A 72,089-nucleotide genomic window follows, 5' to 3' on the forward strand; every position below is an offset into this window, starting at 1 on the left:
CCAATAAAGACCTCCAAATCAAATTTCATGCCTTCATATGAAACTGGAGCATTATCAGGGGGAATAAACTTCCTGTCACCCCACGTTGTATGGAACAACTCCGACATGAACATGGTAATTCTCTCACCCGAGTCAACCAACAGATGTAATATTTTATCGCCCCACTTTGACATCAATGTATGAACCTATACACATGTTGGGATCACCACTAACCACCTCATCTTCCAACACCACCAGAATCACATCCTGAAACTCTCATCAAATGCTGGTTCTTGACATTCTCAGAAACATACTCTACCACCACACGTCCCACTTTAGGAACATTTGCCTGAGCACTTTGGCAAACCTTTGCAAAGTGCCCCATTTTAGCACACTTGTGGCATGTAATGTTCTTAGTAGGCACCCCTTACCTCCTCTTCCAAGAGTGTTGTTGCCGCACCTGAAAATGTTCGGGCATTTCAAGAAGTTTTTCTCGCTATATTTCACATCCTTCTGAACTTGTACTTTGGACTACATTAACACTCTTATTTACTGGTGTGGAAACACTCAATTCCTTCAAAGATAATTTTGCCAACTCTACACTTTTTGCCACCTTAATGACTTCATCTATTGATGGGTCGCCCATTGTTAATAACGTTTACTGAATGTGTTTGTCACAATAATGACCAATAAACTGATCCCTGATAAATTGTCTGTGTATGCTCCAAATTGACACATTAAACTCCGTTTTCTTATGGCACTTATTTACGCATCCACGTTCTCACATTGTGTTTGCCCCCTTTTAAAAAACCTGTGACGGAGTACCAATATGTTAGGTTTAATATCAAGCCTTGCTTCCAATTTTTTTTTTACTACTTCTAGATACTCATCAAGATCATCCCTCCCGACTACAGGTAAATCCAGTAGGTGTTTGTAAATTTCCCTACCCTCAAATCCTAGAGAATGTAAGAGTAAAAATGTATTTCTCTCCGTTCTGAATTGTGATGCACCAACGGCTCCCTAATACGTTCCAAATGCATCAAACCACTGTTTCCATGGAATTGTAGAATTCACGGGTGATTGCAAAAATGGTGGAGGTGGACTTAAAGATTGCATTTCAGACTCTTTATAAACTACTCTAGACTTAGAGTAAAACCCAACTAAATATATATTTTGTCATATAAATGTGGTAAATAAATAAATAATACCCTATTTTTGACTAGACTTATAGCATAACAGATAGCTCAATAAATAAGAGTCAAGATTCGAGGTAGTAGGAGTTTCTGCAGGTTTATTACAGCATAAGGACAGGATCAGGACAACCTGCATGGGAATAGGACAATAAGGCCCGGCAGCTGCCGGGGCTGGGTCTGGGATGAGCGCGCTAGCATTCAATAACAAAACACAGGCATATATACATAGCGCGAACACATAGCATTACATTGCAGTAGGCGTAGCAGTGGGTGGAGCAGTAGGCATGACGCGTAGCAGTCGCGAAAGATAACAGTAAAAAGAGGTGTAACTGGGAGTATACATAGACATGTGATGAAAAACGTAACAGAATATGTCATGAATGGGCGGAAACATAGGAGGGGGCTACCTAAGGAGCCGGGACCTCTAACCTAATGGTGCGCGAAAACTGGCAATGACGTGTTACTAGGAGAAGCTGGGGGCTACGAACTCTGTGCTAGGAGCAGAGACTAGAGTCTGGAGGGTCGGAGCGACATGTACCTAAACCCTATCTGGTATCTGATGTTTAGGGAACATGTTGATATAAACTAGAAGTCATGAGGGGAAAAGCTAACTTGATTCTAAGACTGGACCATGCATTATTCTACATGTAGTGCGTGATGAGGAATACTAAATGACCATTAAATACAGTATTTCTCTAACATGGGGACGAGAAGGCTAGACAATGACGGAAACTATTGATGCAGTTCAGTAGCTTAGGAATGCAGAGGAGGAGGACTGAACTGATAACTGGAACTATAACATACTTTTGGCAGACTCAGAGGCAGAGCCAAGCTGCACCGGGCACTGCGAGGCAGGAAGTAAGTGAAGGGTCGAGGATACAGGTGGGGGCTGTATCGCTCCTCAGCGAGGCTTTCAGGAAACAGAAGCTGAATCTGTGGTCCGGGCCCTTTCGAGGCCTGGAAACGGGGACTTTATAATGGAATAACGTGCACACTAAGAAACGTGGCAACATAACTTTACCTAGGCCTGATATTCGTAGTATTCACGAGGACTGGAAACTAACATACTAAAGGTGGACACAACTGGAATTGCGTCATTAATCGGACATGGGGAATAACATATGCATATTAGTCATGCACACATAACATATGATGGATGAGGCGTAGGGACACAGAACATGGCAAAATTTACTTTTCCACATTCCCTCCTTGTCACTACGTTTCCATCAGGAAACATCAATATTCATGATACCGTCTATCATTTCATACAGTACCATTTGCTCGTCTCGAATTGTCTTGGAACGGGATTTAGAACGGGGCTTGGGACTAGGAATACAAGAGGTAGCACACATGCTGCAAATCGCAGGGCCACATTGTATACAGAGGCAGCAGCTGAATATGATCGCTACTGCAATACCTAGAAAGGACAGGACTTTCCATCCCCAGGCGGAAATTATATTCCAGAACCAACCTGACCATGTCCAGGTGCCTGGGTCTTGGTGTAACAGATGGGCAATTTTATGGAGTCTGGTTATAGCTGAATAAACAGACGGCGCGTTATTTGGAATGAAAATGCAGCAACTAGATCCGATGACTCTACAGGCCCCGCCCCTATCGGCCAGTATGACGTCAAGGACGAGACGATTTTGCAAAACGACAAATCTCATGGCAGATTGTTCCTCGGTTAGGTTACCTAGAGCAGAGGCAGTCTCATTTACTACAGCTTCAAGGGTTCTTGTTAACCTACGGATCAGTTTACTATTCTGGACAGGTCCTACAAAGAAGAAGAAACCTTTATTGAAATCTGTATACTGTTCTAGAGTAGTTTCAGTATAATCGACAATTGGGGACTCCCTTCTATGTCTAATGTGTACTAGATGTGTGTTTCTGTGATAATCGGATGGGGCTAGGAAAACAGGTGGCAGTAGGAAGGCAATGTAACAGGTTCCCTCCCAATCGAGGGGCAGACGAACATATGCGGTTTGACCACAAATGAAATAAGAATGACGTGAAGCTTTAAAAATAGATTTCCCACTGTCACTATACTTGATAACAGTAGTACAATCACTATGTCCTACGTGTACGGAACCATAACTACGGACACATAATTCGCCTTTGACTGGTAGTACTGAAATAGCAGGTAAGTCTGGAGTAGTATCAGACTGAACATTCAGGACCATGAAATTCGACGAATAATTACCTAAATTATATACTTCATTTTCTAGATCTAAACCTGTTCTGTGGGGGAGACCTTGCTTGTCTGGAAAACATGTACTGTTAAGAAAAGACATATCTGTTGAGGATGACGTTAACGTGGACCATGCTCCACACGAACCATTGTGTGAGAATGGATAAGGAAAAAGTGGCAGAACTCCCTTCGGTGTCTGGAAAGGGGGGAGTCGACCACACACCCAACAATTAGTGGCATTGCTGGTCTGGTGTGAATAATGTAACATACGGATGAATGTGTTGTTGCGCATAGCGAGGCGGTATGAATATTCGTGAGGAGGCAGATCACTAAACGTGTGCTCTACTGTAGCATTAGCAGACATATTTACATGAGGAACTGGTAAATACAGATAGAACGCATAGCTGGTGCAGGAAATCATTATGCTGAGAAATAATATGAAACTCAGAAAAACGATACATTTGATTGAACTTTGACTGACTCTCTCACTATGGGGGTCTATTTTATACATGTCAGAAACAATCTAACCGTTTCACCTAGGGGAGGACTTATACAATCAAACTGACTGACTTATTTTACTAGACCTTAATTTGAGCTTATACTCCTGTTGCGGAGTTTTCTCTAACAAGGGAGGGGTTGTAATAATGTCTTGTGCGGGACAGTCCTTTAAAACAATGTTCTGGCAATCTTTCGAATCCTGGAAATCCTTGGAAATGTTTCTGGAGACTGATTTCAATTCATTGAAAAGTTTTACATGAGAAAGGTGGACCCACCCCTTCCTGCCTTCCAACTTGACGGCAGTTCGGGTGGTCAAGAGGACCTGGCGTGGCTCCTTCCAACGTGGTTCCAGCGGACTTGATCTGTCGAAATTCCGGACCATCACAAGGGAGCCTGGAACGATCTCGTGCGGTGCCACCTCGGTATTGTCTGGAAATGCGGCGGCAACCTGTGAACGACATGAGTTGAGGGCAGACATCAAGGAAGCTAGGTAATCTGTCAGCATATTACATGAAACATCGGTAATACTTCGGGGTCTAGGAGTACCCCACATGTTAGGGGGGCGGCCGAATACGACCTCATACGGGGACAGACCTGATCTGGAATGTGCGACCATGCGCATATAAAACAAAGCGACTGGCAGAGCTACTAGCCAGTCTACACCTTTGTCCTTACAGACTTTTGCAATGCGGATTTTCAGAGTCTGATTATGTCTCTCTACGAGACCGGCTGCTTCAGGATGGCGTACACAATGGAACTTCCACTGGTACCCTAACAAAAGGGAAACGTGCTTCATTAACTCTGAGGAGAATGGCTGACCGTTATCAGAATATACGACTCTAGGGAGTCCATATCTAGGGAAAAATTCACGAACCAACTGCTTGGCAGTGGTCGCGGCTGTGTAATCTGGGACTGGATATGCTTCTGTCCATCTGGACAAAGCGCATACAACTACAAGGACATACTTGAAACCTCGACATCGCTCCATCTGAATATAATCCATCTGGAGGACCTCAAAAGGGTGGTCAGGGGGCTGGAAACCACCTTGTTCCACCGGGACACTTTTACCTGGATTAAACTGACAACATATCATACAGGTACGGACTTTCTGCTTGGCTGCAGCTCGTAAATGCTTGTTGAACCAAATGTTCTGGATACTGTCTAACATAGCTTTTTCTCCTAAATGTGCTGGACTATGTGCGGTATTGATAATGACTTGAACCATAGAATCGGGGAGAAACCATGTGGCTCTACCCTTCGTTAACCATCCTTGATCTGTCTGGACCCCTCCTTGTTCAGACCATTTCTTGATTTCATCGGGAGTAGCATGTAACTGGATATCTATGACATCTTGAGTAGGGTCCTTAACTGTCATGCATATAATCGGATCTGGAGTATGTGTCAGGTTAACTGGAATGGCTGGAGTCTGTGCTGTAAGCTTGGCTGTGCGGTCTGCTAGATCATTACCTTGAGAAATAATGTCTGTAACTTTCGTATGTGCTTTGCATTTCATGATAGCAATGGATGTCGGTAAATGTATGGCATCTAACAGGGCTTGAATAAGGAGACCATGCTGAATCTTGGTTCCATGAGAAGTCATGAAACCTCTCTCCTGCCAGAGCACTCCGAAGTCGTGTACAACTCCGAATGCGTAACGTGAATCTGTGTAAACATTAACTTTCAGGTTCTTGGCATGTATACAGGCTTGTGTCAGAGCGACTAGCTCTGCTGCTTGAGCGGACAGGATGTCGATACGGTGTGTTTCAATAACTTCAGTGTCAGTAGTCACTGCATACGCGGCGACTAGTTCTCCTGTACTAGTTCTCATACATGAACCATCTACATAAAGTGTCAGGTCGGGATCTGGTAACGGAATATCTGTCAGGTCTTGTCTTGGCTTTGTCGTAATGTTAACTACTTCCACACAGTCATGTGTGTCTGGATTTGAATTAACTGATGGCAACAGTGTAGCAGGATTCAGGACGTTGCAGCGTCTAATTTCTATGTGTGGCTGGAACAGTGTCAATTCATAACCTGTTAAACGTGCAATTGTCAAGTGCTGAGTTTGTGTTCGGTTTAGAAGAACTTCTACTGAATGCGGGACTTGTACTGTCAGGGAATGCCCTAAAACTATGGAATCGCTTTGTCTGATAGCTAGTGCTGTGGCTGCAACTGACTTGAGGCACGCAGGCAACGCCTGGGCGACTGGATCTAATGTGCTCGAGAAATAAGCACAGGGCTTGTATTGTCCTGCTTGATCTTGTGTGAGAACAGATAATGCTGTACCTTCGCGTTCAGTAACGAAAAGTGTAAAAGGCTTACTGTAGTTCGGTGTAGCTAGAACTGGAGCTTGACATAGGGCTTTCTTTAACTCGTTGAAACTGAGTGTATGTTCAGATGTCCAAGGGAGGACAGTCGATACGGCTGCCTCCTGTGTTGTTAACTGTATCAGTGGCTTGGCTAGAAAGGCATACTGGGGAATCCATTGTCTACAATAAGAAGTAAGGCCGATAAAGGCACGTACCTCCTTCTGGGTTCTGGGCTGGGGAAGACTCGCTATTAACTGGATACGGTCGGGTGTCAACTGCCTACCCCTCTTGGACAGCAAGTGTCCTAAGTATACCACTTGCTGGACACAGAATTGAAGCTTCGAAGGTGACACCTTGTGCCCCATCTCGGCCAGAAAATACAAAACTGTAAGTGATGCTCGCTCGCAAGCACGTTCAGAACGGGCTGTGATCAGGAGATCATCGACATACTGGAGTAGGGCAGTGTCAGTTGGCATGTGAATGTTGTCTAGTTGTCTCTTAAGTGCTTGACTGTAAATACTAGGACTTTCTGTGAAACCTTGAGGAGCGCGTGTAAACATATAGCTCCTTCCATTTAAACAAAATCCGAAAAGAAACTGGCTGTCCGGATGAATTGGAACACTAAAAAATGCATTCTTGAGGTCAATAACAGTGAAGAACATGGCTTCGGAATCAATGGCTGTTAACAGGGAAGAAATGTCTGGAACAACTGGGTACTGAGGAATAATACATTTATTAAGCTCTCGTAAATCAATCACTAATCGATATACTGGGGGTGCATTTGGATCAGTACGTTTCATGACTGGAATGATCGGAGAATTACATACATTGGAGTCAGTTTCTACGACTACTCCTTGAGCCATGAGCTCGTCAATAATTTTGGATAAGGCTGCTACAGCCTCAGGTGGCAATCTGTACTGCCTGATTCGGGGTAACACTACACCTGGCTTGAGAGTCACACGATAGGGCGTGATTTGCATGTAACCTACATCAGTTGGACCTTGCGCCCATAAATGCTGTGGAACATTAGACAATCTTGAATCAAAATCTCGTAATACATAGTGACCCTTAAAGTCACGTAGGAACAGTCGTATTCCCTCTGGGGAACAGCAAATAACTGCACCTAACTCTTTCAGTGTCTTAATGCCTAATAGGTTTTCTGGACATGACTTAGTAAGTAACAGATCAGTAGTACGGGACAATGGACCTACTTCTAGAGTGACTGGCTTTGATATTTCATTAACTATTGGCTTTCCTGAAAATCCAAGGGAAACATTTCTTGAGCCTGAGAGCGGAGCCCCTGGAACTTCGGCATGACTAATTGTGGTCCTACTTGCCCCTGTATCGATCAAAAACTTTCTGTCTTTCCCTAATACTTGACTGTGAACATAAGGACCTTCTTGATCTACAGGTATCTCGATGAGAGGCAAGCCTACCTCCCTCTCTAGGCTGTTTCATGAATATGACTGGTACTCTGGATACTCGGACTGTGCATACTGGTACATCTGCGATGTAACATGCTGTGTTGCAGCTATAGGCTGCGGTGCGGAAACTGTCTGTTGTGCATTCTGTGACTGAGGAATCTGTGTAACTTGTTCTTGTCTAGGCGGACGTGGTCTTTCTTTAGTCTTACCAGTAGCTATGTTGTGTTTTAGAACTGCACACTCGTTTATAAAATGACCTGGCTGTTTACAATAATTGCAGTTCCCTTTAACGGGAGCTGCAGGATGACTGGCTTGATTCGGACCCCTCTTCTGACTGTCTTGAGGAACAGATTGTGCAACTAGCACTTTCATTTTCGTGTCTTTCATACGTTTTCTCTCGTGTTCTTGCTCTTCTCTGATTCTATTCTGGTGGTACTGGAGCATCTGGAGCATCTGGGACGGAGTATTTGCTTGCCAGGTGCTTTCGACTTTCAAAACTCGATTTTTAATTTGTGGACTTGAATTCTCGACTAATTTGGTAACGAAAAGATGAGGGTATGACTCACTACTTGTCTTGAGACCACTGTTAATACTAAAACATTTTTCAAACCTAGAATAAAAATCACTAATATCTTCATCTTGTTTCTGTTTACAGGCTGAGATTGCATCCCAGTCTTCTTTCCTAGTTGTCAATAATCTGGGTAAAACTTGAATCAATAATTCTGGTAATTCTTTACATTTATCTCCAAGACCGGTACCTGGTACTCGTGCCTTGTCTTCAGCTTCTAGAGCTGTCCAATCGATCTTTTTCTCTCCCACCTCCCATTCTTTTTCTTTTAACTTTTCATACACCCCTGCGGGTAACAGGACCTTTAACATTTTAATGATATCTGGGTAAGTGTATTCTCCCATACGGAGCATGTCTTTTAATTCTCTATGGAACCCTGCTGGATCTTTGTCATGACAGGGAATTAATTTCTTCATTTCAAGAAGTTCCATCTTTGATATTGGAGTGTATACAAACACTCGTTGCATTACGCCCCCCGCCCCTTGGACTGGGTGGACTTCTCGTAACGGATTCTGTCTGTCTATGTAAAACGATTTACTTTCTGGGGGTGAGACATGAACAAAATGTGGGTTCAGGAACGTTCTATATTTGTGGCGCTGTTCTAGAATGACACTAATTAAATCGGTACCTAGACCTCTCCATCTATACTGGAGTAACTCGTTCAGGATATCATGTAACGGACCTGGATCAGAATGTTGACCCTCATACAGAGTGATGAGGTGCTGGATCATATACATACCCACCAGTCGTTGCTCGGCTGGGGGCAATTTCAGAAACATTTGTGCCACTATTTCGTCTGGAAAAGTGGTAGAATCAGTAATCCATCGGACTGCTGATCGGGCTAGTTCTTGTTCATGCATGGTACTTAACTCGCTATAACCGATTCGTGATTTCAGAATGTGATCGGTAGCTTGAAATACTTGTTCTAGAGAACCTTGTTCTGGTGCTGGATGTTGAAAAATAGACTTGGGTTCTAGACGTAAATGGCGATCTGGAAATCTGGATTTTCCTACATACGCTATTCTGGCGGGATTCTCGTTCTCTTCCTCTTCAGGATCAGAGATACTTTCTTTCTCGCTTACTTGTGCTGCTTTACGCTGGTCGTGTAACCTTATTATTTCTTTACGAATTTTCTTGTACATACTCTCCATGGCACTGACGGTCTTGTGCTTACCCTCGGCTATATTATCACTCCACCTTGTCAGGATTCTCATTTCGGCGGAATCTTTAGACGGGTAATCTTGTTCTCTTATTAGACAATTGATCAGGAACTTTAATATCATGAGCTGGATCTCGGCTTTCCTTTGAGACATAATCTCGCCAATACTTTCTGGATCATCCCCTGTACGGATGAAACGATATATTCTGTCTAGATCTTCTTTCATATTCGGCAAGGTGACTAGATACTCGGTCACTCTCCTTACACGTAAGGAATATAAAACCATAGTATATTCGCCTGGAACTGGATCATAAACACATTCGTTAAGGGCTTGCCTGATTTCTGTAACAGACTTATTACTTTTAGGAGTACGCTGTGATGCTTGAGCATGTAATTCGAGTGCTGATAAACGTTTGTGTGGCGGCGGGGTTTGAGGAGTAGCTCCTCCTGCGGCCCCTAGACTGGAGTCGTCTACTGAGGCTCTACGTCCTGGCAGAGTGGGAAGTGGAACTGTAGGCTGGACCGGGGGTACCGTAACAGGTACTCCGGTGTCTGGAGGAACATGAATTACCTGGTTTACAGGGACTGGCGGAGCGCGAACAGGATTGGCATATTCGGGGACTGTGTCGTCCAAATAGGACGAAATAAAAATATCAGCTGCGGTCGGTTTGTGACGTAGCTTGGTCGGAACTAATGGCGGCGGGAAATTACTGGATGCCTCTGGGGTCGCTTTCGGCAGGCCCTCGGCAAGAAGAGGATACATACCCTTAATGAGGGCATGCCTCTGTCTGTCTGACTGTTCGGCTTTGACTTGTTCACCTATCTCGATTAACTCTCTTTCTTGGGCTCGTTCTTGGGATTCTCTACTTAACTCTGACTTTCTGACTTCCTTTTCCGTTCTTTTATGAGCTTCCTTACGCCATAACTCGATGGCATCTTTCTGTGACTGTCTGGCTTTCTTTTTCCATAATGCTTCTTCTACTCGCATGATACATTCGGCATCCCATGTACCCGATACGGGCCATCTATACTTTTCTTCTAACTGTTTGGTATACTCTACCCATAAATCTAGATACATTATGGCGCTTATGCCATGTTTCTGATACATAAAGTGACCTGGACTGTCCCTAGGCGGGACAGGAACTGCTTCCTCTAACAGACCCTTTCTAGTTTTTAACTGACGTAACTTGGAAAAGAGCGGCATTCTAAACTTGAATCGGAACACAATACAATACACGAAAAACAATAACAATTGGGAAAACAATTCAGGCATACCACGACATTGGAAATACGTTAAACAATATCATAACATAACAGTTCGAACAGAATACTACCTGAAAATACTGAAAACAGAAACAGAACAGAATTCTCGAGAACGGAACAGACTAGAGTTACTGGATGCACTGCTGTAACAGTACGGAACATACCGGTCCCATAAAGGAACGCATCAAGACCCGTATCCACCTAGGTGAACGCTTCGTTTGTGGGCTTGGGTACCACCAACCCACGGACCAGGAGTCAATTTAGACTGACCCTGTCTAGATACTACCCCAGCAATGGTACTCACCGGGCAGCACGGAACGGAAAGCCTCGGACGGGACTGGACGACGGACGACGAACTTCGGACTTCGGACTTCACTTAGAGGTGGGCCTCCGGATACCTCGGACCTTGGACTCTCGGCTTGGGCTCTGGTCGGGACTCGCCGCGTTCCTCCACCGTCTCGTTTGGATGCTGGACCGCCTCCTCCGTCTCCTCCGTGGGCCTGAGGGATACTTGAAGCAGAAATATCTGCACTTGGCCGGTATGGTTCCGTCACGGCTGCAGAGGGTCAGGGGGTCGGCGTGGCTTCACCGACGCGTGGGGAAAGGGCAAGTCCCTATTCGGGCGCCATTATGTGGTAAATAAATAAATAATACCCTATTTTTGACTAGACTTATAGCATAACAGATAGCTCAATAAATAAGAGTCAAGATTCGAGGTAGTAGGAGTTTCTGCAGGTTTATTACAGCATAAGGACAGGATCAGGACAACCTGCATGGGAATAGGACAATAAGGCCCGGCAGCTGCCGGGGCTGGGTCTGGGATGAGCGCGCTAGCATTCAATAACAAAACACAGGCATATATACATAGCGCGAACACATAGCATTACATTGCAGTAGGCGTAGCAGTGGGTGGAGCAGTAGGCATGACGCGTAGCAGTCGCGAAAGATAACAGTAAAAAGAGGTGTAACTGGGAGTATACATAGACATGTGATGAAAAACGTAACAGAATATGTCATGAATGGGCGGAAACATAGGAGGGGGCTACCTAAGGAGCCGGGACCTCTAACCTAATGGTGCGCGAAAACTGGCAATGACGTGTTACTAGGAGAAGCTGGGGGCTACGAACTCTGTGCTAGGAGCAGAGACTAGAGTCTGGAGGGTCGGAGCGACATGTACCTAAACCCTATCTGGTATCTGATGTTTAGGGAACATGTTGATATAAACTAGAAGTCATGAGGGGAAAAGCTAACTTGATTCTAAGACTGGACCATGCATTATTCTACATGTAGTGCGTGATGAGGAATACTAAATGACCATTAAATACAGTATTTCTCTAACATGGGGACGAGAAGGCTAGACAATGACGGAAACTATTGATGCAGTTCAGTAGCTTAGGAATGCAGAGGAGGAGGACTGAACTGATAACTGGAACTATAACATACTTTTGGCAGACTCAGAGGCAGAGCCAAGCTGCACCGGGCACTGCGAGGCAGGAAGTAAGTGAAGGGTCGAGGATACAGGTGGGGGCTGTATCGCTCCTCAGCGAGGCTTTCAGGAAACAGAAGCTAAATCTGTGGTCCGGGCCCTTTCGAGGCCTGGAAACGGGGACTTTATAATGGAATAACGTGCACACTAAGAAACGTGGCAACATAACTTTACCTAGGCCTGATATTCGTAGTATTCACGAGGACTGGAAACTAACATACTAAAGGTGGACACAACTGGAATTGCGTCATTAATCGGACATGGGGAATAACATATGCATATTAGTCATGCACACATAACATATGATGGATGAGGCGTAGGGACACAGAACATGGCAAAATTTACTTTTCCACAAAAAATATGGTCAATGTGACATACACTTACTTTACAGTATAAGCACCCTAACAATATCTATCAATTGAAACATCAGATGCGCCTATCGTTTAAACAGATCTAACTTAGTTGTCAGACACAGGGAAATTAAAGAGCTATACACCTGTCTTTATGAGGTGTGCATGGAAAAGTGGAAAAGGGTGTGCGTGCCACTGAGCTAAGACACGCTTTCAAATTGAATGGTGTGCGTGCTATCTATGGATATATGATGTTACCACGCATACTTTTACAACGCATTTTTGACCACGCAATACTATTACAACGCATGTTATTACCACGACTACCATTACAACGCAATATAGTATTATAAATAGATAAATACTATTACAACGAAAACATGTACTACGCATACCATTACAACGCAAATGAAAAATATATATATATATTTTTTTGTACAATAAAAACTGGGACGGGATGCAGGGAAAATAGGGGTTTTGGGTGGGGAAGTGTTTTAAAAAATGTAAAAAAACTACAGCGTATTAATCAAATAATCGATTATTTTAATAAATTAATACTCGAGTATTAAACTTAATACTCGAGTATTTTAAAAAAATTATTTTGACATATTTTTTTAATAAATCGAAAATTATAAATATACAATTATCCCAATTTTTTTTTTTTTTTATCTATTTTGTATATTAAACACTGGGACGGGATGCAGGGAAAATAGGGGTTTTGGGTGGGGAAGTGTTTTAAAAAATGTAAAAAAAACGACAGCGTATTAATCAAATAATCGATTATTTTAATAAATTAATACTCGAGTATTAAAATTAATACTCGAGTATTTACAAAAATTTAATTTTCCATATTTTTTTAATAAATCGAAAATTATAAATATACAATTATCCCATTTTTTTTTTTAATCTATTTTGTATATTAAAAACTGGGACCGGATGCAGGGAAAATAGGGGTTTTGGGTGGGTAAGTGTTTTAAAAAATGTAAAAAAAACTACAGCGTATTAATCAAATAATCGATTATTTTAATAAATTAATACTAGAGTATTAAAATTAATACTCGAAAATTTAAAATAGATGAAATGAAAATGTTTTCCAATATTTTATTATAAATAGAACTTTTTAAATACACAACGAACCATATTTATAACAAAAATTATATTTATTTAATTTTTTAATTTAAATAAATAATATGGAACAAGATACAATTAAAAATGATTTTTGAAGAAGAAAAAGAATTTATTAATCTAAATTCAATTATAACATAATAATAAAATATTCTAATGTGTAACAATATTAATACTCCAGTATTACAATTAATATATATTAATACTCATTTATCATATACATATATCTTATTACATTAACAACACATGCAGAAATAAATTGAACTGCTTACTTATTAAAATATATGGTATTATAAAAAAAGATTGAAAATAAAGTCATCATATTCCATTATTTACGTTCTGAAAAGCATCCGCCATTTTAAGTAAATAAGTCAAAGATTAGTCCTACAACAATTTCTATGAAAGATAAATCATAACACTACATACAAAATGGATGCCAAAACGGCATGAAAAACACTATTTACGTATCTTTTAAAAAAACTAAAAATTATATGTTTACACAGAAATAGATTAATTATAATTTTTACATTACAGCACTGTGTTTTTTTTTAAAAACAGAAACATTAACCCAAACATATAAATACGAGGCAGACACCATTTGTAAACCAGTTGATCCGCAACTACCAGAGTGACCAGACGACAAACCTGACTCTCTGACCTCATCACCTCTTCAAAAGCAAAATCAAATCTCCGGAGTATCATTTTGCATTTTATTAGTAAGTAAATAAAATATATAACGATATATTAAAGAAATGTAATATTGATTTAACCCAAAGAAATAAAAATATTTATTAATATATATTCCCAATAAAGACATATGTTTTAATATTCATATTATTTATTTAATTTAAAATAACTCGATATTTAATAAAACAATTTAATACGATCCCAAAATAAATTAATTAATTAAATCAAAATTAATGTATTGATGCTATATATTATGACAAAACCTTTTTTTTCCATTAGTCGAACAACTGCAATTTTGACGGCAAAAACTTTACCAAACCAAACTGTGCTAAAATATTTTGAAGGTAAAATTTAGACATTTTTTATATATTATTTCTAAACCAGTCAAACGCAAATAAATTATTAATAAACATATTTTGCACATTTTTATCAGGAGAAATAACTGTAGAATAAATACTACATTTTTCCAACATCGAGAATTTGAAGGTCATCACATAAAAAGGTAAAAGAATATATATTATTATTTTAAGTTTAAGTTAATTTACAGGTTGCAGTAGTGTGTATAGCGTAGTAGTATTTTGGGTAGTATAAGGGTATACGTAGTGTGGATGCTGTATGAGTGTGGTAATGTTTTGATTTAGGTTAGTATAAGAGTGGGAGTAATATGGTTAGCATAAAAGTGTATTAGGGTTTGTGGTAGTGTAGGGGTAGAAGTAGTGTAGGTAGCGAAGCAGTGTTTTAAGATTTAGAGTAGTGTTGGGGTGGGAGTAAAGTGGGTAGCGTATTAAAGCTTAAGGATTTATAATACTGTTTGGATGGAGTACAGTGGGTAACGTAGTACTGTTATAGGGTTTTGAGTAGTGTTGAGTTGGGAGTAGTGTTGGAAACGTTGTAGTGTTTTAGTGTTTAGAGTACTGTTGGGATAGAGTAGAGTGGGTAACGTAGTAGTATTTTAAGTTTTAGAGTAATATTGGGGTGGGAGTAGTATAGGTAGTGTAATAGTGTTTTAGGGTTTAGAGTATTTTTGGGGTGAGAATAGTGTGGGTAGAGTAATAGTGTTTTAGGGTTTAAAGTATTGTTGGGGTGAGAGTATTGTGGATAGCGTAGTTATGTTTTAGAGTTAAGGGTAGTGTTAGGGTGGGAGTAGTGTGGGTAGCGTAGTATTTTTTTATTATTTAGATTAGTATTGGTGTGGCAGTAATGTGGGCAGCATAATAGTGTTTTACGGTTCACACTAGTATTGAGGTGGGAGTAGTGTGAGTAACGTAATAGTGTTTTAGGGTTTAGAGTGTTGTTGGGGTGAGAATAGTGTAGGTACCGTAGTAGTGTATTAGAGTTTAGTGTAGTATTGGGGTGGTAGTAGTGTGCATAGGTAAGTACTGTTTTTATGTTTAGGATAGTGTAAGTGTGGGAGTAGTGTAGGTAACGTAGTAGTGTTTTATGTTTTTGGTTAATGTAGGGGAGGGAGTAGTGTTAGTAGCGTAGTAGTGAATTAAGATAGTATAAGAAAGAAATTAGTGTGGGTAGTTTGGGTAGTGTAAAAGTGTGGTAATGTGTTAGGATTGGGGTAGTGTAAAGGTGGGAGTAGTTTCTTGTGTAGGTGTAAGTATAGAGGTAAATGTAAAAAATGTATAAAAAAACGATAATCAATTTCTCAACAATTTTTTTATTCTTATTTGATAACAAATAAATAAAGAGTGTAATTTCCTGAAAAAGTTCATTAAATAACATTTGAATGCAATAAGGTAAAATATTTAAAAATATATTTTTTTTTAATTAAAAGTGAAACTGGTCTTTGAAAACGAAGAAATAAATCTGAGCGAAAACAAACGAAATCTGATATCAAACCATCATTCCAAAAGGTAAAATATTTAAATTAGTAGTAAAATACTTTTTATTTAAATGCTGTATTTTAAAAAGTGATAAGTCTTGTAAAAAATGTTCTTATTATTATAATTCGAAATAAGTACTGCAGTACCAAAATTGCTGAATAGTGTTGGAGTATTTTTTACTATTTTAACTTTGTGTAAGTGCAACAGTCAAGAAAATGGTAGAAAATGTAAAATAATTGTTAAATATTTAATCTTAAAGTAAGTGCTGAAGTGTATAAAGTGCTTGATATTGTAAGGATATTACTTAATATTCCAAGTCCCAAAAACTGCTGCAGTATGGAAAGTGCTGGATAGTGTAAGGGTATTAATTACTATTCCAACTCCAGGTAAGTGCTGCAGTAGAAAAAGTGCTGGATAGTGTAAAGGTATTAATTACTATTCCAACTCAAAGTAAGTGCTCCATTAGTGAAAGTGCTGGATAGTGTAAGGGTATTAATTACTATTCCAAATCCAGTTAAGTGCTGCATTAGGGAAAGTGCTGGATAGTGTAAGGGTATTAATTATTATTTCAACTCCAGGTAAGTGCTGCAGTGGAGAAAGTGCTGTATAGTGTAAGCATATTGATTACTATTCCAACTTCAATTAAGTGTTACAGTAGGGAAAGTGCTTGATAGTGTAAGGGTATTAATCACTATTCCAACTCCAGGTAAGTGCTGCAGTAGGGAAAGTGCTGGATAGTGTAAGGGTATAAATTACTATTCCAACTCCAGATAAGTGCTACATTAGAGAAAGTGCTGGATAGTGTAAGCATATTGATTACTATTCCAACTTCAAGTAAGTGCTACAGTAGAGAAAGTGCTGGATTGTGTTAACATGTCAATTTTCCTCGCATATACAGATAAAAGAGAATTTCAATTTCAATGACAAATTGTTTTTCTGTTTTCAATTTTCAGTCACATTTTTTTTATCACCAAACTCAAAGCACAATAATAATCAACATTTTTTCCCCTTGTTTTAGAAATAAAGAACAATATATATTCCTACTACCAAGGAAACCATCAAACAAAAGAACAATCAGACCACATTATTCAGCAATTACAAGCAGCTACCTATAAGGTAAATAAATTCAATAAAACATGAGAATCATTTCAATTCATAGCCAGATTGTAAACACAAGTTTAAAAAAAATATGAAACATTGTAGACATATGTTTTATTTTCTTAATTTCAGAGTTAGAAAGTGTATGCTTAAAAGTTTCCATTCTAAATTCAAGTAAGTGCTGCAGTAGAAATAGTCTAGGAAAGTTGAGGGGTGTTGCTTACTATTCCAAACCAGGATAAGTCCTTTAGTATAGAAAGTGGTGAAAAGTTAAAGTGTATTATTTAATATGTCAACTCCAGATAAGTGCCACTGTAGAGAAAGTACTGGATAGTGTAAGTGTATTAAACACAATTCCAACTCCACTTAAGTGCTGCATTAGAGAAAGTGCTGGATAGTGTAAGGGTATTAATTACTATTCCAACTCCAAGTAAGTGCTGCTGAAGAGAAAGTTCTGGATAGTGTAAGCATATTGATTACTATTCCAACTTCAATTAAGTGCTACAGTAGGGAAAGTGCTGGATAGTGTAAGCATATTGATTACTAATCCAACTTCAATTAAGTGCTGCATAAGGGAAAGTGCTGGATAGTGTGAGGGTATTAATTACTATTCCAACCCCAGGTAAGTGCTGCAGAAGACAAAGTGCTGGATAGTGTAAGGGTATACATTACTAATCCAACTCCCGGTAAGTGCTGCAGTTGTGAAAGTGCTGGATAGTGTAAGGGTATAAATTACTATTCCAATTCCAGATAAGTGCTACATTAGAGAAAGTGCTGGATAGTGTAAGGGTATTAATCACTATTCCAACTCCAGGTAAGTGCTGCAGTAGGGAAAGTGTTGGATAGTGTAAGGGTATTAATTACTATTCCAAATCCAGTTAAGTGCTGCATTAGGGAAAGTGCTGGATAGTGTAAAGGTATTAATTATTATTTCAACTCCAGGTAAGTGCTGCAGTGGAGAAAGTGCTGGATAGTGTAAGCATATTGATTACTATTCCAACTTCAATTAAGTGCTACAGTAGGGAAAGTGCTGGATAGTGTAAGCATATTGATTACTAATCCAACTTCAATTAAGTGCTGCATTAGGGAAAGTGCTGGATAGTGTGAGGGTATTAATTACTATTCCAACTCCAGGTAAGTGCTGCAGAAGACAAAGTGCTGGATAGTGTAAGGGTATACATTACTAATCCAACTCCCGGTAAGTGCTGCAGTTGTGAAAGAGCTGGATAATGTAAGAGTATTAATAACTAATCCAACTCCAAGTAAGTGCCACAGTATGGAAAGTGCTGGATAGTGTAAGAGTATTAATAACTAATCCAACTCCAATTAAGTGCTGCATTAGGGAAAGTGCTGGATAGTGTAAGGGTATTAATTACTATTCCAACTCCAAGTAAGTGCTGCTGAAGAGAAAGTGCTGGATAGTATAAGGGTATAAATTACTATTCCAATTCCAGATAAGTGCTACATTAGAGAAAGTGCTGGATAGTGTAAGGGTATTAATCACTATTCCAACTCCAGGTAAGTGCTGCAGTAGGGAAAGTGCTGGATAGTGTAAGGGTATTAATTGCTATTCCAAATCCAGTTAAGTGCTGCATTAGGGAAAGTTCTGGATAGTGTAAAGGTATTATTATTTCAACTCCAGTTAAGTGCTGCGGTGGAGAAAGTGCTGGATAGTGTAAGCATATTGATTACTATTCCAACTTCAATTAAGTGCTACAGTAGGGAAAGTGCTGGATAGTGTAAGCATATTGGTTACTAATCCAACTTCAATTAAGTGCTGCATTAGGGAAAGTGCTGGATAGTGTAAGGGTATACATTACTAATCCAACTCCCGGTAAGTGCAGCAGTTGTGAAATAGCTGGATAGTGTAAGAGTATTAATACCTAATCCAACTCCAAGTAAGTGCCACAGTATGTAAAGTGCTGGATAGTGTAAGAGTATTAATAACTAATCCAACTCCAATTAAGTGCTGCATTAGTGAAAGTGCTGGATAGTGTAAGGGTATTAATTATTATTTCAAGTCCAAGTAAGTGCTGCAGTAGGGAAAGTGCTGGATAGTGTAAGGGTATTAATTACTATTCCAACTCCAGGTAAGTGCTGTAGTAGGGAAAGTGCTGGATAGTGTAAGGGTATTAATTACTAATCCAACTCCGGGTAAGTACTGCAGTTGGGAAAGTGCTGGATAGTGTAAGGGTATTAATTACTAATCCAACTCCGGGTAAGTACTGCAGTTGGGAAAGTGCTGGATAGTGTAAGGGTATTAATCACTATTCCAATTCCAGATAAGTGCTGCATTAGTGAAAGTGCTGGATTGTGTTAATATGTTAATTTTCCTCACATATACAGATAAAAGAGAATTTCAATTTCAATGACAAATTATTATTCAGTTTCAAATTTACAGTCACATTTTTTTTGTACCAAACTCAAAGCACAATAAAAATCAACATTTTTTCCCCTTGTTTTAGAAATAGAGAACATTATATATTCCTACTACCAAGGAAACCATCAAACAAAAGAACAATCAGACCACATTATTCACCAATTACAAGCAGCTACCTATAAGGTAAATAAATTCAATAAAACATAAGAAATATTTCAACTTGAAGTCAGATAGAAAAGACAAGTTTAAAAAAAATATGAAACATTGCAAACATATGTTTTACTTTTTTAACTCCTGAGTTAGAAAGTGTATGCTTAAAAGTTTCCATTCTGAATTCAAGTAAGTGCTGCAGTAGAAATAGTTTAGGAAAGTTGAGGGGTGTTGCTTACTATTCCAACCCAGGATAAGTCCTTTAGTAGAGAAAGTGGTGAAAAGTGTAAGTGTATTATTTAATATGTCAACTCCAGATAAATGCTAATGTAGAAAAAGTGCTGGATAGTGTAAGTGTATTAAACACGATTCCAACTCCACTTAAGTGCTGCATTAGAGAAAGTGCTGGATAGTGTAAGGGTATTAATTACTATTCCAACTCCAAGTAAGTGCTACTGAAGAGAAAGTGCTGGATAGTGTAAGGGTATTATTTACTATTCCAAATCCAGGTAAGTGCTGCATTACGGAAAGTGCAGGATAGTGTAAGGGTATTAAATACTATTTCAACTCTAAGTAAGTGCTGCAGCAGGGAAAGTGCTGGATAGTGTAAGGGTATTATTTACTATTCCAACTCCAGTTAAGTGCTACATTAGGGTAAGTGCTGGATAGTGTAAGGGTATTAATCACTATTCCAACTCCATTTAAGTGCTGAAATAAGAAAAATACAGGATAGTGTAAAGTTATTATTTACTATTCCAACTTCAGGTAAGTGCTGCAGTAGGGAAAGTGCTTGATAGTGTAAGGGTATTGATTACTATTCCAACTCCCGGTAAGTGCTGCATTAGGGAAAGTGCTGGATAATGTAAGGGTATTAATTACTATTTCAAATCCAGGTAAGTGCTGCAGTAGGGAAAGTGCTGGATAGTGTAAGAGTATTATTTACTATTCCAACTCCAAGTAAGTGCTGCAGTAGGGAAAGTGCTGGATAGTGTAAGAGTATTAATCACTATTCCAACTCCAGGTAAGTGCTGCAGTAGGGAAAGTGCTGGATAGTGTAAGGGTATTAATTACTATTCCAACTCCAGGTAAGTGCTGCATTAGGGAAAGTGCTGGATAGTGTAAGGGTATTAATTATTATTCCAACTCCAGGTAAGTGCTGCAGTAGAGAAAGTGCTGGATAGTGTAAAGGTATTAATTACTATTCCAACTCCAAGTAAGTGCTGCAGTAGGGAAAGTGCTGGATAGTATAAGGGTATTAATTACTATTTCAACTCCAACTAAGTGCTTCTGAAGAAAAAGTGCTGGATAGTGTAAGAGTATTAATTAGTGCTACATTAAGGAAAGTGTTGTATTCAGGAAAGGAATTACTAAGTATTTTAACCCCAGATAAGTTCTGCACTTGTAAAATTGCTAAATAGTCAATAGGTATTACTTATTATTCATACTTCTAAGAAATTGTTGCATTATGACAAGTGATTCTTTTGTAAATAATAATAAATTAAAAAAAAGCAAAAAATAAATTACATTTTCTATTTTTTTTTCTTCTAGAACATGTCTACTCATCCAACTTCAAATTATATTATGTCCAGAAAGGGAAACCGATTATTAAATCATGGAGGTTACATTTATTGTAGGGAAAGAATAAGTTTAACAAGGAATCATTGGAGGTGCGTGAATTACTTTTCAACCCGTTGCAGCGGCAGAGCGGTTACGGTTGATGATATTATTGTAAGAACAACTGACCATAACCACTCTGCCTCTGCAATGGAGGTTGATGTAGGAGAAACAGTAAACAAGATGAAAGTAATGGCAAGCACCTCCAATAATTCTACAGGAACAATTTTAAGAGAGGTAGCTCAACATGTCCCTACACATATATCAAGTAATATGCCTACCATCCATAATTTGCGTAGAATTATTCAACGTCAAAAGCAGGCAAGTAATACACAAACTAATACACCACATACCTTTTCTGACATAGTTATACCTCATGAACTTACATTATCTTTTTCTGATGAATCTTTCCTATTGCATGATAATGAAAACCCTCAGAAACGTATATTAATATTTAGTACTCCCCGTAACCTTCTAAAACTGGAAAGCAGTGAAATTTGGATGATGGATGGGACGTTTAAAAGCACACCCCATCCATTCACCCAAATTTATACAATACATGCTAAAATTAACAATAGTGTAATCCCCCTAGTATATAGTTTGCTGCCTGATAAAATTTCTGCAACATACACAGAATTTTTGTCTGTTATTAAATCCAAAACTCACCAAAGTCCTAGGAAAATAATTATTGATTTTGAATTGAGCATGATCAATGTGATCTCCAAAATGTACACGGATACCCAAATTCAGGGGTGTTTTTTCCATTTTTCCCAGGCATTCTGGCGTAAATTACAAAAAACACCCCATGTTACAGAATATTCATCAAACAGCAAACTACAAGTTGAATTAAAAAAATTAACTGCTCTTTGTTTTGTGCCTCCCCAAAGTGTAGACGAATACTACACTGCCATTATAGAATCTGATTATTATTTAACAAATGAAGAAAAATTGGCACCCATTCTAAATTATATGGAAGACACATGGATTGGACACCTAAGCAGATCGGGTCGCAGGAGGAAGCCACGTTTCCATGTGGAGTGGTGGAACTGTTATTCGAGTTGCTTACAGGGAGAGGCCAAAACAAATAATGCCATAGAGGGATGGCATAACTCCTTCAATGATGTAATTGGAAAACACCACCCAAATTTCTACTCTTTTTTGGAAACTTTGAATAAGGAGCAAAGTTTCCAAGAAATGAGAATTTCTCAAACTCTCACAGGTAAACTAAACTCACGAATTACTCAAAAAACAAAAGAAATGTCTGAACGACTATTGGCATTATTGCAACAGTTTTCGTTGTGCGTGGCTTTGGATTACCTGGAAAATATTGCTAACATTCTCTCTTTTTAATATTCACCTTTACATTACTTTCCTGCTTTGCCCAAAAATTAATTCCTCATGAAATTTTAAATTGGCTTTTTAAAAAAAAAAAAAAAATACTTTTTCCAAAAAGAAGTCGGGTTTCCTTTCTTTGAATTTTTTTTTATACACTCTATAATACAATACTTTTGAGTGTTTTTCTACTAATTGGTGATAAAACCAATTTGTTAAAAGTTATTTAGTAATTTTTTTACCATTCAGGAATTTTTAAAAATGCATTATTGATAAATTCTGCAAACTCTTCTTTTCTTTTCTGTACCTCAAAAAATTGTTTTAATAAAGCTTCTACAACGACCCTTTTTTAAAGGCAAATGGATAAAAATGTCCAATTTTTTTTTGTATTTTTTCTAAATTGATATTTTTAAATATCCTATACAAATATGTCCGAATAAAATATTTATATTTTTTTCATACATTGCAAAAACTTTTTTTTTTCTAACGAGTGCAATTATTATTAATACATATTTAGAAACTATATTTTTCAAAATTATTATGAAACATACCACTCCATATTATTCAGATGAAATAAATGCTTGCATATTCTTGTAAAGTATTTTCGCATTGCAAAATTATTAAGATGCATAATATTTTACAAATATTTTCTTAAATGAATGACTGCTCAAAATCAATTCAAAGTTCACAAACACGTAATCCCTAATTTCAATCTCATTCTGATAATTACATCTCTCAAATGAATCAATCAGAATACCTGTCCAAAATAAAACCAAGAAAAAGAAAGATATCTTTCTATCTACCAACTTTAACCACAAAAATCAACCAAATACAAACAAAGTTCGCGAACTTTTTTTTCCGTTTTCAAAAAATACGAACAAAATGCCCAATCCATTTGCCAAAATCAAAAATAAATCAATCATTCTTTTTCAAAGAAGCTTTTTTAAACAATAAACTAACCTCGAATTACTCTCTCTTATATTTTCCATATTATTTCGGAACATTCAAAAATGCATTTTTAAACAAACAATTCAACAAAAATACATGTAGCATAATCGTAAACATCTTTTGACATTTTAAAAATGTAATATACCTTTTTAGAAATGAAATATACATGTCTTTTTTTTCAACATTGAACCCGACTTAGACATATTCTCGATATATGATTAGCGACATGCATTTATAAGTTCTATAACATCTTTTTTTTAAGAGCAACCTCAACTTATACTTCCCTTACAATAAATGTGTTCCTTTATAACTATTTTACTTTATAATAAAGTATAAAAAGTTTCCTACCTGAACGCAGATCAGCTTCCTGCTGCTTCCTCCAGCGATGCTCTTCAAAATGGCCGCTTACGCACATGTTAACGTCATGACGTCATGGATGTCTACAACGAAAATAAAGGAACTACTTTTTTAAAGAATATTATTACTTTGTTTTATTTTTTAATAAATTGTACATTCAGTCTAAAATGTTTAAAAAATATGTAATAAATGTAATAAAAAAACTACTTAAAATAAAAAATATATTTATGAATAATAAAATTCTCAATTAAATTTCTACATCTGTTGTTTGTATTAATTTATTTATTCTCTATATAATTAATTGACTAAATTTTATATATATTACCTATCATGTCTCCTTACCTGTTTTCTTGATTCTTTTCCTTTCTTTTCTCAGTCTATCCTCTTCTTTAATTCATCCTATAACTGTATCGCGGGACCCATATGCAATGTCATAGAAATAAATGAAGGACAATTTTTACCATAGAAAACAGTGTTAAACCGTGGGAACCAAAATTTTCAATAAGGTTTAGAGTAATTTATTAATGTTTATTTTACATTAAATAATGATAAATAATTATTTTCATTATTTTTATATGTTGATAAAATTTTAAACATTGTAATAAAATTAATCTAAAATTTTAAAGATATATTTTTTAATTAATGTACTATAAATTAATTTGAAATTAAATATAATACCAATAAAATCAAATAAATTAATACCAATATATAGTAACTTTTATCATACTTACTTTTTAAATATATTTCAATATTAATAAATAAATAAATAAAAATGTAATTAATTAATTCATGTCTAAAATTACAATAATTATATGTAAAAATAATAACATACAATATTACACATTAAATATATTACTATTAATTAAATTAATTAATTAAAATATTCATTAAAATATTTTTTTAAATTTACCAAAAACACAAATATTACTAATTATTATATTTAAAAAAATAAATAACAAATAATATTACACATTAAATATATTACTATTAATTTAAATATTATGAAAATTATTTTTAAAAAAACACTAAATTTACATTAAAAATGCGTTGTAAAGTATATGCGTTGTAATAATACATGCGTTGTAAAAGTATGCGTTGTAAATGTATGCGTGGTAAAAGTATTTGCGTGGTAAAAGATGCGTGGTTATGGTATTGCGTGGTAAAAAATGCGTTGTAACAGTTGTATACCGCTATCTATGTGATGTTGATAAAAAAATAAGTCAAAAGTCAAAAATTCAAAAAAAGTTTATTTGTAACGGTACTCTTTTGAGGACCACAAAATAAAATATGTGCTTTATACATTCTCATTTAATACATTTTCAGTGAAATTTTCAGAAACTTAAAAATTCTATAACAAACATATTCATTTGGGGGGTTTTTGCAAATTAATAAAAAGTCCTTTGAATTTACGATCCTACATGACCGATAAATGGGCGTAAGACATATTAACCTTGCCTTTACTATTTCTATGTTAGGACATATAAAAAGAAGATGTTCCAAATTCTGATTGCCCCCTTGACAAAAGGTACAAAGAGCTGTCCAGTCTGATCTCCAGGAAGAGGTAAAAGTTAGTACAGGAAGTATTCCCAGGCGCAGCATCATAATTGCACGCCTAGCACCGTGTATAAGAATATAATCTAGATAAGGCTGATATTGCTTGTATTCATGGGAGTCTACATAGGTCTTATACGAGGATAGACTAACACAATGTAAGTGGTCAATATCATAACTCAGTTTAGGGGTGAAGTTTTTTAAGAATAGTTTGAGTTGGGCTGGAGACCACGTAGACAAAATCTCCACACTAACTTTTGCAAGCTGAAAAGCCTCTCGCATATTTTTTGAAAAAGTGAGATAGGTAGAACCGATGTTAAATGTCTCAACTTTTAGTAAACTTCGTAGAGTGCCTTCTTTAGAGTGGAGAAGGTTATAGGCCCACCTTATGATGCTAGCTACAGCTGTAGCATAGGCACTCGTGATGTTACATTCCAGTCTCAACGCCTGTACTGGGGTAGATGTAGAGATTTTCAGTAAATTTTTTAGTATTTTACCTTCAGTTAAGTTCATATAGGTCCATTGATTAATAGGAATGTATTCCGAAGCATAAGACATGACCGGTGGAATCTTGGCTCGGTAAACTTGTATTAGTGCAGAGAAATGCCTATGTCCAGTAGCAGAATATAGGCGAGACAAAGCCCCAGCATGTAGGTCACTTTTCCTTTTCAAGTGATTAATTTGACTGTTGTTACTCATATTTTGTGAGAAGATTCTGCCCAGGTAAGTATATTCCTTTACCTGCTCTAGCTTCTCACCTCCCAACTTCCATTCGTATCTCACCCTTTTCTTCTGATTTGCGAAGGCAACCACTTTGGTCTTATTTATGTTTGGGAGTAAAAAAAATTTCCTAGAGTACTGATGTAAAATGACTAGGAGATTTTGAAGTCCAAAAGGTGTTAGGTCGAACAAGACTATGTCGTCCGCGTACAGCAGGGAGTGAATATACTCATTGGCTATCTTTGGCGGAGTACTTAGCCCTTGTTGTAGTTGGGATGGTAAATCACTTAAATACAAAGAAAATAAAATTGGAGCCAAGAGGCACCCTTGTTTTAAGCCATTTGTTGTACGAATTACCTTTGATAGACCCTTATCTCTCCCCATTTGGACACGGCACCAGGTGTCGCTATGTAGATTCACTATTAAAAGCAATAGCTGTTCCGAAATGCCCATTCTTCTTAATTTTGACCACAGGGTCGGTCTATCTACTCGGTCGAAGGCTGTCGAGTAGTCTATGAACGCTGCATAGATGGATTGCTTTTTCCCTGATACATACTTGTCTAAAATGGTTTGGAAGATCGCTACATTGTCGGTCACTGCATGGTTTGGACGAAATCCAGACTGAAACTTAGGAATTAAACCCAGTGAAAATGCCCAAGTTTTCAGCCTATCCAGTATTTCTGCTGCAAAAATCTTCCCGGCAGCGTCCATGAGGGCAATTTGCCTATAATTTCCCGGTATGCTTCTTTTTCCTTTTTTGTAAATCGGGATAATTATACTCCCCTTCCAGGAGTTTGGCATTTTGCCACTATCGATTATATAGTTAAATAGTGGCGAGAGCAACCGTCCCCACTCTTTATGGTCGATTTGATAGGCCTTGATAGGAATCTGATCGGGGCCCGACGTACCCGTGCTTCTTGCCTTTCTAATGATCATAGAGACAGACACTGCCGACGTTATGTTGATTTTTGTATCATTCGTTCCCAAAATTTGTACTTCAGCCTCACCATTATTAGTAGACTTGTTCGGTCTATATAGCTCACGAAGGTAAATTTCCCAGTCTTCTTCTGTAACAGGAGTTGCTTCCAACTTTTTCTTGGATCCAGTCATTATTGCAATCAGGGCCCAATATTTGCGCTGGTTGTTTTGTTTAGCTGCTTGTTGGATTTCAATCCAATTAGAGTCCTGCTTCAGTTTTTTCTGTTTAGTTTTTTCTCGTCGTATTTGGTTCTTTAATCTGTTGATTTCCTTTTTATTTGTAAATGAGAAATTCAGATACTGGGCACGTATCAACCTATTAAGTTGTTTTACGACTGGTTTATTTGAATTTTTATGTTTACTACTTCGTCTGCTTTTTGCTGATTTGGTATGTTCTAACTTACTTTGTAAAGCAAATTTGAGCTTGTTTAATATGCAGTCAAAGTTCTTTATAGGATCGACTGAGTATGTGGTAGTCAACAGATTAGTTTGGGAGATTAGTAGCCTCAAATGGTCCAGATTTTCTGTCCCCCAATAAATTCGGCCCCTCGTTGCGTTTACTTCCATTTTAGTTTTATGAAATATCGGCTGGTACTGGAAAGTGGACTGTGCAATCCATTCAGTTGATAGATATAAGAGAGCATGATCACTTTCCTCATTGAATGTAATCGAAAGTTGACTCATTTGTTCTTTTTCTCCGATCCCACATATGAAGTAATCAAGGATAGAGGGAGATCCGTTTCCCTGCCTAGTGTACGATGCTGGTTTATCACCATGGATATTACCATTTAAAATTGTCCCATTAATACTAGGGAGAAATGATAGTAGTGCGCGACCTCTCCTGTCTGATTTCATTCCTTTTGGGAGTACAGGGAGTGATGTTTCCAAAGATTCCTCTTTAAAGAGAAGAGCCCATTTCTTTATTTCGCTGTTTGACATTTTTGCATTCATGTCTCCCATTATAATATATGGCAAATTAAGTTGGTCTTCAATAATGTGAGAGATGGTCTCCATTAGGCGTTCGAACAACAGATCACAGCTGTTACTGGGAGGTGCATAGACGTTAAAAAGCAATATTTTTTCAAATGTGGCTGATATTTGAGTTTTAAGAGATACCTTTAGACATTGTAGATTCTCTGTATTTGTATTGATTGTTTCCTGTAACCAAGAGTGATCTTCTTTTAGTAAAATTGCTAGACCACCCTTGGCATGCCCCCTTCTAGATCTTTTTGCCAGAGTTTCATATACGTAGTATCCTTTTTGTTTAAAGGAATTAATGGACCACGTTTCCTGTAAACTAATAATATCTGGGAAGATTTTAGTTGCATACTTCATTTTTTTGTCAGTCTTCCCAGCCAAATTCCAAGACAGTAGCGTCAGACCTTTGCTAAACTTGATATTGTTGGGGTTTAACAGATTTTTTACTATTTAAGGTTTCTGATAACCATGTCCAAGATTTTATTGAGTTCTCATTATTACTAGAGCTTGAGTCCCGGGACCATACTGACCTCTCACCTTGCTTTACTTGTATTTTAAGTGAGTCTTTTCTCGTGAAGTTTGATACTGATTCTCCCCAGAGTGTACTGATATTTTCATTTCTTCGATTAGTTTGTACTAGGATACCTTTGTTTAAATTATTGGTTATGGGATCAACTACAGAGATTACGTCATAGCCATTCTTATGTAGAATTTCCTTCTCTCTGAGTATTATTCCAGGCAGAACTGGCGAAAAAAAGGATACCTGTACTATTTTATTATTTTCTTTTTTTGGAAAGAGTACTAGATCGATTTCTTTGCTTGTCAGAGAGATCAGGGGTGGTATTTCTTGTAAAAGGTTAAGTATTCTACCACGATTCAATGGCATCTTGTCTGTAGGAAACAATTCTTCAATGATTATATGCTTAGATGGAATTCCTTCCCATGGTTGAGAGATGATGTAATTGGGTTCTTTAATATCCTTGGTATTTCCTACTATTGTTCTATTTTCTACCAGTGGACAGAATTCTTCAGCTTTTGGGTTCAGAAGTGTTGCCAACGGAGTTTTTTTAATTTCTGGAGAGTTCACCGAGATTATGGGAGTAGATTTTTGAAATTTAAGTTTATTCCCTTTTTTTCTCTGTATTCTCCTTAGTGGTTTTCTCTTCTTCTTCCCCCTAGCATTTTCCCTATCATTACTTTTTTCAGACATTTCTAGTTGACTACGTTTCTGTTCAGCAGTAACTCCCGATGACTCTGCTTTATTGTCCCCTATACCCTGATCTCGGTTGTTGTCTGATACTTTGTACGAAAAGATAGGAAAATGCTTATTATTTTTTCCGGTGATGTTTTCCGATTCTTCTTTAAACAGTTTTTTAAGAGAATATGTAATGAGAGGTTTTTTCTTCTTTCTTAATTCCTTAGTTTTAGTCTCGATTTTTGCTATGTTATTCGTTTGCGTACTTGCTTCTTGTTGTTTTGGAGTCGTATTTCCATTTTTTTGGAGATCTTCAGTTTGTAATGTTTCGACTAGATCAAGTTTTTTTGATGTATCTTTATTTTGATCTTTTTTCTTTTTTTCTTCAACCAGGAATTTCAATATTCCTATTTGTACGTCTAAAGTATCGTCAGAATTAGCTAGAATTTGACCAAGATGAGTAAGTACTGATTCCAAGATTTCCTGCAGCGTAAAAAGTGCTTTTGACAAAGGAGAAGTAGTATTTCCAAAATTTAAATGTGAAAAAATTGGGTCAGTAAAATTGGCCTGATTAGGATATAGGATAGGGGATTTTTTTGGTGAACTGGTTAAAGGATGTATTTGGCTCAGTAATATTTCTGATTTTTCTTGTTCTATCTTCGTATTGTCACTTATAGACACGTCAAATGGTAAGTCGTTATCCTGGATTCTTATTGGTGTTATAGGTGTTATTTGTGCCGTATCTAGGGACGATTTTTGACGTTCCCCAGTGAGGGAGATATTTGCCAAATTACTTTCAGTTATTGTCTGTCCTTGTTTGTCGATATTCTGGTCGAAAAGAGGTAACGAATCATAATCTTCCTTATTTGTAGAAAGTTCCAGCTTGTTTTGGTCTTCAGTTGAAAATGAAGATAGGGTTTTTTTCTTGGAGAGGGTAGAGAAATATGTGTTTATAGCTGGAGTACTTGATATTTGACCAGGTTTCAGTGATTTATCTGCCGACTTTCTAACAGCTGCATCAGTCCCCATGCGCCTCATATAGATTGTTCGTGAGCGAAGTTTTTTTACAGCCCTCATAATTGGGATCGGAGATCTACTTTTTGTTATATTAATCGCAGTTAATTTTATGTAGAAGTAGTGACTTTGTTTCAAGGTCTGCGATAAAGATTTGATCCGTAAAGCTTGAGATATATTTTCAAATTGGTTTCAAAGTGTGGCTTTGGTAGATCCTCAATAGCTAAACGTAAGTGGGGTGGCCCGTCCCGTCCTCGGTCGTCCCCGGACGGCCACAGACGGCCCGCCCTTTGCCCGGGCTTGGCCCCGCGCTTGGTCCCGCGCGCGTCCCGCTACGCGTTGATCCGGATGTAATTTATAGTTGTATCGCCGATGGGCGTGTCGCCTGGGGGAAGAGGAACCAGCTGGTCCCAGCAAGGGTTGCTGGTCCTCGCAGTCCCCCGGGCTGAAAGCGCTGCTCCGCCTGGCCTCTACCCTGTGGACTCTAGCTGGGAGCGGATGACAGAGCCTGCCGAATGCAGCTCTCGCTCTCACCAGCGAGTCCCCGGGGAGGCAGCAGCACGGAGTGCAGGGCGCTGTTGATTTGCGCGATTCCAGCCGCTTACAAGACACTGGAGCAAGGATTCAGTCTTTCCAACTGTCAAAGGAGACAACAGCAAGTCCTGGTGAGTGGCGCCCGCAAAGCGGGGGTCACGAAGCTTTATGCTAATTAGGCCTGCTTCCTCATTCGCCGGTGGGCGTGTCCAAGGGCGTGTCGCCTGGGGGAAGAGGAACCAGCTGGTCCCAGCAAGGGTTGCTGGTCCTCGCAGTCCCCCGGGCTGAAAGCGCTGCTCCGCCTGGCCTCTACCCTGTGGACTCTAGCTGGGAGCGGATGACAGAGCCTGCCGAATGCAGCTCTCGCTCTCACCAGCGAGTCCCCGGGGAGGCAGCAGCACGGAGTGCAGGGCGCTGTTGATTTGCGCGATTCCAGCCGCTTACAAGACACTGGAGCAAGGATTCAGTCTTTCCAACTGTCAAAGGAGACAACAGCAAGTCCTGGTGAGTGGCGCCCGCGAAGCGGGGGTCACAAAGCTTTATGCTAATTAGGCCTGCTTCCTCATTCGCCGGTGGGCGTGTCCGTGGGCGTGTCGCCTGGGGGAAGAGGAACCAGCTGGTCCCAGCAAGGGTTGCTGGTCCTCGCAGTCCCCCGGGCTGAAAGCGCTGCTCCGCCTGGCCTCTACCCTGTGGACTCTAGCTGGGAGCGGATGACAGAGCCTGCCGAATGCTGCTCTCGCTCTCACCAGCGAGTCCCCGGGGAGGCAGCAGCACGGAGTGCAGGGCGCTGTTGATTTGCGCGATTCCAGCCGCTTACAAGACACTGGAGCAAGGATTCAGTCTTTCCAACTGTCAAAGGAGACAACAGCAAGTCCTGGTGAGTGGCGCCCGCGAAGCGGGGGTCACGAAGCTTGATGCTAATTAGGCCTGCTTCCTCATTCGCCGGTGGGCGTGTCCGTGGGCGTGTCGCCTGGGGGAAGAGGAACCAGCTGGTCCCAGCAAGGGTTGCTGGTCCTCGCAGTCCCCCGGGCTGAAAGCGCTGCTCCGCCTGGCCTCTACCCTGTGGACTCTAGCTGGGAGCGGATGACAGAGCCTGCCGAATGCAGCTCTCGCTCTCACCAGCGAGTCCCCGGGGAGGCAGCAGCACGGAGTGCAGGGCGCTGTTGATTTGCGCGATTCCAGCCGCTTACAAGACACTGGAGCAAGGATTCAGTCTTTCCAACTGTCAAAGGAGACAACAGCAAGTCCTGGTGAGTGGCGCCCGCGAAGCGGGGGTCACGAAGCTTTATGCTAATTAGGCCTGCTTCCTCATTCGCCGGTGGGCGTGTCCGTGGGCGTGTCGCCTGGGGGAAGAGGAACCAGCTGGTCCCAGCAAGGGTTGCTGGTCCTCGCAGTCCCCCGGGCTGAAAGCGCTGCTCCGCCTGGCCTCTACCCTGTGGACTCTAGCTGGGAGCGGATGACAGAGCCTGCCGAATGCAGCTCTCGCTCTCACCAGCGAGTCCCCGGGGAGGCAGCAGCACGGAGTGCAGGGCGCTGTTGATTTGCGCGATTCCAGCCGCTTACAAGACACTGGAGCAAGGATTCAGTCTTTCCAACTGTCAAAGGAGACAACAGCAAGTCCTGGTGAGTGAGACAGATGTGTGTGTGACAGTGATTTCGAAAAAAGTGGAGCGGTGCACCACCCAGGTTATCTGTTTGAAGTAACAATGCGTAGTCAAGTTCCTTTGGTGAAAAGTTAAATTCTTTATTCAAAAGTTGTGCAAAGAGTCTCAGCCAACGCGTTTCATTCAGCAGAGTCAACTTCGTCAGGGCTGAAAGAAGGTGTAACATAGATAATATAATTATACACGAAAAACTAACATGAATAAAATAAATATGCACGAGGAGCTAGGTGAGCACAGGACAAACAGAGACAATTGAATGCACGCAACGCCAATTTAAGAAAAAGCACACAAAGCAATGTTTTCGAAAAATAACATTAAAAAGGTGGCTAACAACAACTACAGCACAGACTAACAATTATGTACACACTCGACATGATAAATAAATTAAAAAACAAGATACTACGAAGGATGACAGGAACATCATAACATTTACCGGGCAAGTAGGATATTTGTGCGACAAAAACACAACAATATTACATTAAAAAAGACAATTTGGCACATGCGACACATAAGTTTGAACCTTGGGTGCATGGGGAAATCTACACCACAGACAAGGTCGGGTATAAAACCAATTTTAAGACCTTCTGTGACCTAAGGGGACTAGTTATTAACGCAGAGAAAACTAAATTCTTGGTCCTAAACCCGCCAAAGAAGTCTATCAACCCTCCCTTCTTGGACTCGGTCCCACTGGAGAGGGTTAAGGAGTTCGACTACTTAGGCATCCGCCTTTGTGATTCCATGAGTTGGAAACCCCACCACCTAAAAATGCTGCTGACTCACAAGAGGGTGGCGGGGATCCTCCTCAAGGAACAACGCGCTTTGTCTCTAAAACCCATTGCTCCAGTACTCGACATCTACAGGGCCAGAGCAGTGAGCGCAGCTTTGTATGGGGAAGAGCTGTGGGGCATGCAGAATGTAGACTCCCTGTCCAGATCAGAAAATAAATTCCACAAAGACCTTATGGGTCTCCCGTATAGTACACCGTCCCTCCCACTCCTTTTAGATGCAGGTACTCGGCCCATTAGTGATTTGGCAAGACTGCGCCCCCTTCTTTTGTGGGCACGAATCTGGAGGGTCCCAAAACTGTCCAGTTATGCAGAGGGCCTCAATGATCTCCTCTCTTTACCAGGTTGGCCTAAGGTGCGTTGGCTAAAGGAAGTCAAGCTCCTTCTTTGTGACCTGGGTCTCGAAGATGCCTGGCTCAGTAGATCTGCCCCGCCCAAGTCAATCCTGAAGAAGCTATACTGGACTTGGGTGACTAATGGCAGAAATAGTAAGGTCAATCTTTGTAAAACAAGTGTGGAATTTTTGATGGTCAAGGAGGTGCCCCTGTATGAACCATACATGGATATGATTTCAAAATCCTCGGAGAGGGCGTTATACTTTCAATTCAGGGTGGGTCTACTCCCAGTGGGTAAATTAACTGCAAGTTGGAAGGTTCCCGCACAGACGACATCTTATTGTCCCTTCTGTGCGAACAGGACCGAGTCAGTCCCCCACCTACTATTCGAATGCCCAGCCTATGGAGCCCCACGTGCCAAATGGCTGAAACCACTCTAGGAATTTTGGTACTAGATCACATGAAGAAGCATTACGAATCCTAAGATCTGACCCTCGTCCCCTGTTTGCATGTGGCTTGGCCAAATTTTTAGGTTGGGCTTGGTGTCTTAGATCTTCTAGGCTTCTGTACCTTGTCTAAGTACTTATTTTAGCCTGTCTTCATGTGCAAAATTTATTCTTGTTTATCATCAAATGTATGTTAATAATTATGCACTGAATCTTTTACTGTTTTTATCTAAGTTTGTACTGCTTTTTAAGATATATGATATCGAAATAAAGCTTGTTATGGTAAATATATACAAATGAGAATTCTAGAGCTATATGTCACATTTTTATAAGGGTAGCAAAATCTGGCTCCCCTGTGGATAAAAATATAATACAATCAAACAACTGGGTTGTGTTAAAAAACAGTTTAGCTGAGGCCACTGTTTGGTCAAGTTTCACCCATGATCCAATGTTCCAACAAAGGTAACCTCTAAATCTGTCAGTGGATTCTTGTGGGAACTGGACTCTACTGTATGCGAACTGCGAATGATAACAGGGCCCTTGGCATGTGTGTAACCCATGTTTAATAAAAACAAGAGCAACTGTGCCCATGTGAAACAATTCATGTACCTCAAGGTTGTCAAAGTTTGAAATAGGGAATAGTGTGGTAAAAAATAATAGTAAAACAAAGTCAGGATTACCAGAATCAGTAAGACAAGTATAATGCTACAGCGAATAAGTTCAGGGCCTGTGCAACAAGTATATGACAAGAAAGAGCGCACAAGTGAAGCACATGACAAAGCGCAGTACCCAAGGAGTCGAAGGTAACAAGAACGTGTGAGCGCACGTACCATGTGTGATGAGAAGGATCGACTTCAATATATTCAAACGCGTGCGGGTGCCTCCTTGATAAGGGCCCCGCGTGTGGTGCTGGTGAGAAAGAAATGATCAATAATAAAACAATGCTGGGGGTGACGGCGGACATGGAACAGAATGAGTGCAGTGGGTCAGGCGGGGCTGTGGTCATGGGATAGGCGGGGTATGCGGCAGGGTAGTGGGCACCTGGATACGAGGTCATGCGGCTGCGGGAAATTGCGCTATGGAGCAGGGAATCGCGGACTAAGTGAGGGACTAGTAAATGTCACAAGCAGGGAATTGCGGACGAAGTCCGGTCAAACCAAAAGAAATATAAATATAAAAGCCACAAGCTGTGGGCGGGCGTTTGGCCTTTCCTCAGAACAGATCTGCATATCATATGAAGGCTGCCAGCCTAGAACGGGATCTAAATGGCGTCCCGAGTGTGGACGCACAATGGTTAAAAATGGGTGAAAAGTTAAAAGAATGGGTGAGAGGTTGAGTAGCAGAATGACTGTATAGAATACGGGTGAGACTATTGACTGCCATACAAAAGTAGGAGCCGGTATGGCACTTGGGAAACAGTATTCGCAGTGGTGAGACTAAACAATACCATCCAAGCATAAAAGTAGGTACGGCAAGACATGCGGAGGCAAAGCATAATAAGTGCAATGGAAAACACATAGTTAGGCCGCCTGAATACGGGATACAACACGCCGATGGGAGTCCTGGTGAACGAGCGTTTGCTTACCTGGAGCCGTTCGATATCCAAGCTCCTTCCTCACACTGCCCCTGGATGGAAATGAAATCCATTAGTGGCAATGTGGGCCCGTATATAAGAACGAAAAAGTAAAGAGAAAAGTGTGTTGTAAGGACAGAAAATGAAAGAGAGACTCAAAAAGGGCGTGACCTGTCATAGTGAGTCTCGATTGGCTGGTCAGCCTGCGTGCATTGGAATGCTCGGCATGCCGTACGAGCGCCTGCGGCATCTGCAGTAACCATGGGAACCAACTTTCTGTAGTAGGGGATCTCTGTGTATAGTCATAATCTAGTGAATAGTCCCGCCCATGTGCGTGGACCCCGGAGCAATCAAAAATAATCTCTTACAGTGTCAAAAAATGCAGAAAAGCATAGACACTTAAGAGAGAATTTAAAGACAGATAATGCAGCCTAAAAAAGGCTACACTGTCCAGTACTTCAACTAGAAATTCCACCATAAAATCCACAAAACAGCAAAAGCCTGTACAGATTTCCATTGCTTTAACAGCAAACTCCCTCAGGAATGATAGAGAGAAGAACCTGGACAGACAAGCCCCATAGGCTGCCATTATGTGGCTCAAAACAGGATACTGTGCCTTTAAGAGAATCTTCCAGAACCTTCTCCCAGTATCCCAGAATGCACAGCAGGTCCAACTTACTTTCAGTTCTTTTTTCCGGCTCCTGCAAGCAGGACCCTGGAGCATTGAGCTCTCCCTTTTCAAGGGTTTTGTTGGTGTTTTTTCACTAAATTCGATTTTGTGTACTTTTAAAGTACTTTGGTGTCTTTCTTCTTGGTTTCTGCACTCTTTTGTTGTCCATAATGCCTGCATTATTTGACAAATGCCCGGAATGCTCCAGGAAGAAGGCCAAGTCAGACCCCCATGAGGTGTGTATCCTCTGCCTTCCCTCTTCCCACATCCCAGAGGAGTGTGTGATCTGTAGAGGCTTCTCTTGCAGGACCCTGACGGACAGGGGGAAGATCAGACTTCAGGGACTTGAAGAAAGAAGACTGAAGGCTCGAGGTGGGTCTGGAGGGGCTTCTACTGCCCATGCTGAGGCCTCTGGGGGGCTCCCCAGGGGCAGGAAGTCCAGCAAACGTCCAAGGTCTCCGTCTGGGTCGGTTGCTCTGACCACGACGTCGAGAGGAAGGTCCACGGCCAGTTACCAGTCTCCCCAGGGCTCTGGGTTGAGAAAACGTCGCCCGTCGACGTCGAGGGACCTACACAGGCCGCCGTTGAACCCGGTGTCGATTTCTTCGTCATCGCCGTCGGCGTCGAGTGGACGGCATCGGAGGGCCCGGCGTCGGCGCTCGCCGTCGAGGCGACACCGCCGTTCGCCGTCAAGGGCGAGGTCATCGTCGTCGTCGAGGGGATCCTCGTCGTCGAGGCCGCCGTCGAGGAAGGCGAGGTCGCCGTCGAGGCGGAAGAGGTCTCCGGCACTGAAGAAGTCGACGTCGAGGCGCTCTAGGTCGACGTCGAGGCGATCGAAGAGGTCGTCGTCGAGGCGGTCGAGGTCGCTGTCGAGGCGTCAGCGCCCGTCGTCGAGGTTTAGAGGATCGTCCATCTGGTCGGGGTCGACGTCGAGGCATAGATGCCGGTCGACGCCGAGGCGTGTGAAACGGTCGACGCCGAAGGCCCGAAGGAACCACGGTCGACGTCTGAACACCGGTCTTCGACGTCAGGGGGTCGTAAGGACAGGCCGAGGACTGTGGGGGGCTCCCCTCAGTCAGGACAGGATGGTGGCTCGCCGGGAACGGCGTACTCGGAGGTGTATACCCCGATGAAGACTGTTAAGCCGCCTCCTCCTCCTCCTTTGCCTAGAGGTCCTCCTCCGAGGGCTTCAACCCCCCCTCCATTGCCTGCTCTTCCGTCAGGACCGCAGGCCCCGGTGCCGGGTGCTCCTCCTCCGGTTCCACCAAGATCGGTGTCGATGCCCAGACTTCCGACACCTCCGAAGAAGACTCCTAAGTCGAAGGTTCCTCCTAAGCCCAAGACGTCCGACCCAGGGAAGCCGGCGGAGCGTCCCAGGCCCAGGAGATCGAGGTCACGCTCCGGGAGGAGAGACAGATCTAGGAGTGGACACGGTTCCTCCTCGAGATCCAGACATCGCCATAGGAGGCATAGGTCCAGGTCCCGTTCGGCCTCTGGGACCCGTTCATATTCGCCTACATTGTCGGATTCACCGGAGACGAGGGTGTCTCCGATAGATGACATTGGCACGTTCCAGGAGGTTCTCCTGAGAGGGGCGGCGAAGTTGGGGATCAAGGTGACGGCCCCTACGCCCACAACTTCTGTGATCTTCGAGACTTTACACACGAAGCACCTGTCTCGCCCCCTACTGCCTTTGGTGCCAGGACTGGTCGAGCCTGCTGAACAGCTCTTCCTTATGCCGGCGGTGGTGAAAGCTGCTCCCTCCAGGCTTGTCAAGAAGTACAGGGCTCCGGAGTCGGACCCGGCCTTCTTACGGAAGGACCCAGTGCCGGATTCGGTGATTGTGACGGCGGCTCGGAAACTACATGCTACCTCCCCGTCCTCCACTGTGCCTCCGGATAAGGAGAGTCGCTGGATTGACTCAGCTGGACGGAAGGCGTGTGGGACGTCTTCCACGACGATGAAGGCCTCCAGCGACTCGGCGTTGTTGGGGCGATACGACTGTGCACTGTGGGATTCCATGGAACAGTTTGCGGACCTTGTCCCGCGAGACAGGAAAGAGGACTTCATGGAGATCGTCCAGGAAGGGATGCTGGTTTCGAACCAGGCCATCAGCGCCGCGGCGGATATCTCCCTGCTGGCCGCGCATGGATACTGCCACGGTATCAATCAGAGACGCCATGCTTGGCTCCGGCTGACGTTGCTCAAGCCTGAAGCGCAACAACGAGTGGCAAATCTGCAGTTTTCCGGCGACACCCTCTTCGGGAAACACGCAGATGACGAAATGGCCAGGATGAAGGCCGAGGCTGAAACCCTGACGGCTGTCGGCTTGGAGAAGCCAAAAGAAAAGAAACCCTACCGCCAGTTCCAACGACGGTTCGGGTCGCAGGGTAGAGGAAGGGGACAGTCTTCTGGGCAACAACAGCAGCAGCAATACAGAAGACCCTACCAGAAACGTCAGAGGGGTAGAGGTGGACAGCAGTCCTCTACCGCGAACAAGGGCCCGGCTGGGTCTTGCCCCTGAGCGGTTACTTCCCCTTCGTCCGTTACCCGCTCCGGTGGGGGGAAGCGTTCAATTTTTTCTGGCAGAGTGGAGAAAAATTACTCAGGACAAGTGGGTGCTGAATATTGTTTGCAATGGATACAGTCTTCGGTTCATCAGCCCTCCTCCATCGATTTCTCCGGTCAGCTCGCAGTATCAACTGCGCGAGCTCCAGGCGGAGGCCGACATCCTTCTAAGGAAAAGGGCGATAGAAGATGTACCTCTGTCTCAAAGAGGAAGAGGTCTGTACTCCCGGTTCTTTCTGGTCCGCAAAAAGGACAAGAACGAGTTCAGGCCCATTCTGGACTTGCGACAGGCAAACAAATGGATTCGCAGAGAAAAGTTTCGCATGCTGTCGTTACATCAGATTTATCCTCAGCTGCAGCGGGGAGACTGGCTTTGCGCCATAGACCTACAGGATGCGTACTTCCATGTGCCCATTGCGCACAAACACAGGAAGTTCCTGCGATTTCAAGTCGGCACCAATCATATCAGTACACGGTACTTCCGTTCGGGCTGAAGTCTGCGCCCAGGACGTTCTCGAAGTGCATGGCAGTGGTAGCGGCACACCTGAGGAAGAACAAGGTGTTTGTCTACCCGTACCTGGACGATTGGTTGATCAAGGCCTCCTCCTTCTCGGAAGCTCGAGCACACTTCCAGAAGACGTGCGTTCTCTTGAACAAGCTGGGGTTGCACATCAACATGTCCAAGTCTGTCCCGACTCCGGTCCAGTGCATCCAGTACTTGGGAGCCTCCATCGTTACGCTGTCAGCAAGCGTGTCTCCTTCGGAAGAGCGACGTTTATCACTCCTTCGGAAGGCTCAGGCTCTCATGTCCACTCCATCCACGACAGTGAGGACGGTGTCTTCTCTGCTGGGATCGATGGCCTCTTGCATCTTCCTGACACCGCATGCGCGGCTGCACATGAGACCGCTGCAGGAGTGCTTGGAAGATCAGTGGGACCAGAGGAGAGGATCTTGGGACGACAAGATACAACTGTCTCTGCATGCTCTTCAGTCTCTGAAGTGGTGGTGTTCAGCGGAGAATATCCTCAGATGGGTTCCCTTCCACAAGGACATTCCCACTCAGACTATCGTGACGGATGCTTCTCTCCAAGGCTGGGGAGCGCACTCCGAAGACCTACAGATTCAAGGGACGTGGTCCCCGTCGGAGTCCACGTACCACATCAATTTCCTGGAACTCAGGGCTGTTCACTTGGCGCTGAAGGCTTTTCAACCGTCCTTCCGGACCAACACTCTCCTTGTACAGACGGACAATACGACCACGATGTATTACCTCAACAAGCAGGGGGGCTCGAGATCGCGCACTCTGTCTCAGGAGGCGCAGGCGATCTGGCATTGGCTTCTGGCTCGAGGACTCTCGATAACGGCCACTCATCTGCCAGGTGTGCAGAATGTTCAGGCAGACGAGCTGAGCAGACTGATTCAGGAAAACCGCGAATGGGTCATAAACGACGAAGTACTAGGAGAAGTCTTCGCAAGGTGGGGCACTCCAGACATAGATCTGTTCGCCACCACCGAAAACAGCAAATGCCGAGACTTCGCCTCCAGGTACTACCAGCCGGGGACACTGGGGAACGCGTTATGGATCAACTGGTCGAACAGCTTTCTGTACGCTTTTCCACCCATTCCCCTGATTCCAGCGGTTCTCATCAAGCTCTCCCAATCCAGGGCGAAGATGATTCTGATTGCCCCGGAATGGCCCAGACAGTGGTGGTTCACGGACCTGCTTCACCGGTCTCTCCTTCCTCACATGAGGCTGCCGTGCAGGCCTGACCTTCTCACGAAGTTCAGGGGGCGGATGGTGCACCCCAACCTCTCGTCTTTGAGTTTGGCGGCATGGCTCCTGAAATAGTGCAATATGGCCATCTGAATCTCCCAGAGGATTGTATGGACATACTGAAGGAGGCTAAGCGACCTTCCACTAGGACTTCTTATGCTTACAAGTGGAAGAGGTTTTGCATATGGTGCAAGTCTAAGAACTATGACCCTACGACATGCAAGGAAGATGTCATCCTTCCATATCTGCTACATCTGGCGCAGTCTGGCCTTAATGTCCATTCCATTAAGGTTCATCTGGCTGCTTTGACTGCCTACAGGAAATGCCCTTCACAGACTTCATTCTTTCAGCTCCCTGTGATCAAAGATTTTTTGGGAGGCTTGAAGAAAGTGTGCCCTCCTGTCAGGCTTCCTTCGCCTTCGTGGGACTTGAATGTGGTGCTGTCCGGGTTGATGAAGGAGCCTTTTGAACCTATTCATAAGGCTTCGTTGCAGCACCTGTCCTGGAAGGCGGCGTTCCTCGTGGCCATTACATCGGCACGCAGGGTGAGTGAAATTCAGGCGTTGTGTTGCCAAGAACCTTATACTGTATTTCATGCTGCTAAGGTTGTTATGCGTACTCACCCTAAGTTTCTTCCCAAGGTTGTTTCTGATTTTCATATCAATCAGACTATATCTTTACCTACGTTCTTTCAGAATCCTGCATCTCCAGCGGAAAGGTCTTTGCATTCCCTGGATGTTAGGAGGGTGCTGAAATTTTATCTGGATAAAACCAGGGATATTCGTAGGTCAGACCAATTGTTCATCAATTATGGATCTGTCAGGACGGGTCTTGCGACCTCTAAGCAGTCTATCTCTAGGTGGATTGTGTCCTGCATACAGCTATGTTACCAAAAAGCTAATAAGACCTTAGGAGGCAAGGTTGCCACGACAGCATTGCTCCGTAATGTTCCGATTGCAGAAATTTGCAGGGCGGCCACTTGGAAGTCGGTTCATACCTTTGCTAAGCATTACTGCCTGGACTCTGATGCTAGGGCAGATGCTCAGGTTGGACAGGCTTCGCTGCGAAATCTGTTCGCACAATAGTGGTGTTGATTCTCTTTTCTCCACCGCCGCTTTGGTGTGGGGATGGGCTTGCCATTCTATTCACTAGATTATGACTATACACAGAGATCCCCTACTACAGAAGGAGTAGTTTCTGTCCTGTAACTCCAGTTCTGTAGTAGGGGTATCTCTGTTATAGTCATAAGCGCCCTCCCGCCTCCCCGGTGGAGAGAGATGTTCAGTTGAGGAATGCGACAGGTCTGGCGTGTTACGCCTTCAAAAAGAACTGAAAGTCAGAGGGACCTGCTATGCATTCTGGGATACTGGGAGAAGTTCTGGAAAGTTCTCTTAAAGGCACAGTATCCTATTTAAGCCACATAATGGCAGCCTATGGGGCTTGTCTGTCCATGCCTTCCTCTCTATAATTTTTTTTTTTTTGAAAACCTTTATTGAGAAAAATAGGAGATACATGCGCAAGCCCACAACCATCATGGCCGGCCGCAAAGACAGTCAATAGAAACAGGAGAACCGTAGGCCAATCTATAATCTGGATATTACAAAGTACACCAGACGTGACTGCGGGGTGCGCAACACAGGATACGAGGTTTCATTTTTAAATTTAGAAGAAGAGAGGGGGCTGCAACAACCAGGACTGCACACCTTACATAAAGGGACACAAAAGAAACAAGGGGGACGCACCCCATTTACAATCGGAGATAGGCTATGAGTACAGCAAACATACAATAAGCAGCCGCAGCGATAAGACTGGACAATAAGCAGCATTACAGAAAGCAACAGTTCCAAATATGATCCCAGAGAGCCCACCCCCAAGAACAGGAAACAAAGGCAATTGAGATGCAGAAAAAGAAGAAAGAAAAAGAAAAAAAAGAAAAAGGTGCGAGACCCAGAGACAGCCAACCCTATTAAAGAGGAAAGAACCCTCCCAAAGCCGGAAAAGAGCGATAGGGACCATAGAACAAAACAAACTAAAATAACAAACCCCCCCCGCACCCTCCACCCTGCACCCCTGTAATGGCTACGGCCTAATCCACTAACAGCGTGCCTGTCGCCCCGGAACTGCCCCAAAGTAGGGAAAAATATAAAGAATGGAGGAGGAGGGGAACAGACCCGCTCCCGGGCACCCGGTGCCCCCCGCCGGCAATCAAAACCCATAAGTACAAGGGGTCATCATCGAGCAAGGTATGAACAGTCGGGACTATTGCGAGCGGAGCGTAAGCAGTAGTAAGCATGAAACAGGATTGACTATAAAACAGTACATTCCGCTCCCCAAAGCAGCAATACCCACTGTAGTAACAACGTTATGAAAGCAGTACCCCTTGCAACATAAGCCATAGACAAAAATGGAGAGCAAATCTACAGCAGTCCCTCGGCCTCTCCCTCACATAATCGTTATATCTGCACAGGATGTGAACTAAAGCAGCAAGAGTCAGACCAAAGTAAACAAGTCACAAGGGACAAAATCATCCCAGCGCAGCATTATATAAGGCGACGTGTCGCGCGACCCCCACAGCCCCCAGCACAAAAGACGAGGACCCGAAGGAGAGTCATTTATCCTTGTCCAGTCTTACGGATATCACCAGATCCAGTAACATTACCAAACTCCAGCAAGTGCGACGGGCAAGACCTGGCATGAGAACAGACCTTCCACACTTCAAGCAACGAAGTATCACAGGAGAACAACATATCAATGTCCAAACACGGCAGGAGCAGCACCAGGATCTTCAGCAGCAGGTCGTAGGAAAAGAATCCCTCAGTCAAATCTAGTCTAGCGCCTCCAGACTGTCCAGTGCATCCAATAGTACAATCATGGAATGTCGCGAGGCACAGTGTTTCGGACCCTCCAGCTGAAGTAATGGGCGCCATCTTGAAGCATCTGGGCGCTGAAGACGGCGTCTCGCCATGTGGTAACGGGTCAGCCAATCTCATTCGCTCCACCGCGAGGGTTACCATATCCAACTTGCCCCCCAGTAGTCGGGCGCCCTGCACCAAGGTGTCACGGAGGGCAGCTAGGGAGGCCATCAGATCGCCAAGGCGCAAGTCTGTTCCGTTCCCCCCGTGTACCATGTTCCCCTTCTCCATAGTAGCACGGGGCAAAGCAGGTCCGGAGCGAGGCTATGGCACAGGCGGCAAGGCAGCGAGCAGTGTAACTCCGCCGGCAGGGCCACCGAGATCAATTAAAAGTCGCCGCTGGAGTCAGTTCAGCTGAGCGGCGGCTCGCCGGAAATTCGGGAGCCTCCCGCCAGAAGCGGGACGAGTAACAAAACACTTCTCGGCGGAGAACAAGTGGAAATTGTGTCGCACTATCTATCTACACGGAGGCAGAGTGACAGTTTCGGTCCTCCCACGCGCCCACAGTCCGCCAATATGGGCCCGCCAGAAGAACCGCCGCCACACGCCACTTCGGAGCTGACCGGTCCCTCCAGGCCACCGGCGGCCGCTGTTATTCACTCAGGGACCAGCTTCACAGTATGGCCGAGTCCCCGGTCTCAGGGCCGCTGCGGGCCGCGAACGTCGCCGACCATATCTCGCCTCCACAAGCAGACACGAACCTCGGGACTTCACCCTCGGTAATCGGACGCTTTCATGTCCCCGTGCGCTCCGTCGTACTGCGGTAGTTCATGCAGGATGTGGTCTCGGGAGGAGATGGTGATCAGAGCCGAGGGACTAGGCAGCCATTGCGGTCGCCGGCTTGGCTCCTCCTCCCTCTCTATCATTTCTGAGGGTGTTTGCTGTTAAAGCAAGGGAAATCTGGACAGGCTTTGCTGTTTGTGGATTTTTGGTGGAATTTCTAGTTGAAGTACTGGACAGTGTAGCCATTTTTAGGCTGCATTATCTGTCTTTAAATTCTCTCTTAAGTGTCTATGCTTTTCTGCATTTTTTGACACTGTAAGAGATTATTTTTGATTGCTCCGGGGTCCACGCACATGGGCGGGACTATTCACTAGATTATGACTATAACAGAGATACCCCTACTACAGAACTGGAGTTACAGGACAGAAACTACTCCTTCCCGAAATGAAGATGGAGAGGCTCGTGGAGTTCGAAGTTGCTGCCGGAATGTGTATACAAACATTGGGAATAAGGGAAGTCTGCACGCGGGTCCGCTATGATCAAAGCCAATAAGATTACAAAGGCAGTAAACGAAAAAGTACGGGAAGGACAGATGAATCATACACACTTGACATCCATGCTCCCCAAACAAAAAGGAAGTGAGGGACATCCGCATGCGTTTCCGCTCTGTAAAATGCCAATAAAGAAGAGAAATGCAGGAAAATCAAAAACAAAAATGTGCCCTGAAGAACCAATGAAAAATATAAACAAGTGCTGCTCATGATTCCAAAGCGCATTAGAACCACAGCAGAATCTGTAGGGCAGGAAGGGGACATGGGGGTCCTGAGAGAGAGCATCAACGAATTATGATGGGCAAAAAAGTGAATCGTCCAAAAGGATGTGGAAATCCCGATATGTAAGTACACCGTCCCTGGTGAGGACCAGATGGAGTATGTACTGATGCTGCACATGTTTTCAAAATGAAAACTAAAAAACAGAAGTATACAGTGAAAACAGATAAGACATACACGGATGATAACCATAATTCGAAAACTGTGTACAATACAATATACATGGGGTAGAGTGGGGAGGCCTTGGGAAAAGACATCAAACGTAAATAAGTAGGCGATATTGTGTATGCTCCACAAGGATGTCAAAGTGGCAAAGTGCAAGCATACCATCCCTAGTTGGGGTGCTGGCTGGGGAGATGACGGAGCATGATGAGGATCTGAGATGCCAATATCGATGCCATGGAGCAAATGTGTAAGATCCCTATGGTGTGGGTCTACTTGCACGGAGAACAGGAAATGTATGGTCACCCCTTGCGGGATTAAGTATGTACCACAAGAACGGTATGCATGGTCCCAGTGTGCAGATGTACTCGGAAGTCCCAGGAGGTGGTAAAGGATACAGAGAAATAACTGGGTTAGCAGGGCCCATGTGTTATTACGTCAAAAAGTAGTGGAACTCATGGTCCGTGTTGTGGCCCCAATTGGACCGACCTTAATCTACATATACATTAAGACTCAGTTTGTCTCAGTGTGAGGTCACGATTGCCACCCCGCTGGTTAGTGAGGATATGATTGATTCCACAGAATGTAAAGGACTTGTCCCCCGCATGTACCCTGTTGTAGTGTTCCGTTATTGGGTAGCGTGTGTCATTGTTAATGAGTGCACTACAATGTTCTTGCATTCGTGTCCTGAGACATCGCACCGTACTACCCACTTATACCATCCCACAAGGTCATTCCAAAGTGTACACTACGTATTTGGTGTTACAGTTGATGAAATGTCTAATGTGGTGTACCCTGTCGGTGTTGTAGCAGAATTCCTTACATTTGTTACGGCCAAAGGTACATACATTACATGTGGTACATGTGTAGAAACCCATGGGTGGACTTGTAACCAGGTGTTGGTAGGTTTTTGTGTAGTGACATAGCTTGGGCACAATGTACTCCTGAGCGTGCATCCCCTTCGATATACAAGCGTAGGTTTCGTGCTAATGAGTGGATGTAATCTGGGAATCTCAAGAAGTAAGTACCAATGCTTTCTGAACGTCTTGAAGATGCTGTCGCTATGTGCAGTGTAGTTAGTAAAAAAAGACACCCTGTTGTTGTTTTTGCAATTGGCCTGCGAGCTGTCTGGTGCAATGGTTCTAGCTTGTTTAAAGGTTTGAGATCTGGGGAGCTTCAGGGCCCTGCTTTCTACTCTGTTCAAGGTTGTAGGATTGTAACCCCTATGCAAGAAATATTGCTTAATATCAGTGATATTCTCTCTGAATCTGTTCTCTTGACTACATATGCTCCGAGTTCTGACCATCTCTACGTATGGTATGTTAGAGATGACAGAGCTGGCATGAGCGCTAGAGGCATGCAAGATGCTGTCGCAAGCTGTTTTTTTCCGGAAAAGGGTGCTGTGTATTCGGCCCTCTTTGATATAGAAGCGTATATCCAGGAAGTCAATACTGTTCTTGCTATGTGACATGGTCAGTTGTACATTGTAGGTGTTATCATTCAGGTATATAAGATATTCTCCCAGCTGGGTTTCCGAGCCAGACCATAGACAGATGATGTCGTCCATGTACCTCCCCCAGAACACGATGTGTTTGGTCCAGGGGGAGGCACTCTTGCTCCAGGAGTGCTCCCTCTCATATCAGCCCATGAAGAGGCCAGCATAATAGGGAGCAAACCTGGAACCCATAGCGGTCCCCTGGAGTTGGTTGGTACCACCTTTCGTCAGGTTTGAAAAAGTTTTTGGTCAAAATGATATAAATCATTTCCATGATCATGAGATTGTACGAATAGTGGTCCGCCCCCTCCCTGTCAAGGTAGTGGCGGGTTGCCTTCATGCCGACCTCCTTCCGGATATAAGTGTACAGTCCCACTACATCCAATGTGACGAACATTAGTTTGTCCGACCACGTAAAATCGTCAAACTTAATCAGGATGTCCTTACTATCTTTTCAGTAAGAGGGGAGGTTGGTGACGTGCCTCTGCAATGTGAGATCCACAAATTCAGACAGTCTTTCTGTGGGTGAATCCACCCGGGAAATGATGGGTCTACTGGGGGGGGGGGGAGTCACCTCCCTTGTGCACCTTGGGTAAGATGTTAATGCAGGCATAGCGTGCCTGGTGAAAATAAAAATATTTATATTCATTGGCAGTGAGGAGACATTCATTCCTCCACTCAGTTAGTTGCCCATTGATGGTGGTCTGTAGCTCGCGAATGGGGTTAAAGTTGATGAGCTCATAACACTGGTGATCGCACAGTTGCCAATCAGTTTCCCCCATGTAGTGCCTGGTGTCCATGGCACCTACATTCCCCCCCCTTGTCTGCCTCTCTTATTACAATATTGTCATCTTTCTGCAGTCTGTTAAGGGCTTCTCTCTCTCTCTCTTTGTTAGATTGTGATGGTGACGTGTATGGGTAGCGCCTGCGACCGCATTGAATTTAATTTAATTGTGATTGTGTGCCAGCAAATTTAATTTAAATTTTATTGTAATTGTGTGCCAGCTAATTTGTGACTGCTACCGCATTGTGTGCCCCTGACGGTGCCAGCGATCGGGCCCACGACCTCCCAGCATTGTTGTTGTGCCTTGAGCCCGTCCATGCCGCCACTGCTCCCCCGCGGCCCCACCCCCGCTCCCTCCAGCTCCTACTGGCCATCCTACCCCGCCCCCGCCTCCCAGCTGACCCTCCCTCGCCCCGCCCCCCTCCTTTATCCATTTATGACAGATGGACCTACGCGCAGCGTCCACGCGCAGGGATCGCGCCCTAAGCGCGCCAAAGGTAAGCCCGTCTACGCCCATCCGCGCCTGGACCGCGCCCAGTGCCAGACCCCCTGGTCCCCGTATCACCCACCACTCCCGCATTACATACGACTCATCCACCCTCCTAGCACTTAACCCCGGCCGACTCCCTAACTGTGCCCAAGCCGCACCGGCACACACCCATGGACCCTTCACCTGCCACTCCTGCAAGTACAACTCCATCAAGACCCACACCAAATCCACAAACACCAAACAGAGATCCGACACCAACCACCTTAAATGCATCTTTCTCAACACCCGCTCGGTTCACAAACACGCCATCGACCTTCGGAACCTACTCAACACCATTTCCCCGGACATCGCCTTCCTAACAGAAACCTGGATGAATGCCTCATCAGCTCCAGACATCACCATAGCCATCCCGGACGGCTACAAGATCATCCGTAAGGACCGCACCAAGCAAACAGGAGGAGGCATCGCCATCGTCCATAAGAACACCATCCGCGTCTCAACCAGCTCAGAGGACAACCTCCCTATCGCCGAACACCTCCACTTCCAGATCCAAACCGACCCCAAGACCACACTCAGGCACCCTCCTCTACAGACCCCCAGGACCCCGTACACAATTCAGCGAAGACATCACTGACTTCATCACCCCACACGCCCTCCCCTCAGAAGAATACATTCTACTGGGAGACCTCAATTTCCATCTGGAAAAGAACAACGACAGGAACACTACCACCCTCCTGGACAATCTCGCCAACATCGGACTCAAACAACTTGTTAACACCCCCACCCACTACGCAGGACACACACTCGACCCTATCTTCACCTCCAGCAAGCATATCTCCTTCACTCACACCACAGCCCTCCACTGGACGGACCACAGTTGCATCCACTTTATTTACAATAAGACCACGATCCACAACCACCCTCAACCAACTCTGCGAAGAAATTGGAACAAAATCACAATCGACCAGATCTCCACATCACTTCTTCAAAAACCCCCTGCCTATTCGACGAACCCTAACCAAGCCGCCATCAACCTCACACAATGGTTAACCCAAACCGCCGACAAACTAGCACCCTTGAAAAAACATCAAATCAAGCAAGGAAGCAAGAACGCCCCCTGGTTCAATGATAACCTTAAGAAATCCAAGAAACTCTGTCGCTCCCTTGAAAAAACTTGGAAAAAAGACCCAAACACCATCACCCAAGCCACCTTCAAAAACGCCACCCGCAAACACCACCAACTAATCCGGACAGCCAAGAAATCAGCACTCAAAGACCGACTAGACAACAACGCCCACAACAGCAAGGAACTTTTCAACATCATCAAAGAATTCACCAACCCCACCGCCAGCTCCAACGACATCACCCCCTCTCAAGTCCTCTGCGACTCCCTCGTCTCATTCTTCCATGACAAAATCGCCGACATTCATAACAGCTTTGACAACCAACCCGAAAACCAGTCAACCCCTCTCACCTCCGAACCTGTACCTCCTCCGAATAACCTTCTCAACTGGAACCCAATCACCACAGAAGACACCATTCGCCTAATGAACTCCATCCACTCAGGATCCCCTACAGACCCATGCCCCCATCACATCTTCAACAAAGCAGACTCCATTATCGCACCCCATCTCCGAGACGTCATCAACTGCTCCCTCAACTCCGGCACATTCCCAGAAAAATGGAAACACGCCGAACTCAGCGCCCTTCTGAAGAAACCCACAGCTGACCCCACCGAACTCAAAAACTACCGCCCCATTTCGCTCCTCCCATTCCCTGCCAAAGTAATTGAGAAAGCCGTCAACAATCAGCTCGCCGCCTTCCTCGAAACCAAGAAATCACTCGACTCCTCACAGTCTGGCTTCCGAGCAAAATACAGCACCGAGACCGCCCTCATCGCAGCAACAGACGACATTCGAACTCTACTGGACAACGGAGACACAGTCGCCCTCATCCTCCTCGACCTCTCCGCAGCCTTCGACACAGTCTGTCATAGCACCCTAATACAACGCCTCAGCAACATCGGAATTCAAGGAAAAGCATTGGACTGGATCATCTCGTTCCTCGCTGGAAGAACTCAGAGAGTCTGCCTCCCCCCTTTTAAGTCAGAGGCCACCGAAGTCATCTGCGGCGTTCCACAAGGATCTTCTCTCAGCCCTACCCTCTTCAATGTCTACATGAGCCCCCTCGCAACCATCGCACGTCAACACAACCTCAACATTATCTCCTACGCTGATGACACTAAGCTGATCCTCTCACTCACCAAAGATCCAATCACTGCCAAAACCAACCTACATGAAGGGATGAAAGAAGTAGCCGAGTGGATGAAGCACAGCCGTCTGAAACTGAACTCGGACAAAACGGAAGTCCTCATCTTAGGTGCATCCCCTTCTGCCTGGGATGACTCTTGGTGGCCAACGGCCCTAGGAAAAGCTTCCATACCGACGGACCACGCACGGAACCTGGCCATCATCCTGGACTCCTCTCTCTCGATGACCAGACAAGTCAACGCCGTCTCATCATCATGCTTCAACATCTTACGCATGCTCAAAAAAACTTTTCGCTGGATCCCCACCGAAACAAGAAAAACGGTCACCCACGCACTGGTTACAAGCCGTCTGGACTACGGAAACACCCTTTACGCCGGCACCACCGCAAAACTGCTGAAAAACTCCAACGCATTCAAAACGCCTCAGCCAGACTCATACTAGACATCCCCCGCACAGACCACATTTCCGGTCACCTGAAAGACCTCCACTGGCTCCCCGTCAACAAAAGGATAACGTTCCGTCTCCTCACGCACGCACACAAAGCCCTCTACGAACTTGGACCTGACTGCCTCAACACGCGCCTTTCCTTCTACACTCCCACCCGCCAACTGCGTTCGTCCAACCAAGCCCTCGCCGCTGTTCCCCGCATCCACAAAGCCACCATGGGGGGAAGATCCTTCTCCTACTTAGCGGCCAAAACCTGGAATTCCCTTCACATCCACCTCCGCCTTACCCAAAACCACCTAGCCTTCAGAAAACAGCTTAAAACCTGGATATATGATAAGTAACCGCCCCCCCCCCCTCCCCAAGCGCCTTGAGACCCTCTGGGTATGTAGTGCGCTATATAAATTTTAACTTGAACTTGATCTTGAACTTGGGTATTGATAGTGTCCAACTTATGTAGCTCACTAGTGATCATGTCTCCAAATTTGTCAATGTCCCGGTGATATCCGCCCTGTGGTACAATATTTGACTTGCATCTGAGCCAGTGTCATGGTTACAGTTTTCAGTGATATCTAAGTCATTCAAAATGGTTTGTATATCAGGCATTTCATCATTCGCAATTGATAATAATGTTTGAACTTGTCTTATATCTTCAATAGTTCTATCAACCGTGCAGGCATTAGACACATTGTGGACCACAGTGGGGATTTGCTGTGAAAAGAACTCCTTTAATTTTAACATGCGAACAAATTTGTATAAATCAACATGTACATCCACCAAATCCCCATATTGTGTTGGAAAAAACCCCAGTCCCTTTTTCAATACATTGCATTCATCAGAATCTAATTCTCTATGGGACAGGTTGATGATTTCTAAGTCAAGTTTTGTTTTCTGGATGTTCTTAGGACTAACAAAATCCCCCGTGGTGGAAACTGTCATCCTATCATGTAGGACCGTGGCCCCTAGTTCTTCTTCGGGCGAAGCTGCATGTTGTGACTGTCTGTTCTTCCTCCTGTTTCTCCCACCTCTCCTTGTTTTTTGGGGCCCCTTTTCTGTTGTCTGTCTCCCACTCTTAATCTTTCCAACTCCTTCTGGAAGTTGGTCGCCCCTCCTCCTAAAGGGACCTCAGTGTGTGGGCTAGTGGAGGTGGTGCTTTCGCTGGATGCTAATGAAGTGCTACTGGTGGATCTATTCTCCAAGCTCTCTTCTCTAGCTCTCTTTCTATGTTATTAGTATTGTCATATTTCTTAGCGAAGGTGTATATCCTACCATCTCTATAATCCTTGTCATCTTTCTTAATTTTGCGCATTTTCTTGTCCCTCAAATACTGCTGATGTTCCTCTATTACCTTGTTAAGAAGGGCATAGTTTTTCTCTTCTAGGTCCTTACACTCCATGGCCTCAATTAGTTTTTCTAATTCATCAATTTCCTCCTGTAGCTTCTGACCCTTTTCGGTAGCATGTTTATATTTTCATCATGGTATGGGAGGATCTCGCTAGGTTTTGCTCCCATTCCCCCAACAGTTCTCCAGTCAGGTCCTCAAAAGTAGGAAAGATGAGGATTCTTAACCCTCTGGGGACTTTGTTGTTGTCGATGTATTGCTGTGGAGTTACACCGTCCCACCAGGGGGCAAGTTCTTGTTTTTTGATCCTTTCAAGTTTTAAAAAACATGATCGCAGTCCTGTACTTTGATTTTCAGTTCTTGGTGCAGCAGCTGCTGCACTGAATCCTTTGCCAAATAAATCCTGTGCAAGCTCCTCTCTTCGATCAATGAGTTTGGGCATATTTGTCAAGAGTGGAGGGATGTGCAGAAGAGTGCAGGCCAGTCCAGGAAAGTCTGTGAAGGGCAGTGGTCAATGGCGGACTCCAGTGGCCGCACCTCTTTGCTATGTTCCCGTTGCAAATCGTTACTAATACATTCATGAACGGTGTGCACTGACTGCTCCTGCACCAGTCGTTGTGAGGTGCAAACTGACAAGCAGATCATCAGGAATTTGGAAAAAAGTGGAGCGGTGCACCACCCAGGTTATCTGTTTGAAGTAATAATGCGTAGTCAAGTTCCTTTGGTGAAAAGTTAAATTCTTTATTCAAATATTCAAAAGTTGTGCAAAGAGTCTCATCCAACGCGTTTCGTTCAGCAGAGTGAACTTCGTCAGGGCTGAAAAAAGGTGTAACATAGATAATATAAATATACACGAAAAACTAACATGAATAACATAATTCTGTAGTAGGGGATCTCTGTGTATAGTCATAATCTAGTGAATAGTCCCGCCCATGTGCGTGGACCCCGGAGCAATCAAAAATAATCTCTTATAGTGTCAAAAAATGCAGAAAAGCATAGACACTTAAGAGAGAATTTAAAGACAGATAATGCAGCCTAAAAAGGCCACACTGTCCAGTACTTCAACTAGAAATTCCACCATAAAATCCACAAAACAGCAAAAGCCTGTACAGATTTCCTTTGCTTTACCAGCAAAATCCCTCAGGAATGATAGAGAGAAGAACCTGGACAGACAAGCCCCATAGGCTGCCATTATGTGGCTCAAAACAGGATACTGTGCCTTTAAGAGAATCTTCCAGAACCTTCTCCCAGTATCCCAGAATGCATAGCAGGTCCAACTTAGTTTCAGTTCTTTTTTCCGGCTCCTGCAAGCAGGACCCTGGAGCATTGAGTTCTCCCTTTTCAAGGGTTTTGTTGGTGTTTTTTCACTAATTTCGATTTTGTGTATTTTTAAAGTACTTTAGTGACTTTCTTCTTGGGTTTCTGCTCTCTTTGGCTGTCCATAATGCCTGCATTATTTGATAAATGCCCAGAGTGCTCCAGGAAGAAGGCCAAGTCAGACCCCCATGAGGTGTGTATCCTCTGCCTTCCCTCTTCCCACATCCCAGAGGAGTGTGTGATCTGTAGAGGCTTCTCTGGCAGGACCCGGAAGGACAGGAGAAAAATCAGACTTCAGGGACTTGAAGAAAGAAGACTGAAGGCTCAAGGTGGGTCTGGAGGGGCTTCTGCTGCCCGTGCTGAGGTCTCTGGGGGGCTCCCCAGGGGCAGAAAGTCCAGCTAACGTCCAAGGTCTCCGTCTGGTTCAGTTGCTATGACCACGACGTCGAGAGGAAGGTCCACGGCCAGTTCCCGGTCTCCCAGGGCTCTGGGTCGAGAAAACGTCGCCCGTCGACGTCGAGGGACGTTTACAGGCCGCCGTCGAACCCGGTGTCGATCTCCTCGTCGTCGCCGTCGGCGTCGAGTGGACGGCATCGGAGGGCCCGGCGTCGGCGCTCGCCGTCGAGGCGACACCGCCGTTCGCCGTCAAAGACAAGGACATCGTCGTCGTCGAGGGGATCCTCGTCGTCGAAGAAGTCGACGTCGAGGCGTTCGAAGAGGTCGACGTCGAGACGATCGAAGAGGTCGACGTCGAGGCGTTCGAAAAGGTCGACATCGAGGCGGTCGAGGTCGCCGTCGAGGCGTCATCGCCCGTCGTCGAGATTTAGAGGTTCGTCCATCTGGTCGGGGTCGACGTCGAGGCCGAGAAGCCGGTCGACGCCGAGGAGTGTGAAACGGTCGACGCCGAAGGGCCGCTCGCCGTCACAGGACCCACGATCAACGTCTGAGCACCGATCGTCGATGTCAGGAGGTCGTAAGGACAGGCCCAGGACTGTGGGGGGCTCCCCACAGTCAGGACAGGATGGTGGCTCCCCGGGAACGGCATACTCCGAGGTGTATACCCCGAGGAAGCCTACTGCACTGCCTTCGTTGCCTCCTTTGCCTAAGGGCCCGCCTCCGAGGGTTTCACCCCCTCCTCCGTTGCCTCCTTTACCGGCGCCTCAGGCCCCGGTTCCTACTGTTCCTCCTCCCCCGGTTCCACCGAGATCGGTGTCGATGCCCAACCTCCCGACACCTCCGAAGAAGACGCCTAAGTCGAAGGTTCCTCCTAAACCCAAGACGTCCGACCCGGGGAGGCCGGCGGAGCGTCCCAGACCCAAGAGATCGAGGTCACGCTCAGGTAGAAGGGACAGGTCGAGGAGTGGACGCGGATCCTCCTCGAGATCCAGGCATCGCCATAGGAGGCATAGGTCCAGGTCTCGTTCTGCCTCGGGGACCCGTTCCTACTCACCTATGTTGTCAGATTCACCGGAGACGAGGGTGTCCCCGATTGATGACATTGGCACGTTCCAGGAGGTTCTCCTGCGCGGGGCGGCGAAGTTGGGGATCGAGGTTACGGCTCCTACGCCCTCCACTTCCGTGATCTTTGAGACATTGCATAAGAAACACCTGTCTCGCCCCCTACTGCCTCTGGTGCCAGGTCTACTTGAGCCGGCGGAACAACTCTTCCTTACGCCGGCGGTGGTGAAAGCTGCGCCTTCCAGGCTCTTGAAGAAATACAGGGCTCCTGAGTCGGACCCGGCTTTCTTGAGGAAGGACCCGACACCGGATTCGGTGATTGTGACGGCGGCTAGGAAGCTCCATGCCACCTCTCCTGCCTCCACCTTGCCTCCCGATAAGGAGAGCCGCTGGATTGACTCTGCTGGACGAAAAGCGTGTGGGACGTCCTCTGCAACGATGAAGGCCTCCAGTGACTCGGCGTTGTTAGGACGATACGACCGTGCCCTGTGGGACTCCATGGAGCGGTTTGCGGACCTGGTTCTGCGCGACCGGAGAGAGGATTTCATGGAGATCGTCCAGGAAGGGATGCTGGTTTCTAACCAGGCCATTAGCGCCGCGGCGGATATCTCCCTGCTGTCCGCGCATGGATACTGCCACGGTATCAATCAGAGGCGCCATGCTTGGCTTCGGTTGACGTCGCTTAAACCTGAGGCGCAACAACGTGTGGCAAATCTGCCGTTTTCCGGGGATACCCTTTTCGGGAAACACGCAGATGACGAGATGGCCAGGATGAAGGCCGAGGCTGAAACCCTGATGGCTCTGGGCCTGGAGAAGCCGAAAGAAAAGAAACCCTACCGCCAGTTCCAACGGCGGTTCGGGTCGCAGGGTAGAGGAAGAGGACAGTCTTCTGGACAACAACAGCAGCAGCAGCAGCAGCAGCAGCAGCAGCAATACAGAAGACCCTTCCAGAAACGTCAGAGAGGTAGAGGTGGACAACAGTCCTCTACCACGACCAAGGGCCCGGCTGGGTCTCGCCCCTGAGCGGTTACTTCCCCTTCATCCGTTACCCGCTCCGGTGGGGGGAAGCGTTCAATTTTTTCTGGCAGAGTGGAGAAAAATTACTCAGGACAAGTGGGTGCGGAATATTGTTTGCAATGGATACAGTCTTCGGTTCATCGGCCCTCCTCCATCGATTCCTCCGGTCAGCTCGCAGTATCAACTGCGCGAGCTCCAGGCGGAGGCCGACATCCTTCTAAGGAAAAGGGCGATAGAAGATGTACCTCTGTCTCAAAGAGGAAGAGGTCTGTACTCCCGGTTCTTTCTGGTCCGAAAAAAGGACAAGAACGAGTTCAGGCCCATTCTGGACTTGCGACAGGCAAACAAATGGATTCGCAGAGAAAAGTTTCGCATGCTGTCGTTGCATCAGATTTATCCTCAGCTGCAACGGGGAAACTGGCTGTGTGCCATAGACCTACAGGATGCATACTTCCATGTGCCCATTGCACACAAACACCGGAAGTTCCTGCGATTTCAAGTCGGCACCAATCACTATCAGTACACGGTACTTCCGTTCGGGCTGAAGTCTGCGCCCCGGACGTTCTCGAAGTGCATGGCAGTGGTAGCGGCACACCTTCGGAAGAACAAGGTGTTTGTCTACCCATACCTGGACGATTGGTTGATCAAGGCCTCATCCTTCTCCGAAGCTCAAGCACACTTCCAGAAGACGTGCGTTCTCTTGAACAAGCTGGGGTTGCACATCAACATGTCCAAGTCTGTCCCGACTCCGGTCCAGTGCATCCAGTACTTGGGAGCCTCCATCGATACGCTGTCGGCAAGCGTGTCTCCTTCGGAAGAGCGACGTTTATCACTCCTTCGGAAGGCTCAGGCTCTCCTGTCCACTCCATCCACGACAGTGAGGACGGTGTCTTCTCTGCTGGGATCGATGGCTTCTTGCATCTTCCTGACGCCACATGCACGGCTCCATATGAGACCGCTGCAGGAGTGCTTGGAAGATCAGTGGGACCAGAGGAGAGGCTCTTGGGACGACAAGATACGACTGTCTCTGCCTGCTCTTCAGTCTCTGAAGTGGTGGTGTTCGGCGGACAATCTCCTCAGAGGGGTTCCCTTCCACAAGGACATTCCCACTCAGACTATCGTGACGGATGCTTCTCTCCTGGGATGGGGAGCGCACTCCGGAGATCTGCAGATTCAAGGGACGTGGTCCCCGTCGGAGTCCACGTACCACATCAATTTCCTGGAACTCAGGGCTGTTCACTTGGCGCTGAAGGCCTTTCAACCATCCTTCCGGACCAACTCTCTGCTTGTGCAGACGGACAATACGACCACGATGTATTACCTCAACAAGCAGGGGGGTTCGAGATCGCGCACTCTGTCTCAGGAGGCGCAGGCGATCTGGCATTGGCTTCTGGCTCGAGGACTCTCAATAACGGCCACTCATCTGCCAGGTGTGCAGAATGTTCAGGCAGACGAGCTGAGCAGACTGATTCAGGAAAATCACGAGTGGGTCATAAACGACGAAGTACTAGGAGAAGTCTTCGCAAGGTGGGGCACTCCAGAGGTAGATCTGTTCGCCACCGCTGAAAACAGCAAATGCCGAGACTTCGCCTCCAGGTACTACCAGCCGGGGACGCTGGGGAACGCGTTATGGATCAACTGGTCGAACAGCTTTCTGTACGCTTTTCCACCCATTCCCCTGATTCCAGCAGTTTTCATCAAGCTCTCCCAATCCAGGGCGAAGATGATTCTGATTGCCCCGGAATGGCCCAGACAGTGGTGGTTCACGGACCTGCTTCACCGGTCTCTCCTTCCTCACATGAAGCTGCCGTGCAGGCCGGACCTTCTCACGAAGTTCGGGGGGCGGATGGTGCACCCCAACCTCTCGTCTTTGAGTTTGGCGGCATGGCTCCTGAAATAGTGCAATATGGCCATTTGAATCTCCCAGCGGATTGTATGGACATACTGAAGGAGGCTAAGCGACCTTCCACTCGGACTTCTTATGCTTACAAGTGGAAGAGGTTTTGCATCTGGTGCAAGTCTAAGAACTATGACCCTACGACATGCAAGGAAGATGTCATCCTTCCATATCTGCTACATTTGGCGCAGTCGGGCCTTAATGTCCATTCCATTAAGGTTCATCTGGCTGCTTTGACTGCCTACAGGAAATGCCCTTCACAGACTTCCTTCTTTCAGATCCCTGTGATCAAAGATTTTTTGGAAGGCTTGAAGAAAGTGTTCCCTCCTGTCAGGCTTCCTTCGCCTTCATGGGACTTGAACGTGGTGCTGTCCAGATTGATGAAGGAGCCTTTTGAACCTATTCATAAGGCTTCGTTGCAGCACCTGTCCTGGAAGGCGGCGTTCGTCGTGGCCATTACATCGGCCCGCAGGGTGAGTGAAATTCAGGCGTTGTGTTGCCAAGAACCTTATACTGTATTTCATGCTGCTAAGGTTGTTATGCGTACTCACCCTAAGTTTCTTCCCAAGGTTGTTTCTGATTTTCATATCAATCAGACTATATCTTTACCTACGTTCTTTCAGAATCCTTCATCTCCAGCGGAAAGGTCTTTGCATTCCCTGGATGTTAGGAGGGTGCTGAAATTTTATCTGGATAAAACCAGGGATATTCGTAGGTCAGACCAATTGTTCATCAATTATGGATCAGTCAGGACGGGTCTTGCGACCTCTAAGCAGTCTATCTCTAGGTGGATTGTGTCCTGCATACAGCTGTGTTACCAAAAAGCTAATAAGACCTTAGGAGGTAAACCTAAGGCTCATTCCACCAGGGGCAAGGCTGCCACGACAGCATTGCTCCGTAATGTTCCGATTGCAGAAATCTGCAAGGCGGCCACTTGGAAGTCGGTTCATACCTTTGCTAAGCATTACTGCCTGGACACTGATGCCAGGGCAGACGCTCAGGTTGGGCAGGCTTCGCTGCGAAATCTGTTCGCACAGTAGTGGCGTTAATTCTCTTTTCTCCACCGCCGCTTTGGTGTGGGGATGGGCTTGCCATTCTATTCACTAGATTATGACTATACACAGAGATCCCCTACTACAGAAGGAGTAGTTTCTGTCCTGTAACTCCAGTTCTGTATTAGGGGTATCTCTGTTATAGTCATAAGCGCCCTCCCTCCTCCCCGGTGGAGAGAGACATATTCCTTTATGGAATGCTACAGGTCTGGCGTGTTACGCCTTCAAAAAGAACTGAAACTAAGTTGGACCTGCTATGCATTCTGGGATACTGGGAGAAGGTTCTGGAAGATTCTCTTAAAGGCACAGTATCCTGTTTTGAGCCACATAATGGCAGCCTATGGGGCTTGTCTGTCCAGGTTCTTCTCTCTATCATTCCTGAGGGATTTTGCTGGTAAAGCAAAGGAAATCTGTACAGGCTTTTGCTGTTTTGTGGATTTTATGGTGGAATTTCTAGTTGAAGTACTGGACAGTGTGGCCTTTTTAGGCTGCATTATCTGTCTTTAAATTCTCTCTTAAGTGTCTATGCTTTCCTGCATTTTTTGACACTATAAGAGATTATTTTTGATTGCTCCGGGGTCCACGCACATGGGCGGGACTATTCACTAGATTATGACTATAACAGAGATACCCCTACTACAGAACTGGAGTTACAGGACAGAAACTACTCCATATTCACGAGGAGCTAGGTGAGCACAGGACAAACAGAGACAATTGAATGCACGCAACGCCAATTTAGGAGAAAGCACACAAAGCAACGTTTTCGAAAAATAACATTAAAAAGGTGGCTAACAACAACAACTACATTACAGACTAACAATTATGTACACACTCGACATGATAAATAAACTAAAAAAAGAGACTACAAAGGATGACCAGAACATCATAACATTTACCGGGCAAGTAGGATATTTGTGCGACAAAAACACAACAATATTACATGTGTGTGACAGTGCTTCAACATGCTTCCTAATAGAATGGTGTGTGTATAACTGTGCTTTAGCTGCTTGCTGTTAGAGTGTTGAGAGGTGTGCTTCTCACTGGTTTTAGCCATGCTTTACAAAACACGAACCACATCGGAGCATAATCAAAATCTCTAGACTCAGACACTTAATTGTTGATTCATCCGTTGCACCCGAATCAGAGTTGAAATCCCCACACATGCAGCTTTAAAACGCTGCCATATAAGGTTTAGGGCTGTTACAACTGTGTAGCATGGACTAAACTCAGACAAGTAAGGTTGCAGGCGTTTTACACTACCACAGATACCAGCAAGCGAAATGCCTTTTCCCAAAATGGTGATGTAAGAACTAGGCCTGGGCTGTAAATTCCGTTCCGCTCGCGGAATTTGCGGAATTTGGGTAATTTCGTGTTCTGCAGAAAACGCGAAATTGCCAAATATTCCGTAATCTGCAGCTTCGCAGAATTTTTTACTTGTTCCGCTTTCAAAATACGTGTTCGTGAGATATTTCTCCCCGAGCGCGCAAACAACGTTCGCGAACAGGAAAAAAGCATCGCGAAAGGGCAAAACAAGCAATTCCGCGTGTTAGCGGAAGTTTTGCGTGCTCGCTGACATTTTTTACCGTTTCGCGGAATTTTGAGTAGCGCAACTAAGCAAATTCCACCCACCCCTTGTAAGAACCTGTAATACTGTCAACGTTACTAAGCTGCATCGGAAAGGCAGGCTTTGGGAAAGCCTTATGTGCCTAGTAATATTTGCTGCAAACTGAGCTCCGCCTCTCACCCTGCCCAAGAATCGTCAGTCAGCCCTTGAAGTCTACCACTCAAACTGTGCACCAACGCCGGGCGTTGAACGATTGAGCACTCAGCCCACAGCCTCACAGAAGTCATCACGCTAGAACTGCACAATTGTCATCAACTCTGTAGTAATGCTTGACCACAGCCTCACAGAAGCTGTCTGTGAGGAAGTGTTCCCCGACCCCCCTACTTACTGTATATCCGACTGACGGCTCCCTCAGCTGGCTCCCGATTCCACTGCAAGACCTGTAAAAAGAAAGAAAGGTCAATCAGTATAAAAAAAACACTAACAAGGGACTATCGTTGTCTTGGACAGAGAGGTAGAGTCCCTGGGGGCAGCAACCAATACCTGGATCTTGGAGGCGAAGAAAAGGACATCGAGGCAGGAAGGAAGGCAAGTGAGGAGAGGACGGAAAACCAGAGGATCCAAAAAGCAGGACACCAGACAGGACTGCCGACCAGAGGGAGGAAGACACCAATCCTGATGAGGCCCCCGACTTGTGGAGTGAAGATTGGTGAACCCCCACGGAGGGAGTAGATGAGTGGGCACAACTCAGGAGAGTTGTGGCGTGGCGGGTACATTGCAGAGGGGAGGATAGGGAACGTATTGAGGGAGCTAGAGGGGACACTGTGAGGGGAGCACAATACTGTTAGTTTTAGTGTGCGGCATGTCGTGGAGGGAAAATCTCACGGCAATCCCTTTAGTTCTCAAGATCCATGAAAATGGTTGGAAGCCCTATGTATAGTGAAAAACTGCCACCATTTCCAATAGCAAACCCTTGAGTAAATTAAGACGGGGAATCAAAAACTAACACACCTGATAAGGATTACCTATATGTTGGCAGAGATAATCTTAAGGGAAAAGAAAGCATGCTTTATTCTCCCAGGCACTTTACTTCCTTAGATAGTGTTGGCAAGATTTTTGCCCCACAATTAAGCACCAAACTGCAGGGTATGGTGATGGTTCAGGAGAGGTATTTCCAGAACTTCTACTTACTGCCTGTCTCTCTTTGTTTTGAGCCTTCAGGTAGTGCTCTCTTGATGGACAGACAGATAGTCTGAAAGAAGAACAGAATAAAAGGGAAGTCCTGTGGGATCAGACAGAGCTCTACTAGACCCAGAGGGTCAAGCTATAATGTTCTCTGTGTGATAAGAACAATAAAAAAGTAATCATGGGAAATATATACAGCCACCTCGCCAATTTATCCCACCAGCACTCCCACAGTTGGTGTCAGAAGTGGGATCAAGGGAAATGGAGGCTATAATACTCTCTGTGTGATGAGAACAATAAACAAATCATCATTAAGAAATATATACAGCCTGCTTGCCTATTTATCCGCCCAGCCCTCCCACACCGTCACGCTAGCTCTACGCAATTCTCCTCACCTCTGTAATGCTGCTTGTCCATTACGTATACCATTTAAAACTGGCACACGGCAACTCCGGACAGGATATGTGCGCCATATATGATGCAATGTTGCGTGGGAACTTCGCAGTGGCTCTAATCAGCTTGTCGCCAAAATAAGTTGTAATACACATGACCAGGACCAACAGGTAAGTTGAGTACTTGTAGTTGTATTCTTCCTAGTCCTGTCCAAGAGCCACCGCTGCATAGTAGCCTCTGGAGCACCCAAAGTGACAATCCTGGAATGCTCCTAATGTGACCACCACAGCAGAACTCTCAGAAATAAATATTCCATTGCCTCACAACATCGAGGCTGATCAACACAATTAGGTACAGCGGTTACCAAAGATACTATTTCGAGATAAACAGTATAGACTATTGAGTACTGTTACCACTTAGCAAACACTTTAGAAGTGAAACGAGGGACACATTCTACCTGGAAGAAGGGAGCAACCCTAGAGTTCATGGCTAATGCCTCCCTACAAGACATTTCCGAAGCAGCAACATGGTCATCAAAGCACATGTTCAGAAGGCAATATTGTGTAGACATAGGGGTGCACAAGGAGGCAGCAGTGGGACAATCAGTACAAAAACCGTAGAAGTAGTGCCCTCCGCCGGGATAGTGTCCCCTTGAGGCACCTTAACCCCTTCCATGCTCATGACGAGCTCAGTTCGTCATGCAGCACAGTGCTCGTGTGCTTATGACGAGCTCAGCTCGTCATGACCACACCCGTTTTTATTGCTGTCCAGCACAGCAAGGGAATATCGCAAGCAGCAATGAGGTTAAGAAGTTTGAAACCCAAAAGCAACTACAAGGCTCCGGTCAGCCATAAAATATTTGATTCATTTGAGGTCATCTTAAAAAGGAAATTTAGAACTTATTCAAGGACAAGAAGACATACCAGATAAACGTAGCTAACAAAGAAAAGGGAATCATCCACTGCATTGCCATGATCCCCAACATAACCTGCTGCAAAGTGGACAAAGGTAGAGAGCTTGTAGTTCTGAACTCTTCCTACTACAACCAAAATGTACATGACCATGTATTCGACATATCCGACTTACTTGAAATTGGACCATAATCCAACCAGAGAAGTTGTAAAGGTGCTGAAAAATATCCTAGACATGGCTTTGAGCAAGGGGGCCATCACGGAAGAAGATAGACATTATCTAACACAAGAACATCTGAGAAGGCTTGTGATTCGTGTTACCCAAAATCCACAAAAATTCGACCCCACCACCTTTTAGACCCATTGTATCCACACGAGGATCCATCCATGAACCAACAGGCAAATATTTGGATTGCCACTTACAACAATTGGCACAGAAGATGACCACCTACATTAAGGATACTACAGAATTTTTACAGAAGTTTCAGGCATTGAAAATCAATCATGACCAAAGTGTACACTTGTGCACTATTGATGTCAATTCACTGTACACATCAATTCCCCTTGACCTGGGTATTGAATACGTTAAAGATTTTCTGAATAACACTAGCCTTGATGAAGATCTCAAGGTATTTTTACTAGAGTTTCTAAACTTCAAGCCCTACCATAGTTACGTCAGTTTCAACAAGGAATTTTTTTCTACAACTAACAGGCAATTCCATGGGCAATTGCGGTTTCCTATGTTACGCTAATCTCGTCATGCATACATTTGAAATTAACTATATTCTTTCCAATTACTTTTGGAAACACAACCTCATCACCTTTCTAAGATACATCGAGGATATCTTCATTTAATGGAAAGGATCTAAGTGAGAGCTAATATCAGCAATTGAAAAACTCAACACCATCAATGACTGGATCGGGTACACATACACAATCACAGATGCCAGTGTTACTTTTCTAGACTTATTATTAACTAAGGTCAACAACAAGTTTGAAACAGACATTTACAGGTAGGAAACAGTTTGGAATAACTTACTACATTGCAACAGTTTCCATCAAAACTCACCCAAAACGCTCTTACCATACTCAGTTTGTAAGAGTCAAAAGAATCGTATCTAATCCTGACAAACTGGAAAGGAACATGCTTGACATGAGATTCAAAACTAGAGGCTATCCACCTGAAGTTTTAAATAATGCTCTAGAAAGATCAGCACCAAAAATTCGAAACCAACTACTAACTTCCCTAAAGAAATCCGGTGAAACCAACAGAGTGGTCCTGGTGTCTAAATTTTCCAGGAGAAAAGCAGGATTTATGAAAATTATTCTCAAACACCTGCCGTTTTATAGAAATGGAACCCTATTTCAAAGGAATCTTTACTGACTTTCCTCTCTTTGCCTACGAACGAGACAAAAACATCCAAGACCTCCTAAGAAGTAGAAGGAACATCAATAACAGAGTGGAACACAAATGAACTGTCCCCCTGCTTGAACTGGAACAATTGTAATAATGTCATCAAAGGAAATGACATTAACCATCCTCTCAAATTTACTAAGATCAACATACACACCTGTAGGAAAGTGCCTCTTTATGCATGGGTGTCCCCAACGGTTTGCCTGATGTTGATGCTCTTTAAATGAGTGTGCCCTGGATTTCTGCCAATCAGGTACCCAGGGTCTATGTTCTTTCCCTAAAACTTAACTGTCTACCCCCACATTGGCATCCCTCTGGCCACATGTAAGGCCCTTGTAAGGGGAAACATCACTTACAACGCAACTTTTATCACGCAATGCTTTTACATCGCAGCTTTTACAACGCAAACCATTACAACGCATTGCGCTGGGGGGCGCTCTAGGATAGGGAATAAGTTTAATTTACTGTCCAACACCTTCCCTAGTGTCCACGGGGACTGGAGTTGGAATAGTAAATTAAACTATTCACTATCCAGCACCCCAAAGCGCTATGCGTTGTAAAACTCGTGTTGTAAAAGCATGCGATGTAAAAGCATGCGTTGTAATGTCGTACATCCCTTGTAAGAGGTACCCTAGGTACAAAGGGCCATGTGAACAGAGAAGGCTTCTAAGGGCTGCAGCACTTATTGGGCCACCCTTAGAGGCCCTGTAACTTAACACACATTGCAGGCTGGGTGTTTTGGTGCAGAGAAAAGTGAAGAGTTGACATGGCACACATCCCTGTGCCATGCCTACAACGCACTGCCTCTGGCATAGGTCAGCCAGCCCTCTAGCTGGGTGCACTATGCTACTGGTGAGGGTACATGTGCATAAGCCCTGAACCCCTACAGTATCTAGGTCTATTTTTAAGACGTTGTAAGTGCAGTAATGTAGTGTAGTTCCTATATTCCCAATAGGCTCTGCGCATTGGAATAATATAAACAGCAGTTTAGACGTAGGACTGAGGTCGACTAGGTCTCCACTGACTATATTAGATTTAATTAGTTTTGCCAGCTAGCTCAGAGGTCACTAGAAACTTTCTCGAATAAACAAGGAGGAGTTTAACTTCCCTGGATGGACAAGAAGGGATTAGCTTCTGACAACCATAAACATGACAACTTTGCTCCCTCAGAATAAAGAGTGTATCTCTAGAGTCGTGTGAAAACAATAGACAATTATTTCACTCAGTCAATCGTGCGTACTTAGTTTCACCAGAGTGCAGAGAAATAGAGAGACGGGCGTTTTCAATAAAAGGTGTTATTTATTGAGCAGTCTTCTTTCTCATGCAAGAGAAATTAATTGCCACAATTGCAATACTTAGTATAAAGTAAAGTGCGTACAGTATAAAGGAGTATTATAAAATAATATTGTGCAAGCATTGATATGGTTTCTTAGCCATACGATACTTTAAAATGGATAAAATATATACATACATAAAAACATTGACTAACGAACTCAACTGGTGCTTCTAATCTACGCCTACCCCGGTGTACCTGACCTAAGCCTAATACATGGGAAGGAGTAAGTAAGTAGCAGTTTAAGTTAAGTTGGTTTTGCCAAGGATCTGAATCAAGAATTCTCTTAAGGGTTTAGTCAGCTCCGTACCTTGGTAATAGAATGAAGGAGGTCTTGTATCTCTCTCTCAGGACTCGATATCCCAGCAACCCGCAAGGGCGGCTGGAAACACCGGAGCTGGATTTTCTCGGCTGGAGAAAAAGACAGCGTCTTTCTCAGTGCGTCAAAAGGGAGGGGTGGCGTCCGTGGGCTCTCGCATCAGCTGGGCTCTCGGGCAAGTAGATAGCCGCTCTGCTCCAAACCACCGTGTGTTTGCTTAAGGCAACGTTGGTATATTTATACCTGAAAGGTGCCTGGTTTGACGTAAGGTTGGACATAAGACGTCACCAAGAACTAACAGTTCTTTCTGACTCTAGGAGTTCTTGTGCAAATCAAAACAAGAGCAGGGGGATTTCCCAGGCTGCTGGAGGCTTGGTTTGTTTAAAGAACGTGTTGTACTTTCTAGGAGTCTAGGGGAGTAGCCATGCTGTATTTGGACTGCATGGGCTATTACTAAATATGGATATGATTCTTATGCCTTTATAAGGATATTATTATTATAGCCATACAAGGGCATAAATCAGGAATATCGAATTAGGGTCCTAGATAGAAACACAACACCCACTCCACGAATTAATGTCCATCACTACTAAAAACTAAGCAATATTAAACATATCGATGCATTTGTGTGTTTTCCAACCCACCCCAAAATACATAAATTGCATTTGAAATGGTATATGGCAAATACACGAAAATGAGTATTGGTACTGTACGCTTTTCAAGCAGTGTTATCATTCAGTTAAATGCATATATATATCAGCTGAATGAATTGCGAAAATTACACATGAAATGGCTCTGAATACAGAAAAGAAGGTTGAGACCATTCCATCACATATTTATACAAATGCTGTACATGTGCTCCGTCCATCACCACCCCCTTTTGTACCACTTTTGGCCGCCATAAGTGTGGCAGGGTATGCTCAGACGTGAGTCCCTTGCTCACTTTGCCACTGGATTCAAGCAAGCCGGGCTGAAGACGGCTGTAATGCCAGAAACCGGTTCTCGGAAGCTTGTTTCCGGTCCAGGGAAGGCATGGCTTGGCAGTTCGGGCTGGACTGTTCCCATGAGGCACAGGGTCAGACTGATTTGCATATAGCCATGTCTGAACTGGGGTGGCAGAGTGGGCTAAAGAACGGTGATGGATTAAACCCAGATCTTTTGACTGGGTGTGAGTGTTTGATTGGTTCAGATGCTCCGTCCATCCCCACCCCCTTTTGTACCGCGTACATGTGCTAGAGGCTGAGGTAAAATATTGTCTCTAGAGTTCCTAAAATAGAAGCTCTGTTCTCTAAGAATAGTTCTACTTTAAGCAGAGTACTTTGTGCCAGAAAAAGGGTAAATATTTTGGAAGTGGAAAAAAATAATTTCGCTCGCAAGGGAAAAATAGTTCCAAATGTTTTCAATAGGCCGAATTCAGAGTTCAGGGAACGCTGTGTGCTCGTTGTTTTTAAAAAGTTATTCTTTTTGTTCAGGGGAGAACATCATTTCAGACAGGCTTGCAAAAAATTGGTCTACAACATCAGGTGAAAGTTCGACCAAGTTCGAAAATGCTGAGATTTTGCATATGTGAGAATGATTGCTATCATCGATGTCAGGATCAGCAATGCTCACAGAAGGTTGTACCTGTTTGGTGCTGCTTTCCTCTCGTACTTCACCGCCACCTACTCGTAGTGGTGAAGTCTCAACGAATGCCGTCATCAGAATCGGTAGCCGCTGGGGACAACACGATGCATGAGTCGTTACCGGACCTAGCAAGGTATCTGTAACCATTGGTACTGCTGATGGTAGTGTAAGACAAATGTCCAACACGCATTCTTCTCCGCATAGCAGACATCGAAGCACAGGTAAGATGCAATCTTGCCAGATAGGTCTGAATGAAAGAAACCAGGTTGCACTTAAATCTCTTAGCCGGGCTAATCCGAGGACTTTAGTGATGCTGTCACGGTAGCGTATAGCTAGGATCGTTTCTCCCATCGTTGCTGGAGTTTTGTCTGTGGCTTGGCTTGCCATATCGGAGCAGAAGGATCAAAAATAAAATTCCTGCTACGAGTCCCAAAAGTAGAGGCAGTCCCGAAAAATTGTCTTAAATACATGTGCGATGCCACTGGTATCAGACATGTTTAAAATTTGGCTTAACATTTCTACGAAATGTACGGGGCAATTTGTTGATAATAGGGAATGTATCTCTGCTGGTGTCATTGCAACTTGCAGATCATACGTCTCTTTGGACGAGGTTAAAGGCACAGTTGTCTGTAAAAGAATAGACTTCATTCTGCTTAAAGTATCAATTCGAATAGAAGAGATATTCAAACGAGGCCATATTGCCGCCTCCATGTCTGGATTGCTGTTTGGATACAATACTTGCATATAGCAAGTGACCATGGAACTAACGCTCACGAGATAGGCTTTTCCTGGCACCATGCCACAACAGCTGTGGTCACTTATTAGACCGTAACTACCGTTGGAAAGCTGTCTGAAAAAGGGCTCTATCTGTTTTGCAGGCGTGCTGTGCAGGTGACATGTAAGGTTATTTGAAGTCCCTTCGCAGGCTCCATGCAAGTTAATACCTTGACACCGGAGTGTACCACTTAGTGATTTTTTACAATTGTTACCACTAAGGAATACCTCTTTTTTCCCTTCACTATAACATTTGTGTGTATAAGGTAAATTCCATGTTGACTTGATGCATCCTTTACCCAACCTTTCATACAGGCCTGCTGGTATATATTTTTGGCAATACTTAAACTGGAAAGTTGTTATTGGGATTGTAATCGTCCCATGTATTATCCATTCAATGACAGGTCTCTCTGACATTGTCAATGGTAATCTCTCAAGTTTTTCAATGCTCAGAATCGTATAGTCTGCTCCTTTTTGTGCCAAACTGATTTGTTTATCAGTAAGGTTAAAGATAGAGAATAATGACGTTACGTTGATTAAACGCCATGGCACGTAGCCTGAACGCAGATTTTGCAACGTCCAGCCTAGCTGTACAATAGAACGTAATTGGGACTGACCATGTTGTAACATTAGTAAGTCCTGCTCTAATATATCAATAGCAGATGATACAATGCTGTTCAGTGAATATATTCTGGAGGACAGAGTCGTTAACCCATTGTCCACTACAGAAAGTGATTTCTCCAAATTAATACGATCAATTTCTCGTATTTTTTCAGCTGTTTCAATTTGTGTTACTTTCCAAGCTTCGTTGTAAGCAGCGTATATACTGGCATATATGAAACGTTTTTGACGCTGTTTGCGTGGTCCCAATATGAAATCACGCAAGTCAGCACCGTCTTTAAGTAAAGTCAAGTGTTGCTTAATTTCAGCCAGTGTGGATTTCTGTAGCCATTCGAGGCAGAGTTTCCCTACATTGTATGTTGTAACGATCCCTGGATTTTGTCTCCGGGAGTATCTAGGGTCTGGCCTGGTCTGTTTAAACCCCTGTATTTTGTTCAGGAATCTGTCTTGACAGTTATTTGTGTCTGTGGGCCAGATCAACCATTTTTTCCAATCAGGATTTGTTCTGTTTTGGTGTAAAATATGGGATACGTCTATCTCCACATCTGTAGTGCTATTACTATCAGGCATGGGCTTCGGAATAGACAGTTTGTTTAAGTCTTTTATTTTGGCTAGACCAAGACAGGTTGTTTGCTGAATGGTTTTATTCAGGAATATTAATTGTTCTGGGATCATGCAGGCTCTAAATAATGCTTCTGAACCTTGGACCTGCCATTCTTTTGTACCCCAGATGGTTTTTGTTTCAATGTTGTTTTTCCAAAATTCAAAACCAAATGTAGTCATTTTTTCATAAAATGTTTCAGAATAAATCAATGTAGTATTTGTCAACATCGTTTTCATTCCTGTCTTATTTGACATTCTAAAATAAAACGTTTCTGCATCACTTGTGTTAAAACCTTAGAAGTATGGGAATTTCTCATAAAATGTTTTCGAGCTGCCTTTAGGCGGTGTTGCACAATGTTCCCATTGATTATAATTTAAAACATTTCTAGGTTGAGCAGATTTATGCAAATAGTGATGACCAAAATGATTATAACAATATAACTCTTCATAATTTGATGAACCCTGCAAATAATCATGTTCTGTAAATTTAGGTGACATTACTAAATCTGACATCATATTATTAATATTATCAAAGTCCCAATCATCAGAAAAAGTACTTGGTTTTACAAAGTCACTTAAGGAAACCTTAAACTGGTGTGGATATTTCAAGAGCTCAATCGGGCCATAAATTTCATAATCCGTTTTGTCCCATGCTACCCCACCGGGTATTGGATTGGCTGTGATGTTCACTGGTGACAGTTCTCTTTTTGTGATGTGAGAGGATGTGTGAGGCTTTAGGACCAAGTTGATGTTCTGACTTGCTGTGTCCATTGTACTATATGTTCCATCAATGAATTTTCTCAAACATAGAACCATGATGAGCCAAAGCAGGAGGAAAAGTACACCTAACACAATCCAAAATTCAATCCATGGTGAAATCAGGTATGTTTCTTTGAGTTGATGAAAGAGTTCAGTTACTTTGTCTTTGAAAGTTTTTGTTGCTGGCGTTTCTTCATGCTCGCTTGGATCTTCCGAAAAGTCATCGAAATTGATGAAGTAGCCAGATGCAGTTCTGTCAATTGTTGGAATTGCTTCCGGATTTTCATTTGCTTTTGGATTTTTCGTTGTTTCACTAGCATAGTCTGAGGCTACATCGTTGTAGACTGGTGTTTCTTGACGAACTGTTGCAATTTGGGTTTCAAGAGGCACAAGTTCCATGGCTTTGTTGCATAGTCCTTTTTTATTCACTGCAGGTTTATCAAATGTGATTAGTCTCTCAGTTTGAACCTCTTCGATTGTAGCAAATTTTGGTATTCTGATATTTCTTGGGAGTCCACTGGGCCTACTACTTATTATTGGCCACATGATTGTGGTTTTACCAGGTCGATGGATACAACTCGGTTCCCCTTTTTACCAGCAAGGGGCGGTAGTACTACTGATCTTGTTCTGCTGACAGCTAAGACAGGTACTGCTTTTCTGTAAGAAGGCCCAAATTCCTTCTTCACCGCGATCTTTTCTCTGACCAGATCCCCAATCTTCGGAATCCAGACAGGTCTTGCTGGGACAGGTGGTTTTTCTTCAGTGGCTGTTGGCTGTGCTTTTAGATTACTCAGACTTCTTCTTGTTTCATTTAAGTCCTGTAAGACAGCCAAACGGTCTTTGATATCAAAGGCTTTTTCTTATACCACCGAAGTGTGACTATCAAGATCCTGGATATGCATTCTAGTACCGAACAATAGTTCGTAGGGAGTGAGACCTTTTAGAGAATTTCTTGGCAGATTGTTAAGACTACGTTGGACACTTGTTAAATGTTTGACCCACCCATCACCCGAACCTAATACCTTCGCCGTTATAGATTGCTTTATGTCACGGTTTTTTCTTTCCACTACCGCATTTCCCTCAGGATGGAATGGAGAAGAGTACCGTAATGCAATGCCCATGCTGGTCATGGCCTCTTTGTAAGCCCTAGAGCTAAACGCAGGACCCTGGTCAGAATGTAGCATGCCAATTGCGTATATGCCGATAAAGACTCGCAAATCTTTGTATAACAGTTCTGGCGTCAGCCGAGTGCTGGTGTCTGCATTTTAAGTGAATCTAGTCTTAATATTTATGCGATCGCGTTTCTCCTGCTGGATTTTTGCGTATAGATAGCCTTATGCTTTCTAACAAAGGGGTCCTGGCAAGACTTCGGTCGGTTCATGACTGCGGTCTCTGTTGCAGTCTGGACAATCCTTTGCAAATTTGTAATGTTGCAAGTTCATCCCCGGCTACCAGTATTCTGATTGTAATTCTTTTAGAGATTTCACTATCTCTTAGTGCCTTAGACCCAATCCCATATGTGCGTCTGCTATTAAAAAGACTCTCCTGTTCGTGTTTGAAATTACTCTATCCCCCACTCCAGGGATTTGAGCAAAAGGAACGGAGTTTGCATCAATTATGTATGTATAACTGAGTGGATAGCCGAGAGGTAATGCTGCATAGTCGCCTTTTA

The sequence above is a fragment of the Lissotriton helveticus genome, chromosome 11 (assembly GCF_964261635.1).
Source record: "Lissotriton helveticus chromosome 11, aLisHel1.1, whole genome shotgun sequence".
NCBI classification, from domain to species: Eukaryota; Metazoa; Chordata; class Amphibia; order Caudata; family Salamandridae; genus Lissotriton; species Lissotriton helveticus.